The sequence below is a fragment of the Neofelis nebulosa genome, chromosome 17, assembly GCF_028018385.1.
Source record: "Neofelis nebulosa isolate mNeoNeb1 chromosome 17, mNeoNeb1.pri, whole genome shotgun sequence".
Taxonomy (NCBI): domain Eukaryota; kingdom Metazoa; phylum Chordata; class Mammalia; order Carnivora; family Felidae; genus Neofelis; species Neofelis nebulosa.
In genome coordinates this window covers 18,674,835-18,742,270 of record NC_080798.1, presented here as the reverse complement: position 1 = coordinate 18,742,270, position 67,436 = coordinate 18,674,835, and the positions used below count along the sequence as shown (strand labels likewise).

The following is a 67,436-nucleotide window of genomic DNA, read 5'->3' as shown; positions in this document are numbered from 1 at the left end:
AACAGACTGTTGGAGGCAGGTGGGAGCAGGTAGACAGAGAGGCAGCTGAGGCACAGTCCAGGTGGGAAGTGGCCGTGGTTGGAATCGGGGAAAGGGTAGTAGAAGGTGGGGAGGAGTGGTAGGATTCTGGAAATATTTTGAAAGAATCAGATGTGGGGTGACAGAGAGTGGGTTCCAGGAGGACTTGAGGGCTGGCCTCTGCAGGCCGAAGGGTAGAGCTGCCCCTGCCTGTGATGGAGGAAGTGAGGGGACAGGGCTTGAGGAGCTCAGACTTGGACATGTGCACTTGGAGATGTCCCTTAGTGCCTTCTCTGTCCCCCTGTGACTATTGTGGGGGTTACAAAGGGATGTGTGCATGGCACCGGGCAGGGGAGGGCGTGGCAGGAGGAGACAGACCGCGTGCGCTGGTGGAGGACCTGGGGGTAGGACACCCAGTGCTCTGAGGCCTGAATGTGGTGGGAGGCAGACCAGATGCTACTGTGGGTGGGCACCCAGCTACAGGTTTGGTTCAAAGGCCGCAACATACTGTTTGTGTGGGTGGGGCCCAAATACCACGGCGGCCTCCGTGGCCTCTGGGGCAATTTCCACAGAGGCCGCAGTGATGACAAGTCGCTCTCTAGTGGGGCACCTGTCCCCAGAAATACCAATGTCAGCAACGCCTGGCAGACCCAGGACAGACAGCCTAGGTGAGTGGCCACGCTGGGCCAGGGAGGCCTGGGTTGGGGGAAATGCTGGGCTGGGGCCAAACAGCAGGCAAGCCGGCAGTCTCTCAAGGACAGACAGGCTGAAAGGCCACTAGTAGTAAGCACGTGGTGCTCCTTGGTACCAGGAACCACTATTACACCCATTTACGGAGGGGGAAACTGAGGCACAGAAGGATTGAGTGTTTGCCCAACTTCCCACGGTAGGAAATGGGGACTGGAACCCAGGCAGCCTGGCTCCAGAGTCCTGGATCTCAAATACTCCACTCTACCAACTCCCGAAAAGGAGGCAGGAAATACCCAAAACCTTAGTCCTGAGATGTTCAATGAGGCAGCCACTAGCTTGGATGGTTATTTAAATTCAAGCGTAAATTAGCTTAACTTAAACATCTTGCTCCTCAGTCACACTAGCTGTATTTCAAGCGCTCAGCAGGCCCAGGGGGCTGGTGACTCCTTTATCGGGTGGCACAGATTTGGAAATTCATCCCAGCGGAAGAGCTGGGATTTGGAGGCAACAAGGCTGATTCCAGAACCTGTGTCCTAACAGCTTCTTTGTGTGGAGCAGTGGTATGAAAATTACTTGTTACTGCGGGTTGGGTTTTTTCAAGTTTCTAAAACTGCACGAGGAGCTGGCAGGGTCTGGAAAGGAAAGGCTGGCGGAGGCCGGAGGAGGGGGCTGGTGGGGTCGGCCAGGAGGGGGAGGCAGGACACATGGGTTGGGGGGGCCCCGGCTGAGTCCCCGCGGTCCCCTCAGCTGCCGGCGGGACACTGGGACCCCGAGCCCTGCAGGACAGGCCCCAGAGAGCAGCTCAGCGGGGTTCTGGGGAACTGCCCCGGGCCCTTCTGCAAACATCACAGGCACGATGAGCCCATGGCTTAAATGCAGGCTGCACCTTCGACCTCCACCGGTGTGGCCTGGGCAACCGCACGCCGGGTGCCGTGCTGGAGGCCTCTGTCCAGCTCTGCGCCCTGCGTGGCATCCGCCTGCCTGAGTGGTGAGCCAGCCTGAGGGGGGCCGTCAGTGCCCCTTCCCCTTCTGCGAAGGGCCTCACGCCTTGGGCGGCTAGGATGCCACCTTCCTCAGCCGATTGGAACCCCTCATCCCCAGGGAGACCCTGAGCCCTGCTCCCGGGGATGGGGACCCAAACCTCAAACCAGAATCCGGGTCCCTCACAGGCCTCTTGTAAACATCTCCTGCACTGGATCTTGAGTTGTCTAATTGTTCATCACATGCTACCATTAAAAAAAAAAAAAAAATTCAATGTTTATTTTTGAGAGAGTGCGAGTTGGGGAGTGGCAGAGACAGAGGGAGACAGAATCCAAGGGGACTCCAGGCCCTGAGCTGTCAGCACAGAGCCGGACGCGGGGCTGGAACCCACGAACCGTGGGATCATGACCTGAGCCAAAATCAGGAGTCAGACGCTTAAGGGACTGAGCCACCCGGGTGCCCCTGACATGCCAGAATTCTTAAGTTGCCTGCGGACATGATGTTACAAGCCATATGGAGAGAAAGCATTAACCAGGAACAGTGGCAGTTTGGGAAGCACCCTGTGGTCCATCCCTGCCTTCCTCCCTGACCTGCAACCATCCCAGGTTTTTCTCCCTCTGGTTTGGGCTGGTGGCCTCCGATCCACGTGTCCCCTCTCCCGGGTGTGGCACGTCCGACCAACAGTGACTACGACTTCTGTGGGCCACCCTGCCCGGCCACCTGTGCCTGCCTTAACTCCTCAGGGCCCTGTACCCCCTGGCGCACAGCCGGCTGCTTCTGCTACAAGGGTTCTCCCTGGTGGCGGGCATGTGAGTGTCGCACACCGGCCGTGGCCGCCACCTGCAGGGGCGCTACATCTCGGGCACCCAGGTGCCGTCCACGGCCACCCGTGAGCAGAAGTGTCGGTGCCACAGGCCTGGACACCTGTTCGGGTGCCACCCTCATGTCTGTGGGCCCTGAGAGTCGTGCCACAGCCTGGCAGAGCAGCGCGCTAGGGGACACCGTGGCTCTCTGGAGACCCCCACCTGCACACCTTCAATGGGACCCGGCACTACTTCCAAGGGCCTGGCCGGGAGGTGTTGGCCAGAACATGCTGGCCGCACCCTTGGCCGTCTGGATGGAGGTCAGGCAGCAGGAGCCCTGGGGTGCTACGTGGGCCCGCAGGTGGACGTGGACATGGAAGAAAGGCAGCTGTCACTGCCGGTGGGGCAGTTTGGGGTGATCCAGGTAGGCATGACCTAACTCTAGTCCTGGTCTCGGGGAGCCCTGATGACTAATGAGCGTAAATAACAACAGGCTGACGAAATGGTAACCCAGGGATATCCACTTTGGAGAAGGAGACACTAGGGCTTTGCCGCCCTTTGAACTGGGCAGAGGGTCCCTGCCCCAGCCTTGCACTCCAGGGTCCCGCCAGCTCTGGCTGTGCCACTCCCCACAGGCTGCAGAGCCCAAGGACCTCTGGGAAGTGCCCTTGGACCCTGCGCCCCCTCCTGACCCCTTTCCAGAATCTGCTCTGGGAGCCACAACGCCAGGGCTCTCAGTGACCTCATCCCACGTCCATCTTCAGGGGGTGGACCGTGCGGGCAAGGTGCACACAACAAGCCCCACTGCAGGAGGGGGGGCGGCCAAGGTGGGCCGAGGCTACAGGGTTGTATCATTATGCAAGACCTCCCTCCTGCCGCGTGGGCCACAGCCGGGGCTGGGAAGACGGGAAGTGGGCCTGGGCAGCCTCTCCTGGGCACCACGTCTTGTCCAGAAACTCTGCGGAATCAAGAATTCTAAAGCCACACCCGGCCTCCGGGGAATTAGGAAGGTCTCTGTGTTGAGGGTAGAACATAGTTCATTTAACAGTTTGGCAGCTGGGAGACATGAGATGTGGGCCTCCATTCACACTCTTGTTCCAGACCCCACGAGTGGGGCAAATGGTCACTGGGCCCACACAAAGAGTGTTAGCCGATGCTCTAACAGGCAATGTGGGGAAGCAATAAAGCGTGGGGTGCTGGGCTTGGAGGCCTGGGTTCCAGCCCCACTGTGCCCTTTGTTAACTATTGACCTTGGCCTAGTGGCTTGGTTTCCCCATCTATGAAATGTGAGTACCGTGTGGCATATTCTCTGCTCACCCAGAGCCCTTCTGTGACCAGACGTGTGCGTTTCCCACACCAAGCAATCCTCCAATTCTTTGTGGGCAGCAGCCGAGTGTCCTATAATTCAGTTCAGCTCTGACACATCTACCTGGAGATGGGCATCAGACCCCACAGGTTAAGGGCTGACCCGCAGGACTGCCCCCCCCCCTTCAGATGCCAGTCGCAAACCTGCTAGGGGGTCACTGTGTTTCCTGTCCGCCTTCCGCTGGACAGCATAGGAGTTCTCCAAGCGCAGGGACTTTGTTTGTTTTGGTGAAAAAAATAGACACAAACCCCTGAGAGCACCCTGAGGATGTCAGAGGCGATGCATGCAGTTTGTTCTGGAGAAAAATAAGGCCCGGAAGGAGGCCAAAGAGGCCCGTGGAGGCAGGGAGGTAGGGAAGCACTGGGACAGAGACCTGAAGGAGGTGAGAGGGGGAGTCGTGTAGACACAGGAGGGAAGAGTGTCCAGGAGGAGGGAACAGTCAGTGTGAAGGTTGGAACGGGGCCTGGTGTGTGGCTGGAGCAGAGTGAGTGAGGGGCTGAGTGGGCCGAGATGAGGACAGAGAGGTGACACGGGCCACAGTGAGGACTTTGGATTTTATCTGAGGAGACCAAGGAGCCATGGAAGGGCTTGAGCAAGGGAGGGACAGGATGTGATCTGTGATGTTAGAAGATTCGTTGGAGGTCATGAGGAGGGTGGGTCACAGGGGGCAGAAGCTCCGACCCCGAGGGGCTGGTGTCTGGGCAGGGCCGCCTGACACACCTCGGTGTCTGTTCTGTCTTCCAGGTGAGCAGGTCCCAGGCCAGCCTGCCCCTGCCTCTGTCTGGGGTCATGCTCCGGGCCTTCTCCACATCCTCGGCCACCGCGGTCCACGTGACCCGTGGCCTTTCCATGGCCTTTCACAAATCCCGTGTCCTCGGGGGGACAGTGCCGGAGATCTACACTAGCACCGTCTGTGGCTTCAGTGGGGACCGTCACATGGGTATCTTGGATGATTCTGGTGACTTCAAGGGCATATGCTTCTCTGATGACCACAGTTCAACCATTGGCCTGGCCCCCTGTGCCCGCCGGACAAGGCAACCCAACACCAGCCCTCCTGTGGACCACTGGGCACCCACAAAGGGCCCTACGGGGCCTGCAATGAGGACACGGAGCCTCTGGTCCACATGGAGAACTGTGTCCGTGACCTCTGTGCCACAGGGGGCTTGCAAGAGACTTTATGTGCCGTGCTAGGGAGCTGTGCCCCGGAATGCCTCCCTGTGCCTCCCTGAAGACCCCTGGTGGCCTGTGGTGAGTGGTATCGTCACAGGGATCTTTCTGAGCCTGATCTCACTGGCTGGCCCAATACCACCTCCAGGATGTCTTCCTAGGTCAGTGCCACCCAAGTGGAGTCACTGCATGCCCTCTGGGTCACTGTGCCCCTTAGGACCCTCCCCCCTTAAAATGCTCCAGTCATAATGACAGCTGACGCTGACACTATCGGGTCAGCCAGGATGGTCTAGGTCACGCTGCAGTAACAAACCGACCTGACATCTCCACGGCCCAACACGGCCAAAGATTGTTCTCTCTCCTACAGATTCCACAGTGTTCAGGGCACCGTTCAAGTTCACTTCCACCCTGTGATGCCACCCCGGTCTTCAGTCCTTCACCGCGGAAGTCACATTCACAGCTCGTAGCACTTTGGCCACAGCTAGTCATGGTCCCACCTACCTGTAAGGGGGCTGGGACGGGGAAGCACGTGGGCATTTGGTGGCTATAAGTGACTCTACCATAGGCATTAGCTCATTCAATCCCCGTAACCACCTGCCAAGGGAAGTGCTATTAGGACTTGTTCGATGGGTGAGAAAACTGAGGTACCAGAACGTTAGGGGACTCGTGTAGGGTCACCTGGAGGGTCAGTAGGATGTGCGTTGCATTGATTCCTGCTGCCTTTAGGATGAAGCACAAGCCCTTGGCTGAGCACTTGAGGGCTCATGGAGACTGGCGCCCACTCCTGATCCCTGTCAGCTGCTCGTCACCTACACTCTGGGATCCTGAAGTGTGTGTAATTCCCACCCTCTCCAGCCAACTTCCTGCTGCTTGTCGCTCCTTCAAGTCCCCGAAACCCACACGCCAGTGGGGCCAGGCATGCAAATGGCTGACATGGGCTGGGGGAGGCTGGGGTGTGTCCTGCCTGGGGGGGTTGGCATTGCTTTCCAGATAATTCTTGCCAGGTGGGATCGTGGGCTCAGTGGAGCCCAACAGCTTATTCCAAATCACTCAGCAGTTGCGTGACTTTGGGCAAGTCGCTTAACGTCTCTGGACCTCAGTTTCCTTGTCTGCAAACGGGGTGATGAAAGTCTCTATCTCATGAGATTGTTGTGAGGGATAAAAAAGGTGGTATATGAAAAACAAGCTCCTGGTAACTGCTCAGTTATAGGTAGTTCTTTTTATTGATGAATGATAATAGCCTTGCACAGTTTCTTGCTAACTCAGTTTTCTTCAGTGAATTCAGGAAGAAAATACTAAGGATTAGAAGAGATAATACCTAGAAGGAGAATAGAGCAGGGCCTGGCATACAGTGAGTGCTCCGGAAATGTTATATAAGACAATCCTCATCACCGTCATTGCCGTTATCATCACCATCAACAGCATCACCTCCTGATGTTACCTCCACATTCCCCACTCTGCCCTGATGATCCGTCCTTGGCCTCCTCAACCTGCCCTCTGCTCCCTTAGTCATCTTCTGGTTGGAAACATTCCAGAACAATAATGCTTGGCTAATTATTAGCCCCCATCTGTGTTCTTCCAGATCTGGCCTGCCATCCCACCATCCATTATGAGCTCTGTGGTTCCTCACGTGTCCCAGCTCTTGCACTCGGCCTGCCCTGCCCGACAGCTACCTGATGCCATGCCAGGAGGGCTGCTAGTGTGATACGGGCTTCGTGCTCAAGCAGCACTGACTGCGTGCCCCCATCCAGGGCGGCCGTTCCATGGGAGGCAGGTACCACCCGGCCAGGGAGGACTTCTGGGCTGGGGAGTGTTGTGAGCCATTCTGCCACTGCCCACCCACACCATGTGCTCCTTCCCTTCCTCCTGCAGGCCTGGGCAGAAGCGTGGGACCCCGAGAGGTGCCTTCGGGCGCCACCCACTCTTCCCTGGCACCTGCCAGGCATGTGGGCACTCTCACACTGCCACCTTCGATATGAGGACTGGTGAGCTCCCAGGCACTTGTTCTTCTGTCTTTGCCAAGTCCTGTGGCTCCTCTGGCTCATTGCCCTTTTTCAAGGTGGAACTTGCGAAGGAAAACAGGTCCTTCTCCAGATGTCTACGCAGGTGCAGGGGCTGAGATTTGTCCACAAGAGAAATACTTGACCTGGCCAAGGTAAGCACTTAATGGCTTCTAGAGACACTTGGACCGATTGAAGCTAAGAGAAATGCTTGGCTCCCAACTAAGTAAAAATCATGTGACATGTCCCAGTGGAATCACAGTGATTCTGGGCCCACGGAGTTTCCCTGTGTACTAGTCTGATTGTCGTTAATCACAAGCAGCAGGAAACGTCGCTAAAATGAACTCAAACAAGTCAGGTTTTTAGATTCACGACTGAAAATTCCAGAGGGAGATCGGGCATGATTTGATCAGGGCGCAGATTGTTTTCTCAGCATTTCTCCTAGTTTGTGGGTCCTCTACGGTGCTAGCATTGTCCTCCGGTTGGCTCTTCTTGTGGTGGCAAAATGACCGCAATTTCCAGGCCTCTGGTGTGCATTTCTCACCATCCAAAGCAAAACCCAAATCTCTTTATCCCTCAATTACTAAACAAAATTCTGTGCTTCACTTTGATTGGACCCCACTGAAGCAATCCTTGTGGCCCAAAGACTGCCTTAGCCTGTCTGGTCCTATCTCAGGAGCTGTAGGTGGGAGAGACCCCCCCACCACCCCCCAGCCCTCACAGCTGCTCATTGCTGGGAGAGGGGCTAAATTCGAGCCCAATCACAGGGGGCTCACGTCCTCAAACCGGTATTTCTTGTTGCAAGGGTCTCCAAAAAATGTAAATGCCCTGGAAGATCTCCCCTCAGAGACCTGAAAATTTTATCTGGAACCCACAGGGGTGGATGTGTTTTCCACGCCTGAGGGCCCCTGCCGACAAGAGTTCCATTGTTGGCTGTTGGAAAACACACAGCCCTGCCCCTTCCACCCCACCCCCTTCCAGGAAGGGAACCGGCTTTCAGAATTAGTCACGCTGCCAGCATCCCACACAACAACCCCATTGAATCCAAAGGGCAGTCCTGCAGGGTGAGTGCTATTCTTATCCTAATTTACAGAGAGGGAAACTGAGGCCCAGAGAGGGAGACTCGCTTGCCTGATGTCACATGGTGAGAAAGGGGCGGAGCTAGGATGTGAACTGAGGCTCTCTGGCCCGAAGTTCCTTCCCTCTCCACCTGTGGGCCTACTGTGTGCCTCCACAGTGTGATCTACTTAAGGAGAGCAGGCCACTTGATTCATCTGTTATGAGGCCTGGGATACAGTGACTCCCAAGAATGGTTCTCATTCAGTCACTCAACAAATATTTCTCAGGCACCTACTATGTGCCAGGCCCTGTGCTTCTGGGGACACAGAGGGAATGGAACAGTCAAGGTCCCTCTTTCCTGGTCTGACAGTCCAGAGGGGAAAGAGTCAATAAATATAACCAGTAAGTGTGTAATTATACTCTATGTCAGGAGGTGATAGGTGCTCATGCTTTGGGGTGGGGGGAAGGGAAAGAGAATAGGGTGGAGCGAGCGGTTTCCAGGTGGCAGTCGTAGTTGTAACTCTGGCGACCAAGGAAAGCCTCATCAAGAATGTGATGTTTGAGCAAAGCCCTGAAAAAAGGAGATGAAGGAGGGACCCAAGCGCACATCGGCAGGAACAGTGAATCTGCTGGAGGGAACCCAGGATGCAAATGTCTGGAGGCTGGGAAGGTGCCCGGTGTGCTGGAGGACCAGCGGGGAGGCCAGTGTGGCCGGAGCCCAGTGAGCAAGGGAGGGAGGGGTTGAGGGGGAGGAGATGGTGAGGTCAGAGATGCCAGGGGACCAGACAGGGGAGTGACGTATGGGTCGGTATGGGTCGTGGGTCATGGTGAGGACTTTGCTTTCGCCAGGAGAGAGGTGCGGCCAGGGGAGGGCTCTGAGCCGGGAGGGCCCTGATCTGACTCAGGGGTTCGCAGGCTCCCTCTGGCTGTGGGCGAGGAGCAGACTGAGGGCAGGCAAGAGAGCAGGGGACCCAGGGAGGGGCTGCTTGGTGTCCAGAACGGGGAGGATGGAGGCCGGGCCTGGGCAGGGACAGTGGGGGAGAAATGGTTGGTTCCAGAAATATTCTTTGTGGTTTTGTGGTCTAATTCTCTTTTCTAACCTGCTGTCTGCTCTTAGGAACTTCACATTTACACGGGGCCCTGTTGTCTTTTTGCCACCCCCTCCCTCCCCCCATCCCACAACACGCACATGCACACAGGTGTGGAACCAGACGACCTGGCCTGGAATCCCGACTTTGTCCCTTAATTGTGTCCCTTGAGGGGCGCCTGGGTGGCGCAGTCGGTTAAGCGTCCGACTTCAGCCAGGTCACGATCTCGCAGTCCGTGAGTTCGAGCCCCGCGTCAGGCTCTGGGCTGATGGCTCGGAGCCTGGAGCCTGTTTCCGATTCTGTGTCTCCCTCTCTCTCTGCCCCTCCCCCGTTCATGCTCTGTCTCTCTCTGTCCCAAAAATAAATAAAAAACGTTGAAAAAAAAAATTAAAAAAAAAAAAAAAATTGTGTCCCTTGAGGCTGAGTGACAGCCCCTCGTTGCCACACTTGCCTCCCACTGGGAGAGTAATGCCTGCCTAGCAGTCCCGCAACAGAGTCTGGAACGTTCTCTGAAAACAGAGGGAAAGAGTTAGCAACAGTTGGTAAATGACACGGGGACATGCAGGGGTGTGGAGGTGGTCCTCGCCGGGTGCGGCAGCACCTCTGTAGACACCGAGGTGCGGGGGTGGGGGGAGGGGATGGGAATACTGAGATGTCAAGGGTCCCTGTGGCCAGCTGCCGGGTCAGCGCCTTCCCGTGGCCACTGGTGCCAGCCATCCAAGCTCCGGGAACCACAGACTCATTTCCCTGCCTCTGTGGCCAGGAGGGCCCTCGGGGACCCCAGCGGGCGGGGCCGGGACGGGGTAAGGCACCCACAGCTAGGGAGGAACAGAGCCGGGCACGCAGGGGACGGGGACGAGGCAAACCATCCAAGCTATGGAAAGGGAAGACTTGCAGGAGGACACAAATAGCACACATGCTTTTATCCACAAAGAAACAAATGTTTATACATAACATTCACTATATACTATGTGCTATATGCACGAAGACACAGCCTCTCAGTCCGATTCAGTTCTGTTCCTTTAGGGGCGCCTGGGCGGATCAGGTGGTTAAGCCCACTTCAGCTCGGGTCATGATCTCCCGGTTTGGGAGTTTAAGCCCCTTGTCGGGCTCTGTGCTGACAGCTCGGAGCCTGGAGCCTGCTTCGGGTTCTGTGTCTCCCTCTCTCTCTGTGTCCCTCCCCACCTCGTTCTCTCTTTCTCTCTTTCAAAAACAAGCAAATAAACGTTAAAGAAAATTTTCGTGTCTAAATTACAATTTTTATTCATTTTCCCCAACTTTTATTTTGAATGTTTGTAACGACAGGAGTGTTACAGAGAGAGTATGACAAACCCAGATACCCTTCGTGGAGATCCACCAAGTCTTAATAAATATTTTGCCTCATCTGCTTTCACGCCGTATGTCGGTACCCTAGTTGTTTGTTTTCTGCGTCTCCTGCATCTCAGACCTCTTCTCCCGTTCTCCCGCCCGCCCCCCCTGGAGCAGGCCGGCTTGTGAAAGACTCCTCAACGCCTTTCCAGGAGGAAGTCACAAAGCACGACCAAGCTCTTCTTCACTTTTGCCTTTTCTCCTCACCCTGGGCAGATTCGGGATGACAGTTCAGGGGTCCTTCCTGCATCAACCACGCCTGATCCATCCTGGGCTGCCTCTGTCCAGGGTCTGTGCTGTAATGGTGGCCCCGAAGGCGGAAGCAGGTCTGAGATGGGAGGTGGGTGTCCCTCTCCTACATACTTTCCCGTGAAGCCTCAAACCAGGGGGATATGGGGCCTGGGTCACCCCGGAGAGATGGACCGGCCCTTCCAGCCCCGGCTGCCAATGGGAATGTGGGCCCAGTTAGGCCATGTCTCCCACGAGAAGCTGGAAATGCAGCTTATTGTGTTGGAAACATCCGGATCTTTAAATGTTGGCAACTGTTAGTTTTTGCAACACTTTGGGAACCAAAGGAAACATGTACAACCGTTGGGCTTGGGCCCTCCTGAACATCAAAAGCAAATGGCAAAACCAAAATTGATAAAGCTGCTTACCACCCCGTGGCTTTGATTTTTTACTTTCATTCGGCATTCCTGAAAACCTTGTGATGTTCAGAAGCTATGTATAGGTTTGATTTTTCTCATGTTGCAAGAATTCCTAGGGTACTGAGAAATCACAGCCAATCACAGCTTCAGCAGACTCTGTAGGGCCAAGTGATGTCAAAAGCAAAACGAAGGGGAAATGTTTCGGATGACTTTTTTCTCTCTATAAAAATAAATATAACACATATTTACTTATAAAAGATTATATAAACATACATTTATATGTATGTATTACATACGTACATGAGAGAGAGAGAGAGAGAGAGAGAGAGACTTTAGATATGATTGAAGTCAAGTTGGCCTAGAAGACACCCCAAAAGAGATCCAACCCCCAATAGGATGCAAGGAGCTGCACCCACTACTGACCCCCCCCCCCCGCGAGTGTCAGCGTGTGCACCTTCACGCATCCACGTGGGGGCCTCAAGTCAGAAGCCCCAGCCTCAGGCCAACACATGCATGGATATGGCACGTTCTGGTCCAACCCTAGGGGGAAGTTATGGTCGGCCTGGGTTGGGTAAAACCCCATAAACGTCTGTATATCTGAATGCAAGGCCACCATGATGAAAGATTCAGGAAATAAAGCTGGCAGAAGTTGATTCTCCAGGCAGAAGCCAGTCCTTAGACGTGATGTGTTTTGTTGGACTTCCGCAATTTTTTAAACCTGCATAGTTTTTTCTTTACTTTATTTAAATTTACTTTGTTAACGTTTATTTATTTTTGGGACAGAGAGAGACCGAGCATGACCGGGGGAGGGGCAGAGAGAGAGAGGGAGACCCAGAATCGGAAGCGGGCTCCGGGCTCCGAGCCGTCAGCCCAGAGCCCGACGCGGGGCTCGAACTCACGGACCGCGAGATCGTGACCCGAGCTGAAGTCGGCCGCTCAACCGACTGAGCCACCCAGGCGCCCCTTAAACCTGCATGATTTTTAAAAAATCTGACCCAACTTTTTTTAGCAAGTAATCTCTACAGCCAGCGTCGGGCTCGAACCCACGACCCTAAGATCAAGAATCACTTGTTCTACCCACTGAGCCAGCTAGGTGCCCCTGAACCAACTTTTAATATTGGGAATTCCGTATAAAGATTCAGGCTTCTGACACTGATGGAACATATAGCAGCAATTGGCTGGGACTGTGTAGACACTATCCTTTAATACTTTTAATTAGACTTTTTTTGACGTAGGGTATTTTACGAATATAAAATTCCAAAGGTACAAGAGGGAGTCTCCCTCCGCCCCACCCCCTAGCCTCTCACCCCTCCTCCCCAGGAGCAACCACGGGTGTCAGCCTCCAAAGATACCTCATTCATGAACAAGGGTATGCATTCTTCCCTCCTTCACAAATGGTAGCATATTCTATACATCCTGCTGTTTTTCCCTCAGCGAGGGGTCTGGGAGACACTTCCGTCTCTCTCCATGTGGCTGCCTTTTAAACAGGACAGTAGTTCTCCCATTTGCCGGGTGGCCAGCGTGCCTTACGGTCTCCTGCCTGTCCTGCTTCACTCGTTCACGATTCTTGCAGGGTCCCTTTGGCAACTGAGTCCAGACTCTGGCGCAGGTGAAGGACACCCCAGCTACCGCGGAGCGCTCTCCCCTTCTCGCCTTCGGATGCCTGCAGTTCTTGGACTTCCCAGCAGAGGGAGACACCACTCAACTCCATCAAAGGGGTCTTCCCGGGGACACCGTAATTTGAAATGTCTGAGCAAGAGATGCTATCTTCCCCCAGACAAAGACCCCCTTAGCTGGACCGGGATCTTCCCCGGCAGGCCCCCCTTAACACTGTTTCTGTCTCCCCCTGAACTTCCCACTTGAATGAGATCCACCCTGAGTGCCTCCTCCACTCCCTGAAGGGACTGGTCCCTTCTTAACGGGAGTCGGGGGAGGCTGTGTCCTAGTCTAGGGCCTGGGGTTGAAAAATGGCCTGAGGGAGCCACATAAAGAAAGCATGTGTCTGGGCGTGCCTCCCTGTTAGGAAGTGGGGGGCCCTTTCTCCCTGGCCTGGGCAGACAACCCCCAGCAGAGCCTTGACCTCGGAAGCCCCCTTTCCCCGTCCTGTGCTCCACACTCTCCCTGGCCTGGCTCCCGCAGCCCTCCCCTCCACCCCCGAGATGGTGTTGGGGGTCGCCCGGAGTCCAGCTGGTGGCCAGTGCAGGGCCACCCTTTCCTGGCCCTGCCCCTCCCCGTGACCCCAATCCTCCGCCAGCCACTCAAAGGCGCCTTGTTCTCCATCCAGCCCCCAGACAAAAGTCCCTCTGTCTAAAAAGGCAGAGAATTGGGGGGAGGGGGCACCCCAACGAGGACCGTGTGGGGGCCCACACAGACCCCAGCCAGAAGGAATGCCACGAGGAGGAGGGGCAGGAGAGGGAGGAGGGAGCGGAAGGAAGCCTTGCACAGTGCAATGGCCTTATCCGGAGTGGGAGGCAGCCTCCACCCCAACACCCACTGCGTAGACCCGGGCATCTGACTCCCTGCGCCCTTGGGAAGGTCTGAGCTAGGAAGGTCTGCTTGGTGCTCAGAAACCAGTTCCCAGGCTCTCTCGGGCATGATGGACGTGACGGGGAAGAGGCCATGGTCTAAAGCCCAACAGCCCCCACCCCGCCCCCACCCCCACCTCATGACCTTGGTCACATCAGCATCTTCTGCTGGCCCTCGAATTGTCAAAAGCGACAAGTGGTCTGGAAGGGGACTCTAGCTCTCCTGCGATTGCCCGCAAGCACAGCACACAATCTTAAGTAAAAGAAATTAGATTAGGACCCCAGTGCAGGGCCTTCCCCCACCATGCTGCAGGATGGGAGCTCTGCGTTTAAAGACCCCAACCTTCTTCCTGCCAGGTGCTTTTCACAGGGGCAAGAGATTAAAGACAACCCCTCCCCTGATGTGAGGGGCAGAATTCCAGCCCATCCTATTCTCCCTTTGCCGCACCTGAGGCTGCTGTGAACTTGGGGACCGCAGGGAGCTCCCCGGCATTAGAGGTAGGGAAGAAGGGTGTGGGAGCTGTCTCTTTAAGAGCAGGAATGGGGTGAGAGAGCCCCTGAGCTTTAGGGAGTCCAACTTGTTCTCTACCTGCCCAGGTTTGCTTAGGGCGGGGCAGCTGCGGATAAAGGCAGGACTCAGGCTCAGCAGCCCCATTCTCTCCTCTCCTGGAACTTTCCAAGCAGCCTGGGGAGCCACACAGGTGAGCGGCTGGGGTCCCCTCCTTCCAACAGCCTCTTGGTTCTGCGCCCAAACTATCCCTGCCCCTCCCTCCACTTACCTCTGTTAAAGACTCTAGAACCTCCCTTCAAGAATCTTTTCTGGGGGGCAAGGGGGCAGCAGATTAGAGAAAGCCCCTTCCGTTAACGTGATCCCTGCCCCCCATCATTCTCCCTTCGGGGGGCTGGGTGAGCCAGCTGGGATGAGGGTAAGGCCCACACGTGGGATCGGGGTGACTGGGTAGATCGGGGGTGACTGAGTTGACCAGAAGCATCTGGATTAGGGGTATCTGGGTGGATAGGGTTGCAGAGGGGTGCCGGGGTGGACTGGAGTGGCCACCATCATGGAGGAACAGAGAGGATAGCACAAGGCGGCTGGTAGAAACGGCTCTGGACCCCGTGTTGGGCCCACAGGGTGGGAAAGGAGCAGAGAGGGGTGGGGAGAGCCTCCACCTGCAGGCCGTCCTCCTCTCCGAGCCTTCACACCGACACCAACCAGTTCGGGAGCAGCTCACAAGCCTCTTCCAACAACAGTCTGGGCGGGTGCCCAGACACCAGCTCCCAGCGGCCTGCACCGTGGGAGGGCCAGGCCGGAAATGTCGCCCAGGGGCTGGGGCGCCGCTAGGATCCCTCATCCGTCCCCCCTGTGCCAGGGATGCTGAGAGGTGCCCGAGACGGGGAGAAACAGAGCCCTCGCGGCCAGGGGGACGTGGTGAATTCCATGGACAGAGGCTTCAGAGCTGGGACTCTGGGTCCTGGGGGACGGCATGTAGCATTAAGCTGAGTTAGCAGGGGTTACGGGGTTGTGACAGCAACGGCGGGGGGGGGGGGTAACCACAGTGCCAACTTCATCAAGCCGTGAAGATTATGTAAGTGAATAAATGCAAAGAACGGAAACAGTGCCTGGCATGGGGTAAACAATTAAGCATTAGCTCTTTTTTTTTTTTCAAGTTTGTTTATTTATTTGGGGGGGGAGGGGCAGAGAGAGAGAGAGAGAGAGAGAAATTCCTGAGCAGGCTCTGTGTTGTCAGCCCAGAGCCCCATGTGGGGCTTGAACTCACCAACCTCGAGATCATGACGTGGGCCGGAATCAAGAGTCGGACGCTTAACCGGCTGAGCCACCCAGGCCCCCAGCCAGCACTAGCTCTTATTACTAGTATTAGCATCATCTTGGGGTGACGAAGCCTCGCCAGGTAGCTTGGTGAGGACCCACGGGCCGTCCTGCCCACACACCCACTCCAGCTCTTCTCCCCAAACGTGTGGGGCCCTAAATGCCATAGCAATGCTTCCCAAAGCCACAGACCCCCTTCCTGCAAGAAATGGGCGCTCAGACTAAAACCATGAGTCCACCCTGAAGGACGAACGGCTGGGAGGATTCCCAGGACCCGAGTGCACAGGACCGGGGAGGAGTCTGGGCAAGAAACAGAAAGGAACACGGAGTGGGGTTTCCATGGTATGGAGAGACGGGCTCGCTCTCTTCAACTGTGGACGGGAGTCGCGGGGACGCAGCAGGGAAGGTCAAAAGGCTTTTCGCCAGGCTTAGCGAGGGCATGTGTTTTGCGATCGGTGAAATGGAGGATAGAAGAGATCGCCTCCGGGGTTTCTGGAAGTCGGGAGGGGGGGGGGTGGCGGTGAAATGGGTGAACACACAGCAAGGTCACGGGCAGTGCCCAGCACAGGGTGGGTCAGAGGACGTGTTAGCTCTTGCTATCAACGTTTTGACAGTGGATGCTTGTGGCAGTGGGGCAGGGGCAGGGAGGGGGCCGGGCGACGCACGGGGGCTTATCTCGGACACTGAGGATGCGGGGAGGGTGGGCTGATGCCAGACCAGGAAGGGGATGGGGGTGTTCTTCTTGCTGGGCAGGCCTATCTGGGGAGGGAGGAAATAATGCTGTTAGGGCCTGACAGAGCCTGGGGCCGGGGCAGGGGATGGGGCAGAAACGAGGTGGGGGGCAGAAGATGGGCCTGGGGCTGCAGCCAGATGACTCGTCTCTGCTCTGTGCCCCACGCCCGCCCCAGCCTCCGGTTCTCCCTTGCCCACACCTCGCCCCGAGCCGCCTGAGGAGCCGGCCGGGCCCCGGCCCTGGCCCAGCCCGAGGTCTGCAGAGTCTGGGCAGGGCAGGCAGGCTCCGAGCTGTCCTGTGGCAGACACACCCGGGAACCGGGCCTCTTGCCACCTGGCTCCCAACGTCCCGTTTCCCAAAACACCCCGAGGCCCTGAGAGTCCTGAGTGACGAGCAGCCTCTGCAGAGCCAGGCTGCTTTAAGTCCCGCTCCCCGCCGGGCTGACCCTACGCACCCATTTCCAGCTTTCAGTTTCTCCGTTTCCCCATCCGTAAGATGGGGATAACGGCAGGCAGCACCTCCCTCATTTGGTCGCCAGGGCAATTCGCTTCAGGCCCCAAGTGTGTGTCCAGTGAGTTGTTACTGTGGTCCCTCGCCAGGTCCGCGTCGTCACCCACCCCCCCTGCACTTACCTCCCAGCCAGTGAGTGAGTTTTAATGCCAGCCTTCCTGCCCTGGGGCGATCTGCATACCCCGGGTGGGGGCAGAGTAGGAGAGGATTGGGAACCAGAGGCACCTGTCTGGCAGCCCGCAGCCCTGCTCAAGTTGGAACCTCCCCGTCCATCCCCACCCCTCCAGGCCAGCTGGACGCGGACATGCGAGAGGCGACCCTAAGCCTGCTCATCCTCCTGACAGGTGAGTACCCATCCCCGGGACTGCCTTTTCCCCAAACCCCTCTGTTGAGTGGTGGCCAAGTTCCACGTGTGTCCCTCTCATGCTTTCCGCCTCCCTTGTGGGGTAGGGACTACCAGGACAGCATCTCCTTGAGGATAAGAAGTGCCACACTGGTGACTTCAAGGGACACACAAAGACAGGACCTCTTAAAGCAGAGGCTCACACAGCTACAAAGTCACCCTCTCGAGGGAGGAGAAGGCTCAGCTCTGTGTACTGTGTCTTTAACACCTCCCTAACACTAGTACAAGAGATGACTGGGAGCTTCGTGTATGCGGCAGTTACGGAAATCCTTTGTGCCTCAGTTTCCCCAGTGTAAAAATGGAGACAATAATGGTATGCACTTAATAGTCATTTCACAAGTTAGTGCTTGAAAAGCAGTTAGATGGGGCGCCTGGGGGGCTCAGTCGGTTGAGCGTCCGACTTCGGCTCAGGTCACGATCTCGCGGTCTGTGAGTTAGAGCCCCGCATCGGGCTCTGTGCTGGCAGCTCAGAGCCTGGAGCCTGCTTTCGATTCTGTGTCTCCCTCTCTCTCTATGCCCCTCCCCTGCTCATGCTCTGTCTCTCTCTCTGTCAAAAATAAATAAACATTAAAAAAAAAATTTTTTTTAAAAGAAAGAAAGAGAAGCAGTTAGAACAGGGCCCAGGGCAGAGTAAGCACATTGCATTTGTGCTTTAAATATAATTAAAAATTGTTAATCTCCTTTTCACAAAGAAAGAACAGAGCTTAGGCCCAGAGCTCAGGTGGCCCCCTGCTTCTAGCCCGAATGTAATCCTAGTCCTTTGCTTTTCTGGTATTTTTTTTATCCCTCACATCAGGCAAGACTGGCATTCCATCCAGGGTAGTAATAGAAAGCTGCACTTTTGAGTAAAGTGTGTTAAGTTTATAATTAGTGATTTGCTTTAAAAGGAAGTGGCGAGCAAACACCAGAACAGGTGGGGTGTGGATGAGGCTGTGAGAATGACCGGGAACCGATGCCATCTGTCATATTGATAAGTTGATAAGAATGTCGCTCCATGGGGCACTGGGCGGCTCAGCCAGCTAAGCGTTCGACTTCAGCTCAGGTTAGGATCTCGCAGTTCATGAGTTCGAGCCCTGCATCGGGCTCGCTGCTCTCAGCACAGAGCCAGCCTCTGATAATCTGTCTCCCTCTCTCTGTCCCTCCCCTGTTCATGTCTCTCTCTCTCTCTCTCTCTCTCTCGCAAAAATAAACATAAAAAAATTAAAAAAAAAAAAGAATGTTCCATTTCTGCAGGAGGCGTGGATTAGCAGGTGTCTGGAACACATCAGGCCAAAGAGTGGCCTAAAGCCGCCCAGATTAAAACCTATTTTAGGAGGCAACGTGCCGGCAGGGCTCACAGGCTTGGGACTCGGGGGCAAGTCCACACCTCCGAGGTGAGAGGTGCAGGGGCAGCCGGTGGGGGCCGGACGCCTGTGCCCGCAGGAGGGGAACTGTCTGCCAGGGGACCCTATCTTGAGGCCCCTGAGGCTCTGTGGCTCTGCCCGGCAGTTTACTGAGGCTGGAACTGCCATCCCCTGTCCTTCCCGCTTCTCCCAGCAGGCCTGCCTGCCCTGGACGCCAACGACCCAGAAGGTGAGTCAGACTGGACCCTTCCACTAGGCTCACCCCCAAATTCCGCCCCCACCCTGCACCCCTGCATCTTGGCTGTTGTCCTGGATTCACGTTCTTTTTTCTTTTCTTGCAGATAAAAACAGTCCTTTCTACTATGGTGAGAGCTTGCACCCCTCTCTCCGGAGCCTCCCCACCCCCACCTACTATTTTGTGCCAAGGGGCCCACCTAGGTTGGGTGAGGGTCTGATGTGGGCGAAACAAGGGTGAGGATAGGAAGGGGCGAGGAGTGGGGCACTGAACAGTCAACACCATAGAATAAAGGAATAAAGGAATGAGCGAGGCCAATCTGGTCCCTGCGAAGGTTCTCTTCCGGCAGGACAGACACACAGGAAGCCAGGACAGTTCACAGGAAGCCGTTGTTAGGGTTCAAATCAACGGCAGGGGGAAAGGTTGTCTTGCAAAAACTGCCTGAAGGAGGCTAGCTATGCGGTGGCCTCCCCGCCGTCTCTCAGGCACGGCAGACACACTCCAGACCTCCAGACCTTTGTACCTTCCGATCCCTTCGCCACGGCCCCCTGCCTCACCTCCCGGGGTCTCTGCTCGGAGAAGCCTTCCCTGACCACGCTGGGCCTCTGACTTTTTGTCCTCTGGCCCTGCTTCTTTGTCTTCAGAAAGCTTATCTTCACCTGACCTTCCATTGAATCTCTTATCGCTTGTTTGTGTGTAAAGGGGAATGTGAGCACAGGAGGGCTGGGGGGCCGTCTGTTCACTCTGTATCCCCGGCTCCCTGCCCACCATAGGTGCCCAATACCTACTTGTTGGATAGATGGGGGTTTGATGGAGGGGCAGGCACTGACGACCCCCTCCGGGTTTCTCCTAGACTGGCACAGACTCCGGATCGGCGGACTCATCTGTGCTGGGGTTCTGTGCACCATCGGCATCATCGTCCTCATGAGTGAGTGGGGACGCTGGTGGCCGGGCTGGCAGGGCAGGGCTGTTGGGCCCGGGTCCTCTCTCCCAACCGTCCCCTCTCCCCAACAGGTGGGAAATGCAAGTGCAAGTTCAGCCAGAAGCCCAGGTAAGACGGGTTTCCTGTGTGCCCGGCTCACGCTGAACAGACACCTTTCACTGGTGGAAGGAGCTAAATCTCGCAGAGAGAGGCCTCCCGGCGCTGCCCTGGAGAATTCACGCCACTAAGATTTTGCCAGGTTTATTCTTCAGAGCTGATCATCTTCAGAGGGCCCCAAATCCTGAAAAGCTTTGGTCCCTGGAATGTTACAACCAGCATTGGAAAAATAGCCAGGAAGCTGTCAGGGCAAGCTGAGAATCTTCTAGCCTTGAGAGGGCAAGGGCGTGGATACTGATTTCACCACTTTTCTCTCCCTAGTCACCATCCAGGGGACGCCCCTCCTCTCATCACTCCAGGTAAGACAGGACCAGCATGGGGTGAGGGGAACACAGGATGTGAGGGGTGGGTGAGTGTGCACGTGTGTGCACGTGCCTTGGGGAGAAAACTCCACGTGCATTCACAAGTTGACCTGTCATCTCTCCCAGGCTCTGCCCATAACTGTTGAGGATGGATCAACCAAAAGGACATGGACGTCCCTTCTCTTCCCCCAAGTCTTGGCTCTGCATGGGAGCCTGGACTCCAGGATGGAAGTCTCCCTCCTCTCCTCAGACCGTCTTGCCAGGGTCTCATCTCACCTCTCACTGGGGGGTGGGGGTGGGGTGTCTTTCTGTTCAATTTTTAATCTAAAAGTTGATCTTGTCTCCTGCCCAAGCAGCCTCAAGACTCCCTACATTGGGATGGGCTTTCACTGGCAGCCGGCACAGAAGCTGGCCATCATCTCTCTGTTGGGAAAAACCCAAAGGCCTGGTGAATGGCATGAGGTCTGCCCTCTGCCTCCCAAGGCTAGGGGAGCCACGGGTGCAATTTAAAATTTTCTAGTAGCCAAATGGTGGACACTCTGGGGAGTGAAAGGGCGCTCTAACCAGATGGAATGCTGGGACATTCAAGTGGGCATTGAGACCATCCCAGGAAAACAAGGATGTGAATCTTCTTATCACGATATGAGGAGTCACATAGATTATGATTAGAATAGAAAGACCCCATGACCGCCCCCCCACTCACCTCTGGGACCCCACTTGATTATAGAAAACTCTTCCTAGTACCCAACTGTCCCTGTGAGTTCTCTAAATAATTCCCCATGAGACTAATAATATATAGTGGCCACATGGCATGAGAACCTCCAAGGAGCCTCAAACTCCCTTGAGACTCCCCAATACCCAAAAAGATCTCCAAAATGTCCCCAAGAGCCACCCCATATAATGCCTAAAACCCTTTAAAACACCTAAAACTATCTCCTACGATGCCCTGAGACATGACCCAAAGAAGAGATCCACAATAAACCAGCGATTTGTCCCTTCATAATGCCCTATTTCCTTCAAACATCCCACGAGGCCCCCCATAATCGTGAGCCCACACTCATGGGGCTTGCGAAAAAGCAGCAGGGGCAGCCAAAATGCACCCCGTGACCTCTCCCCTCCGTAACACTGCTCCTGGGATACCACTCCTCCCGCTCTCCCCCCCGCCCCCCCCAAGCCACCCAAGAGACACCTTCTTCCAAAGATCCCATAATGGGTGAGGCAGGTGCACAGCGTGTTTATTGAGCTTATACACTTCCCGTCCTCTCCAGAGAAAGGGTAGCCGGGGCTCCAGCCACAACACCTATTTTCCCACCTATTTCTTGCGCAGGCGCAAGAGGGCCAACACGCTGGGCTTCCGCCTGGGCAGGAGGCATGCGCACAAAGCAGCAGAGGAAGTTAGCAGGCCCGGGCGGGGAAACCGGCCCAGCGACTGATGACTCACGGAGGCGGGCACTAAAAGAGATTGGCCAGAATGAGTTTAGAGGGAAAGGAAAGCTCTCTCCTCCTCAGTACTTTCAGAGGGAGCAGGAGGGGAGTGGGCTTGAGGGGGCGCTTCCAGACCTCATGGAGTTCTGCACATCGCCCCCACCATGGCTTCGGTACCCCAGCTTCTTGCGGTGCCCCAGCCCGAGCCCCCAAGTCATGCTTGGTCGGAACGTGTGCCACGGGCGGAGATGTTGCTTCAGACTGGAAGTTCAAGTCCCTTGTGTTGAACTCGGCCTGTGGTCGGTACCTCACAGATACCATCACCCCGGGTAGGGCCAGGAGGCCCTTCAAGTGAGTGTCCAGAGGCCTGGGACTCCCCGCGCCAGTGCCCCCTCCCCTCCGAGCCGTGTCCAAGGTCTCAAGGTCCCCTCGCGTTTCAGGCACTGAGGTCTAGCTCGTGATGCTGGTAGATCTGTGTGGGGCCCTTGAAGCAAGCGGCGAAGAGGAAGCGTCTGCCGGCCACGGTGATGTGAGCAAAGGCGCGAGGGGCCACCAAGGCTGGGGGCCCCAGCTCCTGCAGCGGCTCCAGGAGCCCTTTGTCAGGCTCAAGACGCAAGACCTGACTGAAGGCGAAGTCGCTGCCCAGGATAGCCAGCTGGTCCCTGGCGATGAGCAGCGGCTGGAAGACGTGGGCACCACGCGAGGGCAGTCGCTGAAGCAGGCGGAACATGGAGCCGTCCCAGCGCATGACCTGTGAAGTGTGGCCACTAGTTAGGGCCTGGGGTCCAGGAAGGCCAGGCCTGCGGGTAGCGCTCTGCGCTTCCGAGCGCTTGGGACAGCCTGGAGACAGGCCTGGAGGTCCCCAAACTCCTGCAGCTTTCTTACCTTCACACGTGTCACCGTGACCCAGCTGCTCAGGCCACAAACCTGAAGTCATCCTTGGCCCCTCTCTCCCCCTCACGCCCCACACAGAGTCGGTCAGCTTTACCTACGATGGGATATATCTCTCCCATCTCCTCTGGCTGCACTCTGGCCCGGCCACAGTCACTTCCCTCCTGGACCATGACGCCAGGCTCTTCCCTGGTCTCCCCCCCTCCATCCCTACACCCACAGTCTGTTCCCCACACGTGTCCTGGGGACACCTGAGTCAGATCAGTGCCTTCTAGCCTCTGCCTGGCGGTATCTCACCCCAGAATGAGAATGCTGGAGGGGCTGGGCCATCAGCCCCGGAGACTCAGAGTACGGTGATCGTGGTCAAGTGGGAGTTTGGAGCGTGTCAGAGTTATGGAGCCGGAGTCTGGCAGTAGAATTAGAATTGAGGGGCCAGTGTCAATGTCGGGGGACAGGGAGCGGCTTATGGTGAGCCAGCCTGAGGGGTCACTGTCTTGGAGTCAGTGTCAGGGCGGCCAGAGTTCAAAGATCAGAACACTAGGTGGGGTCAGAATTCGAAGGTCAGCCTGAGAGGTCAGGTCAGAGTCTCGAGGCCGAGGCCGGTGTGCAAGGTGGGGTCGGTGCTGAAAGACCAGCCCTGAGGGGGCCGCAGGTCGGGTCTGGCTTGTGGCCTCCGCTGCCTGCCCCACCTGAGGGGCCCAGCCTCACCATGGAGTCCCCGATGTAGCGTGTCAGGCACAGGAACACGTCCCCGCCGGCCTGGAAGTGACGTGTGGCATAGACGTCCTCAGCCTCGGGGATGTCTGTGCGCCTCTCGAAGCGGCCCCCGAGCCAGTGGAAGAGCACGGGCCGCTGTGAGGCAGAGGCCAGCAGCAGGTGGGGCCGGCCGTCCAGCTCCAGGGCCTCGGCATCCGTGTCCCGGTGCCAGGCGTGCAGGCTCTGGCGAGGGTAGAAGCCGGGCCCGTCCCGGCACAGCAGCGTGGTGCTGCCCGCCTTGGAGGCGTCGGCCACCACGAAGCAGGGCTGCCCGTCCAGCCACAGGAGCTCGGCGTCATTGGGCCGCAGCAGCCGTCGTGGGGCCAGGGCCTGTGTGGGGGCCAGGCGCAGGCCGGGGCCGGGCCGGGCCCAGAGCTGCGAGCCGCCCCACAGGCGGGCGGCCAGCACGAAGAAGCTCGGGCCCAGCACGAGTGGCTTGCAGGACACCACCGAGGGCGCTGTGGGGGGTCGGGGAGCAGGAGGGGCGGTCAGGCCAGCCAGGCAGGTCGGGGTCTCCCCCCACCCCACCGGGCAGGCTACGGGGACAGGCAGGAGGATGCGAGGGGGGCGCTCACCGGACAGCTCTTCCTCGGGCCGGAAACGCTGCAGGCTGTAGTCCCAGGTGAGGATCAGACAACGGCCCGCAAAGGGCTGTGCCAGGATGATGTGGGGCTCCCCCTGGTAGGAGAAGGACTCCACGCCCAGCGCCGCCTCCCCGACCGTCTGGAACCAGGACAGCTCTGGGGGTGGCAGGAGAGAGTCAGGGAGGCACGGGGGACCCCGAGGGCCCTCATCGCTGAGCCTCGGTTTCCACATCTCTGAAATGAGGGGTGTGCACCTCAAAGGGACGGATAGCGAATCTTTTGATCTATAGACGAATTAAGTCACAGCAACACGGTCATACTGTGTTTTCTAAGCTGCATGACATCATCAAATAACTGCTTAGAAACAACGTATTTATCGATTCATTTAACTCCACAAGATCCCTATGAGGGACATTTCATCATAGCCGTTTTACAGATGAGGAAACGGGCCGAGAGGCAGGCACGGGACCGTCCGGCACAATCCATCCTTGACGTCTTCCATGAAATCGGACTGGAGCACAAAACTGCCCAGGTAGAGGCCACCTTGTCTCAGCACTCCCCCGACACCTCCCTCCTGAGATGAGGCGTGGCCCTATCCACACCAGGTTTCCAAGGGAAAAAGAGCCAAGCGATGGGGGTAAAACGGTCGCCTCACTTGTTTGGCAACGGCTCGTCCCAGACTCGGTCCCTTTCCCCTTCTCCCCGTGACCCGGCACGTGGACGTGCCATAACTCACTTTCAATCATGAAAGCCAGGACAACACCCAGAGGCTGCCCCACGCCCTGGACTGCTCACCTCAGTCCCTCCTCTCTTCTCTAATTCATGGTAAGCAGCCTAGCTTTGGTCGTGATGCACCAAGGTCGCCCAGCGCGGTGGTGGACGGGCCCGGCGGTAGACTCCAGGTTCTAATACATCACTCTATGTGCCAGGCCCTGTCTCCAGGTACCAGGGTTGAAGCAATGAACGAAACCACCAAGGATGCCCACCCAAAGGTGGATCTCTTAAAAACGTCCATCCTATCATCACTCCCTGCTCCAAGCCCTCCACGGCTTCCCACGGCCATCAGGATAAAGTCCACTCTGCTCTCTGTGGCTTTCAAAGTCGTACACAGTGAGGCCCCTGCAGCCTTCAATGTCACCTGTGTCCTTTCCTGCACTCACTCCCCGGGACACTGCCTGCCTGTGACCCTCAAGCTGTCACTGTCAAGCCTGTGACAAACTCTCTGCTGCCTCAGGGCCATTGCACATGCTGTCCTCTCTGTCTACAGCGCTCTTCTGGATCTGAAGCCACCTCTCCAGAAAAGCCTTCTCCAATCAATGCCCCATGGAAGGTAGGACCGCCCCCCTCACTTAATCTCCCTCACCACTCCCCGTGTTTATCACGAGGCGTAGCGTACATTTATTTCTGCAACGTTTTATTTAATGCCTGCGTCCTCACCCGCCAGGGCTCTGAGGGCGGGGCCCTATCTTGGTGCCCCTTGCCTCTCCCAGGGCTGGACACAGAGTGAATCTTTGTGGGATAACTGAAGTTAAATTCTCCGGTTCTATGGGTCCCACAGACCAAAAACGTGTCTCACACTTAGATGATGGTAATAATCGGTCATTGTGTCTATAGCCTTCGGATCTGAACTCAAATACGCACTGCTTCGGGAAGCCCTCCTGGGCCCTCGCTCTGGCTCTGGGCGCCTACAGCTCTGTCGGCTTCCCCCATCCCAGCCCTGACCGCTCTGGGTTCTCACACTCCACCTTCCTCTGCGCTTCCTCGCTGCTGAGTCTTCTGCAGTGCCCGGGACCCGTAAAGGTACCAAAATATATTTATGGGCAAGCAGAAGGATCGTAGCAAGTATTTTTGAAAGGTCGTTTTTATATTAATAACACCAGCAGAGTGAACATTCAGGGGGGCCTCCCATCCGAGGTTCTGCACCAGATGCAGGCGCAGATACATCACTGACTTCTCACTACGTCACCGTTTATTACCTCCATTTTACAGATGAGGAAACTGAGGCTCAGGGAGGTGATGCTGCTTGCCCAGGGTCTCACAAGCTGGGAAACGGCAGAGCAGGGAGTGAGGTGAGCCCTTCAGCCCTGGCAGCCATTCCCCTGATCTCCCGCCTTCTTCTGGAACCCCTGCTGTCCCTCCCGCCCTGCCCGGAAAGCCCCCACCTATGGCTCTGCACTTGAACGTCTTGGGGTCCAGGTGGCGGAGCTGCATGTGGGCCAGAGCAGTGGGGCCGGCGCAGGCCCCAGTCCCCACGCTGGCATTCACGGTGGGCATCCACTGCAGCAGCCAGAGGACGCGGCAGTCACACTGGATCGGGTTCCCGCGGAGGTCCCTGGGGCAAGAGGCCGGGGAGGGGCTGCGACCTGGCTTCCACCGCCCCCTGGAGGCCACACTCCCCGCCCCCTCCCCGGGCAAGGGTTCGGGATGGGGCCCCAGAGGTGAGTGAGGAAATATGTGAGGACCGTTGCAGCCGTACGTACTTAGTTACGTCAACCGAAAGTGGGCACAGCAATCCGCTTCCCTCTCAAACATTCCCCAACTCCCCGACCCGCCCAGCCCCCCTGAGCCTCACACATGAGTTAGGGTCTCCAGGCCTCGGAACAGGAATCTGGGGAGGGTCTCGAGATTGTTACTGGCCAGGCTCCTGGTGGAAGGAGAGAGAGAGGAGGAACCGTCACCAGCTACCTGGATGCCCCGCGTGATGGGGTGGTGGGGTGATGGGGTCTGGGGGAGCCTGTCAGGGCGGGCTGGTGAGCAGAGGGGCGAGGCCTTGGGGGCACGCACAGGTGTGTGAGTGAGCGAAGTCCTCTGAGAGCGTTCTTAGAGATGGAGCCAATGTCATTGTCCTCGATGAAGCTGTGGAGGGAAGGCATGGTGAGCGGGAGGCCCTGGGTTCCCTGCTGTGGCCCCGTGGTGCTTGGGGGGAACTCACCCCACGGGAGCCCTAGGCCCCTGGAATGTGCCGACGCCTCCCCGGAAACCTCTCCTCCCCAGGGTCCCAGACTACAATCCCAGGAGCCAGGAGCCTAACCCTGTGCTCAGTTGCCAGCCTGACAGCGAACGCTGCCACCCCCATCACCACCACTGCCACCATTTCCAGAAGCACTGGCACTGGGACAGGCGCTCCCGGTACCAACGGTCCCACTGTCCCCAGCACCCCCTTCTCTACCCGCCACGAGCACCCCTACTGCCGCAGTTTTCCCACGTACCGGCACCTCCGTCGTCCCCGCCAAGCCCAGTACCTACCACGTCGCCCTTACGCCCACACGACGCCGACGCCGACATCCTACCCACAGCCGCCGCCAATAGCAACACCGATACGTGATGGCCAACACCCACGACACTGATAACGCTAATCAGACTCCATCATCAGTATCGCCACCGGCGCGACCGCCATCGGGTCCGCCATCTTTGCCAACGTCATCCCCACTCCGTGGTCCTCCATCGTGCCGGCACCTCCCCGCGAGCGGCCGCAGGATCGCCTTCAACACCGTTATCGCCAACAGCGGCCCAATGCCGGCGTCGTCGTACCGCCCTCCCCGCCACCCCTACCATCACCGCCTCAGAGTTGTCTCCTGTTAATTGGAAACATCTCCTTGCCTCCGGCCTCTCTGTGCGCTCCCCGGGCTCCCGTAAGCCGGGTAGGGCCAGAAACAGTCTTGGGTTCCCTAGGCCCTTTGTGCACCTTGCAGCACAGAGAGGGGAGGTGAGCAGGCTTCTTGCCAAGACGCCAGGCCTCTTGCCCCTCCAGGAGGGACCCTTGTCCGGACCCTCTCGCCCGTGCCAGTAAGCCTCTATACCTCCCTCCACTCTAGGAGCCACACTCTACCAAGCCCCCGTCCCTGCCCCCATCCCCTGGCCTCACTCACAGGTACTGCAGGTGGGACAGGCCCGCAAATGCATCGTCCTCAATCACGGAGAAGGAGTTGGATGTGAAGAGGCTGGCAAGGGAGCAAGAAAGAATTTTTGCAGAGTTGCTGCCCCCTCTCTGACATTTTAACCTCGGCCTCCACCCTCAACCCAGGTGGGCGCTGTCTCACACACACACACGCACATACGCACACACACGGTGCTTTCACAGACATGCACATACACGTATGTGTGCACACCCCCCCCACGCACCTGCGTGAACACCCACCCACTCCCTCGAGCTAGTTGTCCACTCAGCTGGGCCCCACTCACAGCAGGTGCAGTGTGGGCACCCTCAGGAAGCTTCCGGCCTTCAGCTGGGTGATTCCAGTCCTAACGAGTGAGCTGGGGACGTGGGCGATGGTGGGTGAGGAGAAAACCACCCCCAGGCTCCAGCCCTGCCCCAGAGCCGTCCCCTGTCTGGGGGACGCTGGCATCCCACCCCAACCCTGGATGTATTTCCTTTACATCCCAGGGACACAGGCATTTGCCCTCCTCACTTGGCGAGGATCCTGGCAACATTCAGTCCTCCCTCCAGCTGTCCCCCTTCTGGGGCCCCAAACGCTGCCCCTGTGCTTCGGGATTGCCCTTCCGCTCCTGTCCCAATCCCAGCAGCCCCCTGTGAGGCATCCCAACATCCTTTGCTGCCCACCTCCCAAGATCCTGAAGGGCCAATGTCCTCGGGGGCCCGGCCCCCTGCCCCCAAGCCCTGGGGCCCCAGGACTCCCATCCTCACCCTCGCGGTGACACTCACAGTGACAGCAGGGTCGGGGAGAAGCTCTCGGGCAGGTCTGGAGAGCCCTCACACAGGGCACTATCCTTGGAGCAGGAGCAGCTCGGAGGGCACTTTCCCTTTGGTGGTCTCCAGGCCACCCCGGCGCCCGCTCCAGCCAGCAGCAGCAGCAGCACAACGCCTGCCCCTCCCATCCCCCCTCACCCCCGCTGCGCCCCGGCTCCTCTCTGCCCACCCAGCTCTGTGGGCTGGGGCCACTACACGTCCCATGCCAGGCGACCGTCCATTCCTCCAGCTGGCACGCCCCGTCCTGGCTTCGCTCTCCTTCCTCCGTCTCTCTTTCAGCCTGTCTTTCTTCCCCTATCCCTTTGGTGTCTGATTTTCTGTTTACTTCTTTTTCCCTGTCTGTCTGTCTCTGTCCCTTTTTGTATTTCTGACTCAGGGAGTTAGCCTGTTTTCCACTTTCTTTATTTCCGTCTGTCTCTCTATCTCTGTTTCTCTCTCCGAGTCTCTGTCTGCCTGTTGGCCTGTGTGTGTGTCTCTCTCTCTGTCTGTTATCTTTATTTCTCACCCCCCTTTCCAGTTCCCCGTTCTTCCCCTCCTCCCACGCCCCTTCTCCTTGGAGGTTTGGGAAAGGGACTCACTGGGCACCGGGTGCGCCCAGCAAAGCAGCGTAAGAAGGAGGAGGGGGTCAGAGGCCATAGGAAGAGCAGCCCTAAGGAAGGGACTGGATGGCCCCATGGGAGGGGAGGGGCCACAAAGGGCTGGAGCTGACCACTCTCAGCCAGCCCCCTCCCCAGATTTCCCACTCCACCCCACTCAGGGAGTGTAAGGAGGATGTCACCCGGGTGGGGACCGGATGGCTCTGCAGGCGGAGGGGGTGGGAGAAGAGACAGCTGGGGGCTGGAGCCATCCTGGCCACGCCCAGCCAGCCCCCTCCCCTGGCTCCCAGAGGGTGTGATGTGTGCGGTCACCAAGGCCCAGCTGCTCCCTCTGGTGGCCAAACAGGGCAGGGCAGCTGCCCTGCCCCAAACTCACAGCCTCCTGGCCAGCCTGAAATTAACCCCTGAGTGCCCACCACCCGCCGTGGATAAGGAACCAATGCAAGCAAACAATGATGGTGATGGTGCCACCCCCTCCCTCAGCGTTGGCTCTGCACTAGGCCCTGTCCTGAAAGTTTACTAGCTCGTGCTAACAGCTCTCTAAGGTTGACCCTATTGTATGGCTATTTTACAGGCACAAACGCTGAGGAGAGAGGTCAAGTAATTTGCGATTTGGGTTGCTGACTGGGGCTGAGCCAGCACTCAAGCCCCGGCAGCTGGCTCCAGGGCCTGTCTCTTGATTTTTGTGTTCTTTCTTGGGAGACCAGAACTCACGAACACTGGTTGTTTTCATTTGGACTCTGCTTTTAGCATTAAATAAGCAAAATCCAGAAATAAATGACACGTGTTCCCCAACCTGAAAGAGTAGTAACAATAATCATTGAGCACTTACCGTCTGCCTGACTTAACATGAATTTACTCAGTTCTCACAACAGCCCTGTGAGGTGGGATCCCCACTTTGCAGGTGGGAAAACCGAGGCAGGAAGTGATTAAGTGATTCGCTTCATGGCACTGGACAGATCTAAACCTAACCTCCGTCCTCCCACCCCTGAGGGAAACACACGGCATCTCTGGCTATGGCTGCACACGCCTGGAAGACGTGGAGGACAGGGGGCTCACCGGCACCAGCTCAGGAAGGACCACAGGCTCGGTTCTGCGTGGGCTCAGGCGAGTCGTTTGACCTCCCTGACCCTCAGTTTTCCCATCTGTCGAGGGGGGCAGTTGGTGGCACCCACTCCCCAGGTGTGCAGAGCACTCCGTGAGATGAAGGAGGCCGTGGCCCCCGCTCGTGGGTCAGCGCAGGGTAGGTGCCCCGCCGTGGTCGGCAGGCCTGGGTGTGGACTCCAGACCCAAGTGCTTGTCCTGGACCCAAACAGCTCTGTGATTTGAGCCAGGCCCTTCAGGTCTCGGTTGCCTCAGTTGGGATGATAAACTTCTTTACGGTGTCTTTGAAAAGATAAAGAACTTCGTGCCAGGGACACAGAGGGGACGCATACAGGCCTAAATCCATACTCACAGAGTACTCAGCCACCAGGGTTCTCGCTGCGGCTCACAAGGAGAATGACAATGGCGACAGTGACAATACCTAACGGGTGCATGTCACTGACTGCCGGGCTTTGTTCTAAATGTTTTCCACGGATCGTTTCCGACGGTCCTCCTAACTTCCCTCTGAGGTGACTACTGTTTTATCCCCATTTTACAGGAGAAACTGAGCCTCAGAGAGGTTAAGTCATGGGCCCAACATCACGCAGCTAGAAAGTGGCTGAGCTGCTCCTCTCTGGAGCAGTTGGCCTCGAGAGGGAGGGAAGCCAAGGACTGGCTGGAGCTGGTCCGGTGCTCCCAGCCCTGCTTCACTTCTCTGCTCCTCTGTCAGCCTTCCCGAGGGCTGTGTAAACATCAGGGTTATCATTAACCAGAGACTGCTGGTGACCCCGGGGTGCAAGGCCATAAGGGGCAGAGGCTCAGACATACAGGGGCGAGGGCGTGTCGTAAAGCCCCCTGGGTCCTCCGAGGCGGGCTGTGTCTGTGCCTGCGGATAAGCATGTTCACTGGCTCCTGGCTCTGGTGTCCTACGGAGTCTGGGCCCGTGTCTAACTCTTCCAGGCTGGGGGCCGTTTCTGTCCGTAAGCACCGGGGACCTCAGCAGAATCAGCTCCACCTTGCTAAACCTCGGTTTGCTCATCTCTAAAATGGAGTTAATGACAAGACAGTATGGGCTTCAGAGACCTCCGAGCCTGGCCCAGCCTTATCCGTATGACCTTAGTGATTTCTCCATTTTATAGGGCAGAAACGACACAGAGGGGTCCCATGGGCTGCTCGAGGTCACACAGCCAGGAGTGGCAGAGCTCAGAGCTGATCCCGGGTTTCTCCGTCACCAGTGCCTGCGAAGCTGGCCTGCCCATGAGGAGGACACCGTGCGTGTTGTTCTCCGGGGAGTCCTCCGGGCCACGTGAGATCAGGAGAGTGGGGGTTCAGCCCATCAGCTCACAGCGGGTGGTGTCTCCAAGTACAGGAACACAAGTGCATAAGCGTGTCCGTCTGTGCCCGAGTGGCCAGCTAGGTCCTGTTTGTGCATTTGTGTGTGTGTGTGCGCGTTGCGCGTGTCCACAAGTGTGTCTGTCAGGGTTGTGTGGCTGGTGGTGTTGTGGGCTGTGTGGGAGGGTCCTTGGGTTTCCCCGCGGGTGTGTTATTCTCTGTGTGTCTGCCTCTGTGTTTGTATGCGGGAACACACGTGTATTTGTTTGCTTTTGTGCCCAGATAAACGGGGTCTTTAGGTTTCTGTGTGTGTGTGTGATTGTGTGTGGTGTGCACCCCTGGGGGACCTCACAGCCAGCAGCGGAAAACACACACACACACACACACACACACACTGAAATGCCCCCAAAATAGCCCTGTGGCGCTGAGCAGGTCTCCACAGAACCCTGGGGTCAGGGATCAGCGGGCTCCTAAGGGCTCAAATGGCCTTAGGTCCCAACTGGGCCCGATTCCCAGGGGGCCTCTCAGAAAGTCACTGACACCTCCCACCGCAGGGCAGAAGCTGTCCGGGGCGCTGGGGCGAGCGTGCGTGCGTGCGTGCCTGCATGTCCAGGCCACCCTGCCGACACCTCCTCTCCCCAGCTGTCCCCAGAGCCGGTAGTGTTCCTCCATCTGAGCCGAGAGAGTTAACCTAGCGGGCCAGGGCGGTCTGGGCTGGGGGCCGCCCCCTGGCCCCCCTCCAGCCCGGGCTCCAGTTACAGCTGCTGGTTGGGGAGGGTGAGGGTGGGGTGGGGCCGGGAGGGGAGACCGCTGAGGGCGGCGCAGTCCAGCTCTGGGCCAGGGGGTCCAAAGTGCTCACCCCCGGCACAGCCGGACGTTTGGGGGCCTTCTTTCAGCAGGGGACAGCCTGACTGGGGTGAGCGTCCCCTGCCCTCCCTTCCGGGCCTCACCCCTCGCCTGGCTGGGCCACCTATTTTGGGAGCAGGAGTGGCCAAGCCCGTGGCTTTCCAGGCAGGCCTGACCCAAGAGGAAGGGAGCGTGGTGGGGACAGTGGGGTTCCCCGGGAGCGGGAGTGCGGGGCGCAACTCCTCCGTCCCCTGCTGCAGAGCGTGCACCCTTGTTGGGGTGGGTTTGGAACACTCACGTGTGTGGGTCAGATTGCGTCACTGTTTGGGAGCACGGGAGGCTCAGATGTGGAGTATCGTATTCGTGACTGTCTCCACCCCACATCTTGCTCCAACCAGAGGTTTGGGGAGTGGGCGTTGTCACTGCGTGTGTGTGTGTGTGTGTGTGTGTGTGTGTCCCTGCCCCTGGCATCTGTCTTCTGTCTCTCAGCCTGGCTGGTCTGGGCCTCATGCGACTCGCCTGGTGTCTGCCCATGAAAGTCACCCAGAGGCAGGCAGACAGGGATGTTTTCCCCTGTTCTCATCATTTCCAGAAGGGGAGAAGGGGTGGCCTTCCCCACAGGGACAGCCTGTAGCCGTGTGGCAGCCCGGCCTCACCCTGGCAGGGTTGGGAGTGACCCCCCAGTGGGGGAAGGAAGGCTGTTGCCATGGTGGCCTGTGTGAGGCAAATTCCTCCAGGGTGAAGTGGGAGATATTTATACCCAGGGTCAGGCAGAGAGCCGGCCAGCGGCCGAGGGCTGGAGAGCTGGGATATCACACGGACGCAGCAGGGCCGTGGTGGGCGGGCAGGTGGGCCCTTGCATGTGTCTCTCACCTCTCCCCGTGTGTCTGTCTCTCAGTCTGGGTGGGGCGAGCCATCCCAGTCTTCCCATTGGGTAGGTGTGGGGAATCTGGCACCTGCTGTAGGGCGGCCCAGGCCTCCGGGAGACCCCTGTGACTGTGTGTCTCACCCCTGCCCATTGTGGCTTGTTTTGGTGACACTGTGTCCGCATGAAGCAGGGGGCGCCCCTGTTTCTCAAAGTGGCCAAGCTGGATGATGGACGGTTTTGGAATCACACCCCCCCCCCCCGGGAGTCTGATTTAACCCCTTGGGTTCAAGCCCCACTGGTGGGGGTACTAAGAAACACGTTTCTTGACCCTTGGTGTTCTCCAGGACAATGGCATCTCTCCACCACATCTTGGTTCTCTGTGTGGGTTTCCTCGCCATGGCCAACGCAGGTGAGTCTGGGGTAGGTAGCCCGCTACCCACCTCAGCCCCGAGGGAGGGGAGGGAAGCCTTTCAAGAGAACCAAGTTGGAGACTCCAACTTAAACAGAGTCAGTGGGGTACCAGGAAATTGGAGGTTTCACGTGGGGGAGGGGAGCGGAGGATGCCCAGGGCAGACAAAGGTGGAGGGTGGGATGGAGCCCCACTTCCCGCACAGGACAGACTCAAGGACAACACGGGATGAGGCGGGAAGCTGTAGCAGTTAAGTGACCACCTGCCCCCCCACCCCTGCCCCAGGACAGTGCAGATGAGGCAGCTAAGACCCAGAGAGGGGTGGACAGCCTGTTCAGGGTCCAATAGTCCCCAGACTCTCAGCCCAGGACAGGAAAGCCCCCAGAAGGTCTCTTTATGCCCCTTCCTGTCCGGGGCCCCAGGAAGCATCCAACCCTTGACTTCTTTCTCTTTCCAGAAGCTCCACAGGAACACGATCCATTCACCTATGGTGAGGGAGGGAGGGGCATCTATGCTTGGGAGTTGGGAGGGTGGGTGGCCTGGGTTTGCCGGTCCTGTTCCCACTCCTCCTCATCTCTCTCTTCCTTTATCTCTGACTCAGTATTTATATCTCTGTCAGTCTCCTTCTCTCTCTTTCTCTTGTCTCTCAGAAGGCTCTCTGACTCCTTCTTGTTTTTATCTCCCCTTGTCTGTGTCTCTGTGTCTCCGTGTGTCTATTTGACCCCTCCCTGTCTCTCTGATTCTCTTTCTCCTTTTACCTCTCAATGTCTTACGGCTCATCCTCTGCGGCCATCTCCCTTTCTCCCCTCTGTTCCCCTCATCCTCTCCATCATCCTCCCCTACTTTCTTGCTTCCTCCCTCCTCCCTGCCTACCTCTTCCTTTTCCTTCCCACCCCCTCCTCTCCCCATCCCTCTTCTCTTCCTCCCACATCTGTTTCCTCCTCTCACTGATCTCTCTGTTCTCCTCCCTGATCCTCCTTGCCCCTTCCTCCCCATTCTGCCCCTCTCCTGTCCTTCCTCCTCCCCTCCCTGTTCTCACTCTCTTCCCTGCCGCCCACAGACTACAAAACCCTGCGGATCGGAGGCCTCATCATCGCCGGGATCCTCTTCATCCTGGGTATCCTCATCGTCCTGAGTGAGTACCCCCACCCTGCTACCTCCAGCCCCCGCAGGTGCCGTGTTTCGTCCCCGCCCCGCCCCTGCCCCGCCCTCCCCCGCCCCCATCCCCGCCCTCTGTCCCGCCCCCATCCTGCCCGGGCCCGCCCGGTTTACGCCCCTACCCTGCCCCGCCCCCGCCCCGCCCCTACCCCGCCTCTGTCCCCCACGGCTCCGCCCCTCGCGAGCCGGCGCTGGCGCTCGAGCGCCGCTCGGTGCCCGCCCGGAGCGGAATCTCAGCCCTGCCCTCCTACCCCCACCCACAGGCAGAAGATGCCGGTGCAAATTCAACCAGCAGCAGAGGTAAGAGGGCCCTCGGGGCTCTCACTCTCCTCCTTCCGCTCTAGAAGGGCGCTGGGAGTGAGGCAGGGCGTCCACTCGACCCACACACAGCCAGAGACCCTTCGGCAAATACGTATTAAGCACCTACTGCGTGCCAAGCCGCAAGCCAGGCCCTGGGGACCAAACGGTGAATAACTAAACTGCCCTCCCTGCCTGGCTGAGCTCCCAGCCCAGTGGGGGCGGCGGCCGTGGTTCCCGCAGCCCCACAAATATAAAATCACAAAGCGTGATAAGTGCTGTGAAAGAAGGAGCCACGGCGAAATGAGATCACCGCACTTGGCGGCCCAGTTTAGCTCAGAGTCCTGTTCCCAGCTCTTTGATTCATCTCTAAATAAAAATTTAAAGCAATGTATGAATCCCTTCTCCGTGTGAAAACAATTCTAAATGTTATTTTAAAGAATAGCTAATGTTTAGTCCCACGTGCAAGATATTGTTTTATCGTGTATTATGTTATTTACTCCTCACGCCCCTTGCATGAGACTGTCATTAACAACCTCATTTTATCGAGGAGGAAACCCGAGGCGCAGGGAGGTGAAGTCACTTGCCCGAGATCACTCAGCTAGAAGATGAGGGTTCTGGGTTTCTAACCTAGGCTGTCTCCAGGCCGTCTGTCCTCAAGCCCTTCGGCCATCCCTCCCCCACCAACTTCCAGTCTCTTCCCCAGCACTCCGGGAGGCACTTGGAGCGCGTCCTGCCACACGCTTAAACTGCTCCTGGGTGCGCCCGATTTTCTAGTTTCTGGCGGCCCCCGAGCCTGCTCCTCGCCGGTCTCTGGCCCTCAGTACCGGGGTCTGTGAAATGAGGGCTGTACTGGGGGGTTCCTGGGAGCATCTGCCTCTCTTTTTTCATCCCCACGTCCTTCTGCCTCTCCTTTCCCAGGACCGGGGAACCGGATGAAGAGGAGGGAACTTTCCGCAGCTCCATCCGCCGTGAGTCTGGGGGAGACTGGGTGTTTGGGGGTGAAGGCTGGTTCCAAGAACCCCTTTCCTGGTCCTCTCTGGGCTTGCGGAGGGAGGGACTTGATCCGACAGCGAAGGTCCGGGAGTTCCCCTGTCTCTCCCCCCTCCGCAGGAGCTGGGGTGCCCCTCCTGACACCCGAACTCTCCGTGTTCCCCCTCAGGTCTGTCCACCCGCAGGCGGTAGAGACACCTGGCGCGATGGAACCCAGCCAGGTCCTGCAGCTCGGGCTAGGCTGGGGGAGGGGGGCAGGAGAAGGCGACGAAGGGTGGGATGAGATGGCTGGGGGGCTCTGTTGCCCCTCACCCTTTTCACCCCCACAGGACTCCCCTGGCACCTGGCGCCTCCCACCCACCACCTGAGCACCACCACCACCTGGACTGCCCTCCTCCCCAGCCCTGCCCCCACAGACTCCTCTCTGCCGCCCAGACTTCAATAAAACGTGCTTTTCTCTCTCGACAGCGCTTTGTGGATCTGTCAGTCCCTCTGCGCGAAAGCCCGGGCGCCCCCTGGGCCCCGGCAGGGGGCGCCCCCACCCTTGGGGAAGGGGCGGGGACGTCGGCAGTGGGCGGGGGCGGGGGCGGGGGTGGCCGGGACGGGGGCGGGCTCTCCGGGCCCCCATTGGCTACGGCACCCCCCACACGAGGGCTCCCCCATCTCCCCCCGACATCAGTCCGTCCCGCTTCCAGCTGCCGCAGCCGCGCCTTCACCACCTCGGCATCCAGCCGCCCCCTGCTCCGGTCCGGCATGGCGACCCCGACCCAGGCCCCCACAAAGGGTGAGCGCCGCCCGGGGAGAGGGCGCGCGGGTGAGGGTGGGGGAGGCTCCGGGATCTCAGAGCTTAGGAGAGAGGATCTAGGGAGATTCCAGTACCGAAAACGGAGGGGAATGGGGAAGGGGGTGTCCGTTCCTTCCCAGGGCGGAGGCCCCTGCAGCGCACCCCTTGGCGCCCCTCCAGGCCTCTTGGACACCCCCTCCCGGTGGTGTCGTTTCTGTGCGGGACCCGCGGTTGGAGAGCGGCAGTCCCGGGAGAAAGGATGCGCGGACCGGTAGCTATGACAACCAGGCGGCTGGTCCTGCACAGCGGTGGTAGTGGACGCGAAGGGACGGGCTTCGAGGGTGGGAACGGGTGGGTCTGCGACCACAGAGGCTCTGGCACATTTCAGGGTCTCCGAGGTGGGCAAAAGGAGGGGGTCCACATCCCTCTTTCTTCCAGCCCTGGCGCCTATGGTGGGTGTCTCCTGAAATCTCTGACAGGCAGGTTCAGCGGGAAGGAGGGAGAAAGACGGAAAGACAGTGGGGGAGAGAGCTGGAGGAAGTGAGAGAGAGATGGAGGGAGACAGGAGAGAGAGGGAGGCAGAAAGGAATGTGGAAATTGAGAAAGCCTGAGAGAGAGAGAGAGAGAGAGAGAGAGCGAGCACGAGCAGACCCCGAGTCAGAGATACAGGGAGAGACCCGGGAAGAGCACCGATATGAGACTGAAAGATATTCAGAGAGTGAAGGGGAAGGCGGAGAGCAACAGAAAGATGCAGAGAAAGAGAAAATCAGAGACAAAGAGACAGAGAGGCGGAGAGAAAACCATAGAGCAGGAGAGAGCGATGGACCCACAGCGCGGGCGAGAAATGGAGATAAGGAGCAGCACCATGGGGTGGGGCCATGCCACTGCAGTGAGCCCCCTTGGGCCACAATGGGTGGCAGGACCCTCCTTCCCAGCCCACATCCAGGGGTGCTGTCTGGTCCGGGAGGTGCACTCGAGCGTGCACACAAATGTCCCTCCTCACCCCCATCCAGCCACACGGCAGTTTGCATTTCACACCCCTTAACCCAGTTATTCACCCACTTAAACACGCACTGCCCCCTGAGAGCCCCCTTTCTTGAGCCCGCCTCTGCAGAGGAGCAAAGGGAAGAATGCTTTAATTGGTGGGGGGGGGGGGGGGGGGGCGGGTGGCCGGCGGAGGGTTTCCCGCACAGAGAGCAGGGCCAGAAGGGATAGGCCAGTGGTGCCGAGGAGCCCCTGGTGGTGAAGGGAACCCCGGTTCCACTCCGATCTCTCCTTCCCTGCCCCCTTTCCCGGCAGGCAGGGGCTGCTGCACTGAGCCATATCTGCAGGATTTGAAGCAGGGCGGGGTGGGGGGGCTGCAGAGGCTGGAAGCCACCCTAGGGAGGGGGGGGCAGGGCTGAGCCAGCAGGCCTGGCGGGAGCCCAGGGCTTCTTTTCGCAGAGATGGTGGTTAACAGGATCGATGGCAGCAGACGGGCAGAGGTGGGAGGACAGACGCCTCACCATCCCCCCCCCCACCTTTCCCCCAGTCATAGCAGAAGGGGGGACCACAGGTCTTGGGAAACCCCAGGGAGGGGGGCGGAGGAAGAGCATGTTGTGTGTTGCACCACTTAAGCTGATTAATGGATTGTTGGGGGGGGGGCACAGTGCAAGGGGATGAGGGCTCTTCCACCCCGTCAGAAAGCAGGAGGGAGAGTTGGGGGCAAACAGAAAGGGGGTGCAGGAGCATGACTGGGCCTGGGGTCCCACCCTTGAGAAGAACCCTGGGCTTGGCCGGAAGCCAGCCCTGCAGGGGCAACACCGGGAGGTACAAAGGGAGCAGAGGGAGTCAAGATTGGCCTCGGAGTTAGAAACCTCAGCCCCAGGACCCCACCTAGCCTGGGGTGCCCAGACCCATTACCTCTCTTCACCTCTTAAGATGCCCCAGTTGCCATAGCAACCACCTCCTTCCTGATGTCTCCCTGGCAACTGGCCAGGAGTGGTGCACATTTCTTCTGCCTCCTGGCTCCACCCTCAGCCCAGCCTCGCCCCCGAGGAACCAGATTGCTGGGGTGGCAGGGACCAGAAGAGGGACTTCTGCACAGCGCACGGAGCACCCAGGGTGCAACCAAAGAGGATCCTGGAGCAGGTCCTCACCCAGTGGGCTCCCGCTGGTTTGGGGAGGCAGGCTGTGTGGAGACCCAGGGGACGAAGCAGGCTAGTCCAACCATCCCATCTGTGATGCAGCTTTCTGCAGCCGAGCAGGGCTCACATTCGTTCAGTCAGTCAGTCACTCTTATTTATTCATTTTAGAAAACTTCTTTGGAAGACTTTTGTAAATGCCAGGATTAACAGCAGAGGCGTCAAAGCAATGTACTCCCCATCTGGAGGCGGGCGGGGGGGGGGGGCTAAGCACACATGACTCTAAAATCATGTTTCCCCAACTTGATGCTTTCGAGGACCACCTTCACAGTTTTTGCCCTATCCAAATGCTCCCCACTCATGTTCATTCTTTTTCCTTTAAAGGATTAACTTCGTTTTAAAAATTTTTAAATATTTATTTATTTTTGAGAGAGAGAGAGAGAGAGAGAGAGAGAGAGAGAAGGAGATCGTGAGTGGGGGAGAGGCAGAGAGAGAAGGAGACACAGAATCTGAAGCAGGCTCCAGACTCTGAGCTCTCAGCACAGAGCCCGATGTGAGGATCAAACTCACAAACCGCAATATCATGACCTGAGCCAAAGTTTGACACTTAACAACTGAGCCACCCAGGCGCCCCAGGATTAACTTTAAAAAAAACAAAACCAAAAAAAAACTAGGGCCGCCCGGCTGGCTCAGTCAATAGAACACGCGACTCTTGATCCCGGGGTTGTGAGTTTGAGCCCCACGTTGGGCGTAGAGATTCTGTAAAAATAAAAGTCTTTAAAAAAGTAACTAATTTAATTGGCTTCATTTTGTATCACCATCACAAATGGAAAATCAGGATTTTTTTTTTTTTTTTTTTTTTTTTTTTTTTTTGCCTTGCAAGTATAAAAATGATCTTCAAGAAGTGATTCCACTTTTCTGGGCCTCGGTGTCCTTGTTTGTGGAATGGAATGAAGATAGCACCTTAATTCTGAGAGTGGCTGTGAAGATTAGGTGCATTAACACCTGTGAAGTGCTTAGACCAGGACCTGGCACGGAGGCAGTGCGATCAAATGCTGGTTAAACAACTAAAGGACAAAACCAAATAATGTCACGAAATTCTACCTAGATATCGTTGCCTGCTGAAGGCTCTGAGCCCAAGGACTGTTTTCTCTTGGGAAAAGAGGGACATTAACAAGGTGGAAGGTGTTAAAGACACGTCTGCGCCTACCTAAGACTTCCTCTTAGAAGACCAGACAGGGAACTGAGAAGGACGAACTTACACGTTGTGTGGATCAGTGTTATTCAGAGTCTGGCCTAAGTGCCCCTATACCAGTCAGTTGAGGCTAGAGTTGCTCTGGTAACAAATAGTCACAAAAATCTCAGGGGCTTCTGACAACCAGGATTCTCACTATGTGTCCATCACGGGGTGACCTGGGCTCTCTACTCACCAAAGAAAATGGGAACGGCCACCATCTCGAGCGTTCATGTCACCAGGCCAAAGGCAAAAGGGACCTCTTGCATGAGCACTTGAAAAGCGCCAGCCTGGAAGAGACATTGACACTTCCACTGACAGTTCATTGGCCAGAATTAGTCCTACGGTCTCCCCGCAAACTCAGGGCAGCTGCCATCCTTCCCTGAGGCTGGAAGAGGGAAGAACACTAACGACCGTGCCTGGCATTGCCCCTGACATTCCTGGTTCCCCTCCGCTAGTGGTGCATGCTTTGCAGAATTCTGCTCTAGACAAGTCAGAATGTTCTGAGAGCTGTCAGAGGAATTAGGGAGCCATCAAGATGGGCTTCTTGCATGGAAGGATGGTCTGAGCTCTCCTGAAGGGGAGTGTGGTTTGGGACGGGGATGGGGAAAAGTAAACACACACACACACACACACACACAGAGTTTATCCACACGTTGGCTTTTCTGAAATTGGAATGAGTCTTCTAATGGATGGGTGTGTTTCATATGGTAGAGTTACATACTTACTCATGTATATATACACACACACACACTGAGAAAACTATTATGAAATCAATTTTGAATCTTAACATTGATGATGTCTTAGAAATAAACAGCAAAGGATATATTAAAGATAATATAATAAGGTATATTCTAGGACAGCTCCCCTGTGTTGGATTTGGTGGCAGGAGGCATTATTATGAGAATAATAGCCACAGTGCCTGACTTCTGGAGGCGTCAGGTGACTGAAAAGTTTTAGGGAATATTCAGGGGAAGCTGATGCACTCAGCAGTTTACCAGTGGGATACCGGTTTACCAGTAGCATGTGCAAATGGGAGTGTGTATGGTTTTTTTTTTTGGAAATGCGTCCATAGTTTGCCTCAGGCTTCCACAGTGGGCTAGGACCAGGACTGTCACGTACAGTTTGGTAGGTTGTGCACTGCACAAGGGAAAGTATTGACCAATGGTGTGAGTCGGGCTGGAATCCAGCCTATGCTCCACTCTTCAGACCTTGTGTCCTGCTATGAGGCTATATCATTATTTAGATCAAAGGGTGTCTTTATTTGATTTCTGCCCAGAAACCATTGGGCCAATGGCCCCATCTGGAACCTCAAAAATGTTAAGAAATCCAGTGTTGAAATATTTTTTCCCTCTCTCTCTTTTCCTGCCTTCCTTCCCACAGTTCCTCAGGAACCTGACCCATTTTACTATGGTGAGTGGCAGATTCTGATGAGGGTACCCTGGGGCTGGATAAAGGGGTGGTTGCAGGTCCCCACAGGTTATTGCTAAACTGGCTTCAGTCATGCCAACATGATACCTGCTGGACCACAGGCCATCTGAACATGTGGATTCAGTTTCTATCAGCGAGGTTCATGGAGGGCAGAATCAGATTTGGGGGAGGGGGGGTGATACCCTCTCTGGGTCTCCTTCAATCTTCACCAGAACTCCAGGCTGGTATGTTTTGGTCATCAGAAAAACATATGACCGAGGCCAGGCTTCCTGGATTTAGATCCTGGCTTATCCACTCACTAGCTGTGTGGCCTTGAGCAAGTAACTTTTCCCCTCTGGGCTCTTCTGTAAATAAGGAATAGTAATAGTTTCCACCTACGAGGATTGTGGGAAAGATTTATTTGGATGATGCCATGAAACCATCCCCACAACACTGAAGCTTAAAGAAGTCACCCCCAGGTCTAGCAGAGCTGGCCCCAGTTCCCTCTCTAAACACTCCCTTGCCCTCTCCCTTTGCTCACTCATACCGTTCCTCCAATACGCCAAATTCTTTCCCACCTCAGGGCCTTTGCACACGTGGTTCCCTCTGCCAGGCATACTCCTCTTCTAGCTCTCCATTCAGCTGACGAAGGCTCCTTTTCCTTCTTCGGGACTCAGATCAAATATTGACTGCTCTGCTAGGAGAGGCCCTTCCTGACTCTCTGCCAAGAGGAGACGCACACACATCTAGCCATAGTCACATGGCTCAGATGTTTCATTTTATTTTTCAGTGCTTTGTCACAATATGAAAGTCAATTCCCTGAGGCAGAGGCCTGGACATTGAGTGTGTGCTCCATAAATTCTTATTTCAATAAATACTATCGACCCTTGAACAACGTGGGGGTTAGGGGGTGCATGCAGTTGAAAATCCACATATAACTTTTGACTCCCCCAAAACTTAACTACTAATAGCCTATTGTTGACTAGAAGTCTCACCGATAACATCATCTATTAACATATACTTGGTATGTTATGTGTTTATATACTGTATTCTTACAATAAAGTAAACGAGAGAAAAGATGCCATTAAGAAAAATCATAAAGAAGAAGGGCACCTGGCTGGCTCAGTTGGTAGAGCATGTGACTCTCGATCTCAGGGTCATGAGGTCAAGCCCCGGGATGGGCATAGAGCTTACCAAAAAAATAAAAAATAAAAAAATATATATAATAATGAAGAGAAAATACATTTACAGTGTGTTGAAAAAAATCTGCCTATGAGCGGACCCGCATGTTGTTCAAGGCCTGTGGTTACTGTGGTATACGAGACAAGGATGCTTCCCATGAAGGAAAATAAAGGAAAGAATGACATTATAAAGGGTTGAGGAGAGGAGGTGGAATTCTAAATGGACAGCCAAAGGTTTCCCTGACCTTTGAATAAAGCCCAGAAATTGGTAAGGAAGGAATATTTGGGGGAAGAGCTTTGAAGCAGAGGAAAGAGCAAATACAAAGGCCCTGAGGTAAGACCGTGTCTGATCTGCTCCAGGAATGGCAGAGAGACCAATATGCCCGAGGTAGAGGACTGAGGGAGAATGTGCAGGGGGTGAGGTCTGAGAAGGAACGGGGACCAGGTGATGCAGGGCCGTGTGGGCTGTGGTGAGGACTTTGGCTTTTTCTTGGAATGCAATGGAAGCCAGGGTGGGGTGGGGCCCTCTGAGCTCCAGAGCACCTGGATCTGACTTAGGTGTTAACAGGATCCCGTGGCTAGGGGGCAAGGAGACCACAGTGCAGGCTGCTTCCTGCAATGATTTGGACAGGTGACAATGGTGGACAGAACCAGGAGGAACCAGCTGTAGAAGGAGGTGAGATTATATATATGATGCAGATATCATGTATGTATCATATATACATGTATGTATATATGATGTAGAGGAAGGTTTTATGTATACACAAAGAATCTAGAGAAGGGTAGAGGGTAGAGAAGGGTAGAGACCTTCTAGAGAAGGTCTAGGGACCAAGCTCCGCTCCCCATCCTCACACTAGCCCACTGGGGGAGCCCCCGGCACGGCCTGCAGCATCCCTGGACTCTGGACCCTGGCGGGGCAGACTTGAAGCCCAGTCGAGGCTCCAGGGAGGACTGAGGTGCTACCCCACATTGACATCCCCCATTATCTTCCCCAGATTATGACACGGTGCAGACGGTGGGCATGACTCTGGCCACCATATTGTTCCTGCTAGGCATCCTAATCATTATCAGTAAGTGTGACCCTTTCCTGGGCTCCGAAGCCCCTCAAAGGAGGCTGCCTCGGGTTTGGGGGGGGGGGCGTCGCTGGCCACCCACCATTTCCCCGCTGGCTTTTGTCCAGACCCTTAATGTCCTGTCTCGTTGTGTCTGTCTCCTAACAGGCAAGAAGGTGAAGTGCAGGAAGGCGGACTCCAGGTCTGAGAGGTCTGGCAGCAGTGGGGAGAGAGGGGAGAGGGGTGGGGGTGGCCTGGGGTGCGGGGGCACTTCCAGAACAGAAAGTCCCCAAAGCCTGCCCCGTCCTTCCTAGTAAGCCCACAGCTACCGGATTTCTTTATGCTTTTCTCTCTCTCTTTGTTTCCACAGCCCAACATGCAAATCCTGTAAGTCGGAGCTTCCCTCCTCAGGTGAGGGCGAGGGAGTTATGGTCTGGGAGGAGAAGAGGTGGGGGCCGGAGGGGGAAGGGGAGCTGCGTTGGAGGTCCCTGAGAATGATGCCACCAAGAACGGATGTGGCAACTTCAGTAGGAGCTGAGGCCCCACAGACCAAAGAGGTTAAACCATGGAGAGTCAGTGGGATGTGAAATGTCTTAGAGTCCCCAGTGCTTCCCAGAAACAAGTACAGAAGCCCTTGAGAGCAAGGATGAAATGATCCCCCAGAGGAGAAAGCCACAAGTCTGCGAAGAGAGGGGCCCCACTCGGGAGAAGGACTTGTGAGGTCCGGATGGGGAAGGAGCGGAGCGCCAGAGGAGGCAGGGAGACAGAATATTTTCCAGACTTCATTGTTCAGGTGGGAAGAAGGAGGATGAAAGGATCAAGAAAAAGGAGGGAAGGGTCACCTGGCTGGCTCAGTGAGTGGAGCACGTGACTCTTGATCTCAGGGTTGTGAGTTCGAGCCCCACATTGGGTGTAGAGATGACTTAAAAAAAGAAAAAAGGAATGTGGAAAGGGAAGAGAGGGGGAAGGGGAAAAGGGGGGAGGGAGGGAAGGAAGGAAGGGTTCCTGGATAATTGTATCAAAATAACAAAAGGAGAGATGTATAGAATATGGATTTTAAAAACTGACCTCGGGAAAGAGAGAATATGGGGATGTAAAGAGTATGAGGGTGGAAAGCACAGACAGATAAAGAGTGAAGAGGTTGGGGATGAAGGGGATGGAAGTGTTAGAGGGGATGGGGCAGTGGAGGGGGTAGTGGTGTGGAGGGAGTGGCAGTGTGGGGGGGTGAGGGGTGTGGAGGGATGAAGGGGTGAGGGGTGTGGAGGGGGTGGGAGACATGGGGGTGTGAGGGGGTGTGGAGTGGGGTGGGAATGTGACAGGGTCAGGGGTGGGGAGGGGGTGGGGGTGTGGAGGGGTGAGGTATGTGGAGGGGTGAAGGGGTGAGGGGTGTGTAGGGGTTGGGGATGTGGAGAGGGTAGGGGTACGATGGGGTGTGAAGAGGTGAAGGGGGTGGAGGGGGTGCGAGAGTGTGGAGGGGGTATGTGAAGGGGTGAGGACTGCGGGGGGGGGGGTGTGATGAGGTGTGAAGGGGTGAGGGGTGTGGGGGTGTGGAGAGGGTGTGGAAGATGGACAGAGATAAAGATGCAGGGGGGAATAAACCTTAGATGCAAGATTGTGACTCCTTGGGGGTGTTAATTGAATTATGTAAAAATATCTTGACCTGCTTTTAGTGGAACTGCGTCCTTTTCAGGGACGTCTAAAAACCAGAAGGGAACCTCTCTGCCTCTCATAAAGGTCTTATAACTAAAAAGTGGGCCTGGCGGTACTCAGTGCTTGGGGGGATTTGGTGTGGAATTTCATGTGTTTTGTTTCATATTCTCTTCACGAGATTTAAAAACCCTAACGGGGCACTTTGTGGATAACTGGGGGGGGGGAGGGGGGGCAAGGTCTCGGAATATGCACGGGACTGTGACCCACTACAGCTGAGCGATGGTCCCAAGTGGGTGGAAAACGGGGAATTGTGACTGCGTCCAAATGTTGGGTAGATGGGGTGTGGGAATGGGATGGGGTGTAAGAGGAGGTTGGGACATAGGAAGGGGAGAGAGACTCTTTCTGGCAGGGGGACATCCCAGAAAGGCCCAAGCTGGGTCAGGGATCTCCAGCCTCATCACAAGTGTGTTCCCCTCCATGACAGTGTCCTGTGGGGGCGGACAAAAGCCACACAAGTGTCCCTAAATGGAGCAGGGCTTGGTAGGCAAGACAGCTCCTCAGTGGCTAGCTCAAGGGTGACAGTCCCTGGGGGTCTGGCTTTCAGGAGACGACAGGGCGGGGGGGGGGGGGGTGCCCACTGGCTGTGGGAGGGGGCGGGGTGCACCTCTCTGGTCGCTGACCGCAGCTCTCTGACCCTCTCTCGGTCTCTCTTTCTCTCCTCCCGACCCCGGTCCCCAGCCCCTGGAGGTGGCGGTGTGTAAAACCAGCCCTGGGCACCTCCACTGCTGTCCCTGCCTGAGTGCGGAAGCCTGAGGACCGGGTGGAGGCGGTGGGGACCCCAGCCTTGCGCCGGGGAGCGCTCCCCCGAATGATCCGCCCCACCCACCCGAGGCTGGAGCCGCTGCACCCCGCTGCCCCTCCCCAGGTCTTGGCAATGACGATCCCCCAAAGAGCCCGTCTGCATCCCAGATCCAGGGACTCAGGCCTCCAGCTCCTGGGGTCCGGGAGTCCAGCCGCAGCCCCCCAGAATCCCCATGTACTGCTCCCCTGCACCTCCTTGTCTCCCCTCCGAAGATCCGATCCGTTTCCCTGCACCCTCGGTGTCTATGTCTTGAGCTTAATAAATGTGCATTTGGTTTTTTCCCCCGTTCTGTCTGTGAGTTCTCATCTGTGGGGACAAAATGGGCGAGAGGGCAAAATTGAACGTGGGGGAGCTCTCTCCCATCCCCAGACTTCCCCCCTTCTTCTCTCTCTCCTCCCCCAGCGCCCCAGTGGCCTACCCCCTCTCCGAGCCCCCAGAGCTTCCCCTGCCCTGCTCGACGCCCCCTCCCCGGTTGCTCTTTACCGTCTCTCCCACCCCAGACCCAGGAGTAGACACCCCGCCCCCGCTCCCCTTCCTCCCCAAAGGAGCCCCACCCACCGAGACCTGCCTGCGCTCTCCCGCTCTCCGTCCACCCTCCCTCCCACCCCCGCAGCGGGTGGGTGGAGGCCGCTGCCGGGCCTCTCCCCCCTGCCCCCCATCGCCCTCCGCGACTCCCCCTCCTGCTCCCACCGCGGGCTCTGAAGCCAGGAAACCCGAGAGGAAATGACTGAGCCCGTCTTGGTCCCCGCCCGCCAGCTCTCCCCTGGCCACACCCTCCGCCGGGACGCCGCCACCGCCGCTGCCCTCTGTCCACGAGGCTGCCGGCTTGGGACCCCCAGCACTGACGTAAGTCTCTCCTGCGATCCGCCTGCGCCTGCCTCCCCTCTGCCCAGGGGCCGGGCTCAGGTGCCTGGAGGGCTGATCTTTCCCCCTCCCCGCCTCTCTGCCCCCGACTCCTGCTCACGTCTCTGCGCCTGCTCTTCGGCACCACGGCGGGCTCCCGCCGGCCCCTCTTCCTCCTGCCTCAGTCTCCCCAGCTCTCCGCCATCCCTCTCGGACCAGTTCTCGAAGTGCCCAGCATCCTGCTCTATTGTCCCCTCACGAGGCCCCTCACACCAGCTCACTTTTTCCTCTGAGATCGGGAGCACATTACTCATTCTTCCTCTTTCCCCTCCTTGCTGACTCCTCGGCTCTGGGGACAGCCCAGAGGGAGGCACCAGGCCCCCTGCTCTACCCCTGCACCCTGTAGGGTCAGTCTCGGTGGAGTGAGTTCTCGGCCCCAAGGGTGTCCCTGTGCAGCGACTGCTACTGGAAGTCCAGATGGGTCTGATGCTTCTTGTTTCCTTTGGGGATCTGCATATGGAAGAAAGGGGTGGTTGCCGGGTCCCCCACTTCTAAAACCCTCCCCCTGTCCTGGAAGACCAGCTGTCAGCCTTGGCAGGGGGTCCTTGAAGCCACAGGTGCTCGCTCAGGGTAAGGAGGGGGCTGCAGGACCTGAGGGGCAGGCGGGGAGGGGGTGGGGGGTGGCGCTGCCCTGGGCCTGCCTCCCTGACATCATGACTGACCCCGGCTCCCGCTCACCCAATAGATGTCGCCCTCTGGTTGCCTGTGTCTCCTCACCATCGTTGGCCTGCTTCTCCCCACCAGAGGTAAGGTTCACCGTCCTGCTGAGCCAGCACCAGGAAGGGGGGGGGGGGTGTCTTGATGAGGGGGCCAGGGTTACGCTGTCTGGACACTTCACACCTAGGTGGCCGCTTCCAACAAGTCTGGCCAGAGCCTGTCCTGCTGGGCACTTTCCATCTCACCTCCCAGAAGAACTCACTGAGTTTGATTTGGCAGGGAGGTTGGTGTTAGTTTTCTTGTCAGTGGCCAGGAACCCTAGGGTCCCAGCAAATCAGCTCCCTGGATACCCCCGTGATACATAGTGAGGCCAAGGGGGGGAGCTGGGGTGGGCCCAAGAGCTAGAGAAATGTCACCCTTACCTGGGAAGTGTTTCCTGAAAGCGGTACCCACGGTGAGCCTTGGCAGGTGCTTTCTACACGGGAGGTGCTGCATGTGTGAGCTCGGGTAACTTCGGCTCTACTCTGTTACACGGTCTGCCATGCCCATTTTACGGATGAGGAAACTGAGGCTCAGGCAAGGGAAGTGCCCTGTGCCAGAGGCTAGTGAGTGGAGAGCCTGGGATACGGCCGTCATTCTCGCTCCCAGCACCCAGGGCATGCCCTCCACGGAAGCTGCCCCATTTCTTTTTGATAAACTGGTTTTCATTTTTTCTTTCAGCCTCTCACCAGGTATTCAATGAGCAGCTACTATGTGCCAGATCTTATCCTAGGCACTGGGGAAGCGGCAACACATGAAACAGAAGTTCACGTTCTAGTTGAGACACAGGCAATAAACAATCCATCAGTAAATGATATAGCACGCTAGAAGGTTGTAGGGGCTACGGAGAAACACAGAACAGGGTAATGAGGATTCTTGAGACAGGTGGCCACCTCATCAGAAGGTGACATTTGGGCAGACACTCAAAGGAGATGAGGGAGTGAGCCAAGCAGATACCTGGGGTATGAGTGCTGTCTAGTGGGTGTGAGGAACAGCAGGCAGGCCAGGAAGCAGGGTTGGGGTGGACGAGGGCAGGCTGGGAAGAGGAGAGGTCAGAGCGGGGACAGGAGACCACATGGAGTGGGGAAGGGAAGGGCCCCATGAGTACCTTGGCTTTCACTAGAAGAAAAGAGGGTGCTCTGTGCCAGCAGGGCCTTGACCTGACTCAGGGATTCACAGGGCCCCTCTGGCTGCGAGTGGGGAGCAGATTGCAGGGGGTGGGGATGAAGGCAGAGAGCCCAGGGCAGAGTGGCTTCGGTGTCCAGGCAGGAGAGGACGGAGGCTGGGCCAGGGCAGGGCAGTGGCTGTCTCCAGCAAAGGCTGCCTATCAGGGAGTGGGGGAGACCCTGTCCTCGGCCATGTCATTTCACCCTCTCCAGCCCTGAGAAGTAGATTTGTTACAGGATTTCGCTTTTAACCTCAATACCGGGGTTCGTTGTCTCGAACCACTTCGAAGAATGAAAAAAGGTGGACATAGAATAAAATGAGCAGCAGGCGAAAGTTTAGTAGAGTTGTGTGCAAGCTCTCTTCGCAGAGAGGAGACATTCGAAAGTGAATGCCCGGGACTATAGGCAAGAGGCTTCGTTTTGTAGGCTTCTGGTCGCCCCCCCCGCCCCGATCCCTTCTCCCTTGTTTCCTCTCAGGTCCTACCCTCATTGGCTTATTGACTCTAGGTGCTGGGCTGTCCATTCCTGATTGGCTCGATTCCCTTGTGTGGGGAGTCAGACTGTGGTCCTACTGTCCCTTGTATAACATAAGTTTTATGTTTTACTTATTTTAGTTAGGTATTTTGATTGTCAGATTCCTGAGGACCTTGAGGGGAGTAAGTGGTGTCTGTCACATTCTTTTTTTTTTTTTTTTAAGTCTATTTATTTATTTTGAGAGAGAGTGTGTGTGTGTGAGCAGGGTAGGGGCACAGAGAAAGGGAGAGAGAGAGAGAGAGAGAGAGAGAGAGAGAGAGAGAATCCCAAGCAGGCTCCAAGCTGTCAGCTCAAAGCCTGACTCGGGGGTCACGAGGGGCTCAAACTCATGACCTGTGAGATTAAATCATGACCCTGAGGCGAAATCAAGAGTCGGATGCTTGACTGAGCCACCCAGGTGCCCCAAGGTCTGTTACATTCTTAAGAGGAACCTTACGCGCCTGTGGGGGTTCGCTGTGGTCAGATGCTCCCGGCATTGCTCCAAAATATGTGTTTTTCTCCACCCAGGGGCCTCACGTCCTAATCTTTCCCTTTCTGCCTATTTGACCCTATCTTTCCTATCACAGTCCGCGCTCTGAACACGTGCCTTCTAACTACCGTTAGGAACTGGACGTTGGCTGACGCTTCTTAACTGCTTCCTGCTGAAGGGGGGCGATGATAGGGGAACGGCAGTTAGGGCAGGTTTAGAGGTCGATCCAGAGGGCCGATATAATGGGAGGGTGTTTGGAACATCTGGGCCAGCAGAATTTTCTCGGACGTCTTATTTTTCTGGCCTATGCGACGGCATCTCGAAATGACATACACAAAGAATGTTAGACCAACAAGCGTTAATATTCCAAATGCAATGCCTCCTACAGGAAAAGACGCGTGGTAGCCATCCCCAAGAATCCCTGACATGTTTGGTCCTTTTTTTTTTTTTTTTTAACTCAGTGTAACTATAGCCTTTTCTCCCTCTTCCGTATTTATTTGGATCTTGTGATATTGTAGGTTAGAATAATTAAGCACCTGAACTGGTGCTTGGTTCTCGATCCTCCAACCTTCCTCTGGCCATCCGGTTTCCATAGGAACAACCCCATGAGGTGTATTTAATTTTGCCTCAAGGAGAGATTGATCTTCAATACCCAGATTGCTAGGAGTTTAGGCAATTGTTTACCCGTCCTGGAGCGAGGAGGGCTCTCGTCCCTAATTTAGTTATAATGGCCCTTCCTAGCAAGGGACTAGGGCTCTTTGGCATTATCAAAAAAGAATGCGAAAAATTCAAGTCTCCCCATAATGCACCCGGTGGCTGAGAGAAAAATTTAGTCATAAGTTTTCTGGAGACGCCTCTAGTTGCTACGCTGCGTTTGGCTGATTGGCCAGGAGTGGAAAGGAGGACAGAAAAGGTGGCTCCGGTGTCAGGAAGGAAATCGACCAGTTTTCCTTCTATATCTGGAGTTACCCGAGGCTCTGGGTTTGGTTTGGGGGAGCCACCGTGAAGAGCCCTGGACCCCAGCAGTCCCTTTCAGGGACACTGGTCATCTGAACCCTTGCAGATAGAGGTCCCCGAGGGCACTCTGTTTTCCCAGTGACTGTTTCCACACAAGGGGTATGGCTTATGGGGTTTGAACTTTGGTTGTCCCTTCTGAGGACATTCTCGTAAATGGCACTTGGTACCAGAACCTCAGGAGGTCCGGTCTGACATAGTACATAAGGCCACAACTAAGGCCTCGGCTTTTTTTCCCTAAGCCTCCTTTCCTGTTCTTTATTTTACTCTTGATCTTGGTTGTAATATACCCAATTGGCAGCTCATAAGAGTCCTTCAGGGTCCCTTCTGGGAAAACAGCCAATTTTTGCAGCCTTCTCTGAATATCTGGAGCTGATGGAGTGACAAATTTGTCCTCTAGAATTGTGTCAGCCTCAGGGGTGTTAGGGAAGATAACCGCATATTTAATGAGAGCCTCCCTTCACCTTTCCAGGAAGACCACTGAGTTTTCATCCTGTGTCTGTAAGCGAGTGGCTAATTTGGTGTAATTTCAAGATTTAACCTTAGACCTCCTTAATTTCTCCAAAACACAAGCTTGGAAGTGGTGGCAATACCATTCCTCAATGGGATGGTCATAGTCCCAAGTAGGATCTTGGGCCCTGGGCCCCAGTAGGGAACTGGGAGCTCCCTATAGGATCTCCAGTCCCATGATAATTAATGAGTTGCTCGTCCCCATATCTTTCAGCCGCTCCCAGAACCCCACGCTTCTCTGTTTCATTGAGAGTCTGATTCCACGGAAGCATTATATCTTTTTAGGTCAATTCAAAAACATAGTGTAATTCTCTCTGAAAAGCCTTTGTATACTTATCCGGATCATCAAAATTTACCTAGATCTTTTATCTGTCTTAAATCTTGTAACGTAAAATCTTGCAATCTTATCGTAGCGGTGCCTCCTTGCATCCGTTCCCCACCCCCCCCCCCCCACCCCACACAGGCCCGGGCCCTCTAGCTTCCGTGAGGGGAAACACACCTGTTACGTTGCAGGGAGGGCCTGGGTAAGGTGGGCAGAGGGGAGCAGAAGTGCACGTTTTTTCAGTCTGGATGTACAGATGGGGGACCCGAGGAGGAGGAGGTTGAGGGGGAAGACTTCCCTTCCTCCTTCCCTAGGTCCCCTTTGGGTACAGGCAAGGGACCTTAGTTTTCTCCCTCCTTAGTTGTGAACCCTTGGAAAGGGTTGCCAGTAGGCCAAGATCGACCTTACATTGCTGACATCTATCTCAATTTTCTCCGAAGGCCCCAGAACACTGGACATGGGGGGCGTCTCCCCATCTCCCCTCACGTTTGGGAACAAGTCCAATTGTAGGATAGTGTTCTAATTGTTACTTGTCTCTGGTGGCCAGGTTTCCTCCTCCAATTTGTATTGGGACCCAGCCTTGGTGCAAAAGAAAATGAGTCGCTTTTCTTTAGGGTTTGTGGGTCAAAATCATCCCAATTTTTTAGAATACGTCCCGAAGGAGAGTACTGGCCTCGGTTGGGGAATTGCCCATCTATGGGAAAAAGAAGAAAAGGCGTCCCTTACCTCAGTTTCCTATAGCTGGCCAGGAGAAACCTCATCTGGCCCCGCAGATTGGCTGGCTATGCGACTGGCAGCCGAAAGCCCTGTCAGTCTTGCGAGGTGCTGGGAATAGTCGCTATTACCCAGGCTTGACTCTACCCCCCAGAGCTGACCTTGTCTTCCCGATTTCTCCGACCCCTCCGTTTCCTGCCTGTGGAACTTTGGGGGATACCGACTGTGACCAAGCAAGACTCCCTGGTTGTAGAAGGATGTACTAATTTTATCTTGGCCCAATAGTAATTTACATATTGATCATAATAAAATTGTTCCTCTTAACAAATATATTTCAGAAGGCTGGCGAAAGCCATTTCTCATAAGGATAAAATTGGCTGTTGAGGGGGGCTAAAAGGGCCAAAGTTGAGGTCTATTCACCTGTTTTTTTTTCCAGCAGTGCCCACATAAATATGTTCCAGCCATGTGGGTGTCCACCTTAAAGTTTCTAGATTGGTACAAGTCAGCATACACTGGGCTAAGTGTAGCAAAATGGCTCCCATGTATCCGGGTAAAAGCCCTTTATAGGGGCGCCTGGGTGGCTCAGTTGGTTGAGCATCCGACTTTGGCTCAGGCCGTGATCTCAGTTCATGAGTTTGAGTCCCACGTCAGACTCGCTGCTGTCAGAGCACAGCCTGCTTTGGATCCTCTGTCTCCCCCTCTCTCTGTCCCTGCCCTGCTCATGCTATCCCTCTCAAGAATAAAAAATAAACATTAAAAAAAAAGCCCTTCATTTATCACAGTCCTCCATCCATCGTATGGCACAGGCACCCATTCCTCCACCTTGCAGAAACAACACAAATGTGGAGCATTTGGAGGCCAGCAGTGAGGACATCACCATCATCTCCCCAGCCTTCAGATCAAAGGAAGGGCAATTTTTTAATCAGAGCTCCAGCAAAACAACTCAAAAGGGCATGCTGTCCTGCCATTTTGGTTAAAATCATAGTTCTTTCCATCTTTTTGGACAGACAAAAGAGAAAAAAAATACTTTGGTTACATTTTTTTCCTTTACAAACCTTCTATAACTTTTAGATTTTGTCCCAAGCCATTTCTCTCCAAGCAACCAGCCTCATTTAGGACAATATTACTTTTTTTTTTTTTTTTAAAACCTTCAACGAAAAGGTACGTATTTCCATTTCTTATATCTTTCTTACACATTTCATACTTTTTTAAATGTCCAAATGAATTTAATCCAGTTTAGTACCCAAGCAAAACTTTAAAGTTTCAAGTTATTGAAGACCCTGAAAGCTATCTTAGCAATTACCCATGAACACTTTGAGACAGACAAAATTAACCATCATTTGAAGTCACCTTTTTGCTGATGAACTGTAACAGAGATAGCATGTGATTACTCGGCCTTCAGTAAACCAGAAAAAGTTTCATGTATTTAATGCTCATAACTCTAAAGACCTGTCTACCTTAATTAAACCAACAAACTTACGTTAGTTTAAATACCGAATTATGTTCCATCTGTATCCATTTAAAAGTCAATCAATTTGTTCCCCATTGTCAATTTTTACCTGGGGCACCAGTGAGGAAATCTGAAGTGGGTGGTGTAAGTCTAAGGGGGTGTTTTTTGTTCCTTGACAGTGAGGGGAGGAGGAGGAACCCGTGGTGCTGGAGGCCCCTGAAAGGTAGAGGAACCAGTTAGGCAGGCTGCACCCAAGCTGGTGCAGAGACAGGAGGAACGAGGGGAAGGCAGAAGAGGTGAGGTGTCACCAAGAAGCCTAGAGACAAATAAAAGCCCGGAAGGCAGAGAAACAGGTCTCCTGGTTCTAAAGCCTGTCAGCTTGGACAGATGAGCAGATGCAGATTTTTTTTTTTCCCCACCAAAAACTGGAAATGGAGAGTCCGTGTCAAGCCAGAGAAGTCAGGAAACTTCTCTGAAACAGAAGGGTGTTCGGCAGCTGCTTGGGAATATTCCTTAAAGCCCCTGTCCTGACGTAGACTGACCAGAGACAGTTGGCTCTAATTATCATCTGTACCTTGTGGGAGCCGGCCATATGTCTTCTCTCCATCCCCCTGTGGGCATCAGGGGCAGGAGGAGGGTGGTGAGCCCAGAAGGGGTTGAAGTAAGTCGTGCTCTCTGCTCTGCAAGAGGCGTTTGAAAATGAAAGGTAAAAAATGGGGCCCTGGGAGGTGGTGAACCATGTCAGAGGGTCAGAAATGGAAGCAGGTACAGGGCCGCTTTCCGTTGTATTTGGGAAACCTGTGAGTAGGACCCTTGGAAGTCACCTGGATCCCTCCTACGAGGATATCAGAGAGATCAGTCCTGGGCTTTTCCACTCACTTCCCAAAGGAAAAGAGAGGCTGGCCAAGACAGAAAGAGGAAAATTCCACCGGATACCCAAGAGGGCAGTCAGGGATCAGGTTCTGCTGATGGCCTTCGGGCCTCCACCAAAGAGTAGCCTTGGTCAGGACCCATCAATGGCTGTTTGGCCTCCCCTGAGTCCCACACATCCAGAGGTTCTTCTCGAAAGGAAGTTGGGAGTCCACCACACCAACATTCCCAACTACATTGGGAGATCAGATGGGAGGAGACCCAAGGAGCCTGTCACCCGAGACTTGAGGACGGCATACACACTGTTTGCTCTAAACTGGTGGGTGGGGACCAATTATTTAGTGTGAGGTTTTATTTAAGAAAGAAAGAAAAGAGGGGATGCCAGCTGTTATTTACTTACGGTTGGAAGACGTTAACATCCTAGACAAGCCCCCAAAGAAATGTTACAGGATTTTTTTTTTAAACCTCAATACCCAGTGTTCATTGTTTAGCCACTTCAAAGAATGAAGAGGTGGACACAGAATAAAATGAGCAGCAGGCAAAAGTTTATTAGAGTATAAGAATAGTATGGGGGCGCCTGGGTGGCTCAGTCGGTTGGGCGTCCGGCTTCGGCTCAGGTCATGATCTCGCGGTCCGTGAGTTCGAGCCCCGCGTCGGGCTCTGTGCTGACCGCTCAGAGCCTGGAGCCTGTTTCAGATTCTGTGTCTCCCTCTCTCTCTGGCCCTCCCCCATTCATGCTCTGTCTCTCTCTGTCTCAAAAATAAATAAACGTTAAAAAAATTAAAAAAAAAAAAAGAATAGTATGAAATAGGGGTGCCTGGGTGGCTCAGTTGGTTAAGCGTCCGACCTCAGCTCAGGTCATGATCTCACAGTCCATGAGTTCGAGCCCTGCATCAGGCTCTGTGCTGACAGCTTAGAGCCTGGAGCCTGCTTCGGATTCTGTGTCTCCCTTTCTCTCTGCCCCTCCCCCGTTCATGCTCTGTCTCTCTCTGTGTCAAAAATAAAGACATTAAAAAAAAAGAATAGTATGAAATAGTATTACAGTAAGAATAGTATGAAAGGTCTCTTTGCAGAGAGGGGACATTCGAAAGTGAACGCCCATAACAAGAGGCGCGTGACAATAGGGACTTTGTTCTATATGATTTTGGTCACCCCTCTTCCCTTCCCCCTTGTTCCTTCTCAGGTCCTACCTTTATTGGCTTGATCACTCTAGGTTCTGGGTTGTCTTTTCCTGATTGGCTCAATTCCATTGTGTGAGGAGTCAGACTATGGTCCTACTGTCCCTTGTATAACAGAAGTTTTATATTTTACTTATTTTAATTAGGAATTTTGATTGTCAAATTCCTGAGGGGACCCTGAGGGGGAGTAAGTGGTGTCTGTTATGTTCTTAAAAGGAACCCTATGCCCAAGGGAGTCAGACCCTCCCAGCATTGTTCCAAAATATGTGTTTTTCCCCACGCCGGGACCTCAGGTCCTAACCTTTCCCTCTCTGCCTATTTGACCCTATCTTTTCCCATCACAGAGTCAGTGATTATCCCCACTTCGCAGATGAGACAGATGAGGCTCAGAGAGGGGACTCCACCTGCTCCAGGTCACATGGCCAGGGAATTTGGGGGAGCAGAATTTGAGGCCGGGGCCCTGGCTGACTTTAGAATGGACTTGGGCTCACTAGGCTAAACTGCCTCTCCCACCCTACAAGGACGGGCAGGAAGAGGGGCTGGAGGAAGGGTGCTGGGCATCATCATTTTTTAAAGCACTTCCAGGACTATGGGTGGATACCTCCATTCAAGCATCTGTCTGCTGTTCCACCAGGATATTCTGAGTTACCGCCCACAGTTTCAGAAGGGAGGGGAAGGTGGGGTTTTGGTGAGAGAAGGAGGACTGGAGGCTCCTCTCTGACTTCTCGTCCTTGATCTCCCAGGACAGACATTGAAGGAGACCACATCCATTCCTTCAGCAGACACAACCATTGTGAGCATTCATGCCCTGACTCAAACCCCAGGTGAGGAAAGAGGCTTGGGTCTGTCAAGATCCTGTCACTGCAAATGACAGCAGCCACAAAAATCTCAAGCTTGGGCCAATCGGGAATTTTGGGTTGTGCAACTGAAAAGCCCAGTGATAGACTGTCAGGCATGGCTCAGTCTAGGCGCTCAAATGATGCTATCAGGAACCTGCCTCCATCTCTTGGTTCTATTTTTCCTGTGTTCACTTCATTCTTAGGTAGATTCTCCTTTTATGAGGCCAAGGTGGCCCCTGAGGCTTCCGTCTTACCTGCTAAGAAGCCAGAGGAAAGGGCATTTCCCTTTCCCCAATCCAGCAAATGTGGCATAGCTGGATTGTGGCATAGCACCAACCTGATGCCAACCCCACTGAATGGAGTGGACCAAGAATCGGGGAAGGGTGGTTCATAAAGAAAGTTCCAGGGGCTCTTACCAGAGGTGGTGGATGCTAAATAGGGGAGTGTGCATCTATGGGAGGGGAGGGCTGACGCAGGGGAGGTACTGGCCTGGCAATCGGGCAATCAGCAAATGGCTGGGTTAATTAAGTCATCTCAACTATATCAAAATTGAATAGTAGAGCAAACCCCCTGTTCCTCCATCCATGAACCTTCTCCACATCTTCTCTCTCTTCTCTCCCTGTTTCCGGACTCCAGACACAGTCCACCCAGAGTCCCAGTCCACCCCTCAGACATCTCTGCAAGCTGGTGGTGAGTGGGGCATGCGGAGGGCGTGGGGGCGGAGGCCTGAGACAGACCCTATTCCCTCTCTTCTTCCCACATTCTGACTCCTTTGTTACTCATTTCAGTCCTTCAGCTCTGAATCTTCTGGTTTACTTTGTGGTGGGGCAGACAGCCGCCCACATCCACTTCTGTGAAAGCAAATCTTTTGCAGTTGTGAAAAATAATATGCATATAGAAAAGTACAAAACCCATAAGTGTACCACTTAACAAATTACTCTGAATTGAGCCCCTGTGTCACCACCACCCAGCTCAAGGACTAGAGCTTTGCAACCACTCCAGGAATGCCCCCATGCCCCAAGGCCATTCATTTCTTCCTCTAATCTCTTGGACTTTTTCTTTTTTTGAGTTTTCAAGTCCTTCTTGAACTTTGTCTTGGGAGTGTAACAGTTCAGAAAGTGCTCCCTAATTTTTCCCATTAATATTTAATGATATAGTAATACCCAAACCTGTTCTGCTTGGGAATAATAAAAATATTATAGTGAGATGAAATCCCTTGGCCCCTTCTCCGTTCTTGTTCTCTCCCCCATCTCTGAGAGGTCCCCACTGCTAGCACTGGAAGGGGAGTGATCCCCAGTGATGCTGTGCCACATTTCTGCCCGCAGAAAATATCCTGGCCGGGAGATGTATTTGTGTGAGTGGATCATTTCCAAAACGATAGTCGTTCTGCAACTTGCTCCACCCCCCCCCCCCCGCCCCCGGTCTCCCCACTGCCCCGTACAGCAGTATGTTTGGAAGCTCCTCACACATTGCTATGTAAACACCAATCTTACTCTTTTGCGCTGTTGCATGGTACCCGGCTGGGTGCCTGTGTACGGTTAGTGAAGCCGTGCACATCTTGATGAACATCTTAGCCTTTGCTACACCCAGTGCCATGGTAAGCAACTTGGTCTGTTCCTCCTTAAGCAAATGCTTTTCTCCCCTATTATAATCTGCTCGTGGTTCTAAATATCTTCCCTGTGTTCTCTCATTCAGTCCTCACACAAACCTCCTGAGGTAGAACAAACGAACTTTACAGAATAAGGAGACAGAGGCTCGGAGTAACTCACTCAGGGCGTCACAAGTCAGTGACACAGCTCAGACCAGGGGCCCGGAACCTGGCTCTACGGCCTTGCTTTTACCCACCACGCTATGGCGCAAAGGGCACGAACGCTGGAATTTGTTGGAAAAGCCACCTGGGGAACGGTTGCATGGATTTGCCCTGCCACCAGCGTGTGCCAGAGAGTCCCCCTGTCCCACCCACACGGTGACATTTGGAACGTGAACCGTCTTTGATTTCCTCCAGCCAGAGGAGGGAGGGGGCCCCTTGCCGTTTGATGGATGTGCATGTCCCTGATTCACGCGCTGTCCGCCTTCCCTCCTTGCTCTGATCTGAGTAGGAACAACGCAGGAGCAGACGGAGGAGACCCACACCCCACAGCCGACGAGAATGGATGTGCTCCCAGCCACAGATCCGAGGACCGGCCAGAGCAGCCCAGAAGGTAGGGCCTGGGACTAGAAGGTCAACGTACAAATTTTGTTTAATTCTTTATCTGGGTCAGTAGCTCCCCAAGTACATTGCTCGGAGCACCCGTTTGGGGAATTGTTAATACATTTTCAAAAAATCTGTTTTGATTTGCGGTCAAAGGTGTTTGGGAAACTCCTGAGTTAAAGTTAAACACATTTCTTTATGGCGGGACTTGTTGGAGACTTACTAATGCGTATTTGCAGCAGGCATCCTCTACAGGAGCATCTAGTATGCAGTGTTTTTCCAAACCTGATATGATAGATTTGGAACTTTCTTTTGTTCAGGTTCCTTTACAGAGCTGGTGCTCGGCAATGTGGATGTGGGTGTTTCCTTTGTGTACCTCTTCATGTTAGAGCAGGAGGTTTTCAGCTGCAAAATACTGTAAACGCAACTAAAAGTAAAATAGATTTATTGGCTACATATGCTCTGTAAAGTCCAGAGGCATCGATTTCAGGAAGAGCTGGATCGACACGCTCAGGCACGGCCATCAGACTGACTTGCTCTCTCTCTCTCTCTCAGCCCTGCTGTCTACATTCTCAAGTTCTTGGGGGCTTTTCCTCTCTTGGTGGCAAAGATGGTCCCATAGTTGTATTTATGTCACAAACCCAGCAAATAGAGCGGATCTTTTTCTCATCTCTAGCCCAAGGAATAAAATCTACTCTCATTGGCCCATTTGGCGTCACATGTCCATGTCTGACCAATGGAAGCCTGGGAAATGGATTGCTCTGAGTGGTTAGGCCTGAGTCTTGTGCCCATTCTGGGGGTGGAGAACAGGGTCAGCCCTGCCTGAACTGCATAGACCAAGAGTCAAGGAAAAGGTAGTTCCCCTCAGGACCAGTGAGTAGTTAACATTTCAGAGGCGTGGGAAAAGAGGTTGAACCAAGGTGAAGGCAGCAGGTGGCCTCCAATGCCTGTCTGACTCATATTTGAGGATCCGCCTCTACTGGCAAGTATTGTAGCTTAGGCCGTTCCCAGGCTGACATGCATGCACAGTTGTGCAGACCGGGCACTGAACAAGAGCATCGCCTCTAAGGCTATGTCATCCGCCTTTGGGATTTTTATAATTGTTATAGTTTTCCAGTGATGGCAGTAAAGCATTTAATTCTGACAGAGCCTATTAAAATGTTACAACAGATGGAAGTAAAGTGTGTTGGAGAAGAGAACTTTTCTATTTTCCACAAAAGTGGAGGTGGGGGTGGGTAGTGACGGTGTCCACGCTTCCCGATGGTAAAAAACATTCTCACATCTCTGGATTCATTTGCTGTGAATCCTCGTTGACCTGAGTTACTCTGTGTCATTCTGTGTTCCTGATTATCCGCGACCGAAATTCCACTGGGCTGAGGGGGTCACGGGGCCAGATGGTAAAAGGCACCGCTGAGCCTCAGGGTCCCCGGGGTCTGAGCACGAAAGCCCCCGGCGCCTCTCTCCCTGCCCCATTTTTGTTTCTCTTGTGCCAAATTTTGTCTTCTGCCCCGTGAGGAAATGACCCCTGCTATCTGCAAGCTCGGAGCTCCCAAATTTCACCTCGCCGTCACTCTGAATGCCTCCTGGGAACGTGGAAGATCCCAGGGGAGGATGAGACTGGGTCACCTGCTCCCTCTTGTGGCCTGTGTTCCAATAGACCCAGAGGGACTGGGGCAGGGGGCTCAGTCCCCCCCCAAGGAAAAGGGAAGCTGTCCCCAGAAGGGAGGCATGCAGCCACGTCCACGGTAACAGCCACAGCCAAGGCTTGCTGGGAGCTCGCTCGGTGCCGGGCGCGGTGCTAGGCTTCCCTGGATTCACTCATGCACTGCTCGCGAGCACCCGACAGGGTGGGAACTGTCAAAACCCCATTCTACAGGAAGGCAACCGAGGCCCAAGGGGCTCCAGAACGGCCACTGGAGCCCGGCTCTCTGGCAGCAGGGGCCGCTGAGGCTCTTTCACACTTCCTGTGTCTCAGCGCGCCTGTCCCTGCTGCCGGCCTCGCTCGAAACTTCCTCTGGGCAAGGCTTTCCCCAACATCTCGTAATTCTTGGCTTTCAGGTCATGCATAAGAAGTGAGGCTCTGAGATCGGTCTGGAAGCTCGGGCTTCGTGAGGCAGCTTCTCGGCCTTCAGTATGTTGGCCTCATCCTGGGGCATCAGACAGGGCTGACCGCTTCACCGGGGACACTTCTCAGTGCCAGAAGGGCAGATGTTTTCTTTGTGGCATTTGCTTTTTGTTCAGTATCCTTTTTTTTAAGTGTTTTATTTTTTTGAGAGAGAGAGAGAGAGAGAGAGCACGCACACGCAAGCGGGGGAGGAGCAGAGAGAAAGGGAGAGAGAGAATCCCAAGCAGGCTCTGCACTGTCAGCACAGAGCCCGAAGCGGGGCTCGATCTCACGAAATGACCTGAGCCGACATCGAGAGTCAGAGGCTTACCCAACTGAGCCACCCAGACGCCCTGACTTTAAAGAGAGGAGGCCTCTGGTATCTCTGGTCTGGGAGCAGAGGTGACCTCCACAGTGTTTTCTACAAGTATGCCCAAGCTCTGCTTCTCCTGGTGCTGGGCCTGAGTCCTGGAGCACCCCCGGCCTGGCTCAGATGTTATCCTTTGCTTCCTGGATTATGAGGCAGCCCGGGAGGTCCCAGGAGAGGAGCCAGGGGTGCAGGCTCATTCAATATTTCCACGCCTGTCATTCCTTGCCGTCCCCGGGGTAGGAGTGAGGGGCCGCTGTGCCCGCCCACTGAAGGTGGAGACATGGGGGAGGGTGTCAGCAACGTCCCTCATTTCCTCCCTCTCACTTCTGCCCTCTGCCACCTTCTAGCCACTCCCTCTGCCGCTCCCACTAAAGGCACCACGCTCTCCAAGAGGCGATCTCCAGGCAAAGACGTCAGGCCGGACGCTGCCCTCGGGCCGACGGGTCAGTAACTCCCTTCCCAGGCTGGAAACAGGCTATTTCCTATTCACTGTGTATTTCTAGCACCTGGACCCTTGCCCAGCATGAAATAGTCCTCAGTAAACATGTGTTGGGTGAACACATGAGTTCAAGGCTGGAAGAGGGTGGGTATAAGCAGGCATCCGATAGATGTCCCGACAGACGAGTGAACGCGTAAAGGAACGCAGCACACAAATGACCCTAAAACACAGTGGCTTCAAATGACAACCGTTTGCCTAGCTCTCGAGTCTGCGATTTGGAACTTTGGTCTGGGCTCAGTTGAGTGGTTCTTCTGGTCTCAGCTGGACTTACTCACGCATCCGAGATCAGTTTGGGGGTCGCTCTGTTTCAGGGACACCTTGATTCCCCTTTGTGTGTTCTTCTCTTCCACTTCCGGCCCAGCCGGCCCCAAAGAGTGGATGGAAATGATATGACCACAGGTCACATAGAGTTCATTCATCCATTCAAAACATATTCATGAGCACCTACTGTCTTCTAGGTGCTAGAGATAGAGTGGTGAATAAGACGGACAAAAATCTCTTCCCTCATCGGGCAGACCTTCTAGTCGGGGAATAGAGACAATAAATACGAATTATAAGAATTGTGTATCAGGTGGCTTAAAGCTGCCATCAAGAGAAATAAAGTAGCATTAGGATTAGAGAGTGACTGGGGAGTAGTTTTCTGCAAAGGGCCAGGGAGACCTCCCTGAGAAGGAGCTGTGGGGGAGTCATGCAGATGTCGGGGGAAAGGCGTCCCAGGCAGAGGCAGCGGCCAGTGCAAAGGCCCTGAGGTGAGAGGGACCCGGCATGGCCACCAACAGGGCGGCCGGTGGGGCTGGAGCATCTGGGTGAGCAGGAGGGTGAGAAGCTGAGGTAGAGAGGTGATGGGAGCCACATGTGTGCCATGTGAGGCTTTTGGTCTAAGTGTCCCAAGGCAGAGACCGAGTGTCACCCCTCCACCAACTCTGCCACTCACGGCTTCACTCCACAAATGTTTGCCGAACTCTGACTTGCTCCACGTCTGTCCCCCCAGGCGCCAGTGAGGACAACCCCTTCTCCTACGGTAAGTTACCTGTGGGAGGATGTGGGAAGAGGGAGGGAGGAAGACCCCTCTTGCCATACTCCGTTTTTCTCTCTGCAGACGAGGACACTCTCCGGAAGCGGGGGCTGTTGGTCGCAGCCGTGCTGTTCATCACGGGCATTGTCATCCTCACCAGTGAGAATGGGGGGGGGGGGGGGGGCGGGCACCGCGACTGGGAGAGAGGCGGCCTTGGCTTGCGCTTTGACTGAGGGCTCAGTTCTTGAAGGCCCCTGAGCGGAGTTGTCTTATTTATTTATTTATTTACTTACTTACTTATTTAATGTTTATTTTTGAGAGACAGAGAGTCAGAGCATGAGTGGAGGAGGGACAGAGAGAGAGGGAGACACAGAATCCAAAGCAGGGCTCCAGGCTCCGAGCTGTCAGCACAGAGCCCGACGCGGGGCTCGAACTCACAAACCGTGAGATCATGACCTGAGCCGAAGTCGGACGCCCAACTGACTGAGCCACCCAGGTGCCCCCAGAAAAACTAATTCTTAAAGCAGTTTTTTAAATGCTGCAGATTAAATAAAACACGCGGGCCACCAGTTTGCAAGCTCTCGGTTAAGCCGTATAATAACCTCCACCAGGTTTTATCCCCTCACTTCCCCATCAGGAAATGCACACAGCCACATCTTTTCTCAGCTAAGGTGGGAGGCAGGAGGCTAAGAACAGTAAAAACAGTTGGCTACCATGTGCACGAACCGTAATGGACCCAGGGGTCGCACACAGGTGCCTCAGTCGAGACTGACTTTGAGCCGGGTCCTGTCCACACACACAGCCCCACCTCCACCGCCGTGGGACAAGTGAGGCTCAGAGAACTGGGGAGTTTGCTCAAGGTCACAGAGCACCAAAAATCAGGGAAGGACTAGACCCAGGTCTGTGTGAGGGCAGAGACTGAAAGTTAGCTCTGGGGCCATAAGTTGTTCCAATGACAATAATCTGTGGGCACCTGCTCTGTGCCCACCTGTGCCCTGGTCCCCGCCCTCGGGGAGCTCACATCCAGTGAGGGAATGACAATAAGCAGGTGAGTGCCCCGATGAGCAGAGTGGGTACGAGAAAGGTCATCACCGTAAGGAAAACAGCAGAATGACAAGCCAAGAGGGACGGGGAGCGACACTTTATCTCTAAAGAGAGAACATCAGAAGAGATTCCCTGTCAATGAGAAAGACGATTTTAAAAAACAGTGGAAAGGGGCAGCAAGTGCAAAGCCCCAGACGCAGGAAGGAACTGAGCATGTCGCAATAACCACGGGAAGAAGCCAGGGTGGCTGGGGCTGTGTAAGCCCCGGGGGGTGGGGGGTGGGCAGAGAGAAGGAGGTGGTAAGAGCGACAGCCAGGAGACTTGTCTTCTGAAATCCCTCCCCATTCACTTTGGTCCTGCCTCCTGACCCCCCCCCCCCCCCCCGCTGTCCCTTAAGCCCACCTGTCTCCTCCTACCTCAGGGCCTTTGCACTGGCCATGCCCTCTGCCTGGAACACCCTTCCTGGCTTCCCCCTCACCTCCTTCAGGTCTTTGCTCAAATGTCCCCTCCTCAGTGAAGCCCCTCTAGTCATCACCATGAAGATGCCCTCAGCCACCGGCCTCCCTGCCTCCTTCCCGGCTTTAGTTTTCTACTGAGCACGCATCACCATCTGACCTCACTGTCCACGTACTTGACTTAGTCATTTTTCTCAGTCGGTCTCCCCTGCTGTTAAATCAGCTCTACCAGGGCAGGGATTTTATTCACTCCTGTTCCCTGGGGTGTTCCCAGGGCCTAGATCAGAGCCTGGCACATAGTAGGTACACAACAAATACTTGCCGAATGAATGCATAACACACAAACTAGGATGGGTTCTCAAAGGGGCCCTCTGTGTGGGGGAGGCTGCTCCCCCGGGGAGCCCTTGTGCTGGTTCCTCTCCCCTGTGCTCCTCATCACTGGCTCAGGGCTGCCTTGGGGCTTCTCCAGGGGCAGGGTTGACGGGCCTTGTCCTCCAGCGCCCGGAGCACATGCAATCATCAACTTTGTTCCAACTCATGACCGAACCCTTTCCTTCGCCCACAGGTGGCAAGTGTAGACGGTTACCCCAATTGTGCCGGAATTACAACAGGTGAGACCATCGGAAGGAGGGGCCGGCAACCGAATCGAGGGGCACCCCGAGACTGAGTCCCCACCGGCTCACCGTGCCCAGCCACCTCCCTCCCCTCGATGGGTCTACAGAATAATTGGTAGAGCCCAGCCCGAGAGGGAAGACCCAGATGGAGACAGAGCCGGGCTGATGCCCCAAGTCCCCTGCCCACCCTGAGGGCTTCCCGGCCCCCTGGGCACTGGCCCCCCCTCGCTCCGGTGTCCCACGCTGTTCAGACGAAAAGTAAAGCACTGTGGTCCTTGCCCGTGGTCTCTGATTATTCATGACCGGGGAGTGGAAGAAAGCGGCTGGGACTAGGGACGAGGTCCCCTGAGGAGTAAAGTGAGGGTGTGTCGCAGGCTCCAAAGCCAGGGCAGAGAATACGGTGAACGCAGGTGGGCTGGTGTGAGGCAGGGGGGACAGGAGGGTGGCCCACGGGGGATTCTGGCTGGTGAGAGCGTCAGCAGGGGATTCTGGCCACGGCACTTTGAGACCCCAGCCCCGGTCCACGTGCAGAGCCTGGTGGCCAATGCCAGCTCACCCCTAATGTTGGCAGGTAGTATTGGTAACCGGTTAAGCACCAAAGGAGGCCCTGGGCCCACAGCGGCCTACTTTTCTTCACACTCCAGATCCTTACATTGGTGGGAGGGGCCTCACACACGAGTGTGGACACCCCGGCCTGCACATCTAAACCCCGTACACACCCCCCCACCAAAAATGACTGCCTCTGGGCTACCTCTTGGTGTAGGGGTATGCCCACCAAGAAGGTCATGCAGGCCGTGGAGAGGAGGGCTCCAAGCCGCTTGGATGGGGACTTCTGGGACCCAGGGCCCCAGTGCAGGGTCGAGAAGGGGCACACGCCCTGGTGGGCGCTTCCTGAAGGCCCTGGGGTTCTGTGCCCCTTGGTAGGGTTTCAACCGATCAGGCCAGAGCGGGGTCTCTGAAGCATGGGGCTCAGGAAGGGTCACTACCCCAGTTTAAGGGTCATAATGACAAAGTAAGAGATAAGGCCTTGTTCACAAGTGGTTACATAACAATATTTCACAAACTTCAGGTCACAGCCTATTCACGGGTTATGAAATCACTTTTGTGGGCTGTGAGTAGCATACAAAAAAAATAATAAAATAAAAAGAAATATCAGAGTGTATCATAAATAATATGACCCTATATAAACTCTTCTCAATGTTTGCCACATTTTCATCCCACCTGTATTATTATTATTCACTTTTTAAAGAGATCAACTCTATTTATTTTAAAAAATGTTTAATGTTTGTTTTTGAGAGAGAGAGAGACACACAGAGTGTGAGTGGGGGAGAGGCAGAGAGAGAGGGAGACACAGAATCTGAAGCAGGTTCCAGGCTCTGAGCTGTCGGCACAGAGCCCGACGCAGGGTGCGAACCCACAAACTGCGAGATCATGACCTGAGCCGAAGTCAGACATGCTTTACTGACTGAGCCACCCAGGCGCCCCTCTCTCTTTATTTTTTAAAGCTTATTTATTTATTTTGAGAGATAGCGAATGAACATGAGTGGGGGAGAGGCAGAGAGAGAGAGAGAGAGAATCCCAAGCAGGCTTCGAGCTGTTAGCACAGAGCCCCTCATGGGTCTCAATCCCACAAACTGTGAGATCATGACCTGAGCCAAAATTAAGAGTCAGAGGCTTAATCGACTGAGTCACCCTGGTGCCCCAAGATGACCTCCCTTTTTAACTTAAATACATTTATTTCAAAAGGAACATTTATACATGGAAAATCAGTACTGCTTCATGTAAGTAGCCATAAAGATAAATCCATTGAAAACAAACATATGTTATATGTGATATAGGGTATATACACATATGTGATATATATTATGTATATGTATAGACATATGTATATATAATACATGTATATTACATATGTGATACATATATATAGTATGTAATATATACATATGGGGGAGTCTAAAAGTATTTGTGATTGGCACCCACCGTCTGCTAATCAGATGCCTAACCAATCAGGAGGGAATATCATTCATACATATATTGTATATCACACACACGCATACATGTGCGTGGAT

The 67,436-nt window shown here is 55.2% G+C and overlaps 5 protein-coding genes and 1 long non-coding RNA gene across 17 annotated transcripts; 5 read left to right on the top strand and 1 right to left on the bottom strand.

Moving 5' to 3' along the window:
- The first annotated feature begins 16,605 nt into the window (after positions 1-16,605).
- FXYD3 (FXYD domain containing ion transport regulator 3) lies at positions 16,606-21,168 on the top strand. Its single transcript, XM_058706144.1, is given in 8 exon segments — positions 16,606-16,844; positions 17,071-17,127; positions 18,726-18,758; positions 18,871-18,894; positions 19,618-19,761; positions 19,764-19,815; positions 20,125-20,162; positions 20,292-21,168. Coding segments are annotated over 8 exon segments (444 nt in total). The 5' UTR covers positions 16,606-16,768; the 3' UTR covers positions 20,312-21,168.
- A 211-nt stretch (positions 21,169-21,379) lies between these two features.
- Positions 21,380-28,657, bottom strand: LGI4 (leucine rich repeat LGI family member 4). 2 transcript variants are annotated; one of them, XM_058706142.1, is made up of 9 exons: positions 28,485-28,657; positions 28,004-28,075; positions 27,691-27,762; positions 26,606-26,677; positions 26,394-26,465; positions 25,984-26,153; positions 23,813-23,977; positions 23,190-23,695; positions 21,380-22,341 (listed from the first exon to the last, which is right to left on the bottom strand). In XM_058706142.1, the coding sequence occupies exons 1-9, from the start codon at positions 28,655-28,657 to the stop codon at positions 22,027-22,029; spliced, it is 1,617 nt and encodes a 538-aa protein (XP_058562125.1). In that variant the 3' UTR covers positions 21,380-22,026. The 2 variants fall into 2 exon arrangements, with proteins under 2 accessions (XP_058562125.1, XP_058562126.1); XM_058706143.1 differs by lacking the exon at positions 25,984-26,153 and having other exon boundaries at positions 23,813-24,105.
- On the top strand, positions 26,550-29,927 carry LOC131498794 (uncharacterized). The gene is made up of 2 exons (XR_009255595.1): positions 26,550-27,845; positions 29,700-29,927. It is a non-coding gene; the product is annotated as an uncharacterized LOC131498794 (long non-coding RNA).
- Positions 29,928-33,114: 3,187 nt separating this feature from the next.
- On the top strand, positions 33,115-36,576 carry FXYD1 (FXYD domain containing ion transport regulator 1). Its single transcript, XM_058706145.1, has 7 exons — positions 33,115-33,234; positions 33,599-33,663; positions 34,121-34,153; positions 34,724-34,798; positions 35,085-35,121; positions 36,040-36,089; positions 36,281-36,576. The coding sequence occupies exons 2-7, from the start codon at positions 33,603-33,605 to the stop codon at positions 36,301-36,303; spliced, it is 279 nt and encodes a 92-aa protein (XP_058562128.1). The 5' UTR covers positions 33,115-33,234; positions 33,599-33,602; the 3' UTR covers positions 36,304-36,576.
- Positions 36,577-36,743: 167 nt separating this feature from the next.
- FXYD7 (FXYD domain containing ion transport regulator 7) lies at positions 36,744-46,692 on the top strand. Its single transcript, XM_058706148.1, has 6 exons — positions 36,744-36,895; positions 41,636-41,665; positions 43,839-43,913; positions 44,064-44,106; positions 44,266-44,306; positions 46,284-46,692. The coding sequence occupies exons 1-6, from the start codon at positions 36,865-36,867 to the stop codon at positions 46,304-46,306; spliced, it is 243 nt and encodes an 80-aa protein (XP_058562131.1). The 5' UTR covers positions 36,744-36,864; the 3' UTR covers positions 46,307-46,692.
- A 346-nt stretch (positions 46,693-47,038) lies between these two features.
- On the top strand, positions 47,039-65,642 carry FXYD5 (FXYD domain containing ion transport regulator 5). Of its 11 annotated transcripts, none has more exons than XM_058709679.1 (11): positions 47,173-47,253; positions 47,833-47,880; positions 47,996-48,056; positions 56,578-56,646; positions 56,977-57,057; positions 57,709-57,762; positions 59,172-59,273; positions 62,085-62,180; positions 63,228-63,257; positions 63,336-63,410; positions 65,316-65,642. In XM_058709679.1, the coding sequence occupies exons 3-11, from the start codon at positions 47,996-47,998 to the stop codon at positions 65,363-65,365; spliced, it is 618 nt and encodes a 205-aa protein (XP_058565662.1). In that variant the 5' UTR covers positions 47,173-47,253; positions 47,833-47,880; the 3' UTR covers positions 65,366-65,642. The 11 variants fall into 11 exon arrangements, with proteins under 11 accessions (XP_058565660.1, XP_058565657.1, XP_058565659.1 ...); XM_058709680.1 differs by having other exon boundaries at positions 47,178-47,253; positions 47,828-47,880; XM_058709673.1 differs by lacking the exon at positions 47,833-47,880 and having other exon boundaries at positions 47,057-47,253.
- Positions 65,643-67,436: the final 1,794 nt, after the last annotated feature.

Coding starts and splice junctions, on each gene's coding strand:
- LGI4 (XM_058706142.1), bottom strand. CDS start 28,657: ATGGGAGGGGCAGGCGTTGTGCTGCTGCTGCTGCTGGCTGGAGCGGGC. Junction 26,154..26,393: donor CTGGAGACCCTAACTCATGT/GTGAGGCTCAGG, acceptor CTCTTGCCCCAG/GGACCTCCGCGGGAACCCGA. Junction 23,978..25,983: donor GTTCAAGTGCAGAGCCATAG/GTGGGGGCTTTC, acceptor TGCCACCCCCAG/AGCTGTCCTGGTTCCAGACG.
- FXYD1 (XM_058706145.1), top strand. CDS start 33,603: ATGGCATCTCTCCACCACATCTTGGTTCTCTGTGTGGGTTTCCTCGCC. Junction 34,154..34,723: donor ACACGATCCATTCACCTATG/GTGAGGGAGGGA, acceptor TGCCGCCCACAG/ACTACAAAACCCTGCGGATC. Junction 36,090..36,280: donor TTTCCGCAGCTCCATCCGCC/GTGAGTCTGGGG, acceptor GTTCCCCCTCAG/GTCTGTCCACCCGCAGGCGG.
- FXYD7 (XM_058706148.1), top strand. CDS start 36,865: ATGGCGACCCCGACCCAGGCCCCCACAAAGG. Junction 36,896..41,635: donor GACCCAGGCCCCCACAAAGG/GTGAGCGCCGCC, acceptor TCCTTCCCACAG/TTCCTCAGGAACCTGACCCA. Junction 41,666..43,838: donor ACCTGACCCATTTTACTATG/GTGAGTGGCAGA, acceptor TATCTTCCCCAG/ATTATGACACGGTGCAGACG.
- FXYD5 (XM_058709673.1), top strand. CDS start 47,131: ATGACTGAGCCCGTCTTGGTCCCCGCCCGCCAGCTCTCCCCTGGCCAC. Junction 62,181..63,227: donor CGCTGCCCTCGGGCCGACGG/GTCAGTAACTCC, acceptor CTGTCCCCCCAG/GCGCCAGTGAGGACAACCCC. Junction 63,411..65,315: donor GGGCATTGTCATCCTCACCA/GTGAGAATGGGG, acceptor CTTCGCCCACAG/GTGGCAAGTGTAGACGGTTA.